At 39.6% G+C, this 71,491-nt stretch overlaps 2 protein-coding genes across 8 annotated transcripts; one reads left to right on the forward strand and one right to left on the reverse strand.

Annotated features, from left to right (window-relative positions):
- Positions 1-4,230: 4,230 nt before the first annotated feature.
- ube3d (ubiquitin protein ligase E3D) lies at positions 4,231-28,466 on the reverse strand. Of its 3 annotated transcripts, XM_014998004.2 has the most exons (11): positions 28,381-28,466; positions 28,157-28,241; positions 25,157-25,368; positions 24,762-24,852; positions 22,177-22,399; positions 21,796-21,868; positions 21,614-21,692; positions 20,710-20,818; positions 20,040-20,206; positions 13,254-13,392; positions 4,231-4,627 (listed from the first exon to the last, which is right to left on the reverse strand). In XM_014998004.2, the coding sequence occupies exons 2-11, from the start codon at positions 28,231-28,233 to the stop codon at positions 4,607-4,609; spliced, it is 1,191 nt and encodes a 396-aa protein (XP_014853490.2). In that variant the 5' UTR covers positions 28,234-28,241; positions 28,381-28,466; the 3' UTR covers positions 4,231-4,606. The 3 variants fall into 3 exon arrangements, with proteins under 3 accessions (XP_014853490.2, XP_014853489.2, XP_087870026.1); XM_014998003.2 differs by having other exon boundaries at positions 28,157-28,401; XM_088013900.1 differs by lacking the exons at positions 4,231-4,627; positions 13,254-13,392 and adding an exon at positions 18,570-18,625 and having other exon boundaries at positions 28,157-28,405.
- dop1a (DOP1 leucine zipper like protein A) lies at positions 27,816-60,121 on the forward strand. 5 transcript variants are annotated; one of them, XM_088013899.1, is made up of 38 exons: positions 29,791-30,143; positions 33,371-33,567; positions 33,642-33,823; positions 33,926-34,096; positions 36,237-36,426; positions 36,537-36,635; positions 38,092-38,191; positions 39,336-39,445; positions 40,856-40,970; positions 41,091-41,211; positions 41,291-41,410; positions 41,636-41,753; positions 44,798-45,037; positions 46,098-46,623; positions 46,719-47,002; positions 47,090-47,242; positions 47,349-47,449; positions 47,547-47,812; positions 47,917-48,002; positions 48,078-50,029; positions 50,197-50,308; positions 50,772-50,954; positions 51,211-51,336; positions 51,508-51,642; positions 52,051-52,106; positions 52,188-52,292; positions 52,440-52,506; positions 53,435-53,579; positions 53,796-53,875; positions 54,329-54,438; positions 55,399-55,548; positions 56,270-56,331; positions 56,541-56,693; positions 57,358-57,494; positions 57,569-57,624; positions 57,729-57,893; positions 59,269-59,398; positions 59,506-60,121. In XM_088013899.1, exons 2-38 carry the CDS (start codon positions 33,430-33,432, stop codon positions 59,812-59,814), a joined length of 7,353 nt encoding a protein of 2,450 aa, XP_087870025.1. In that variant the 5' UTR covers positions 29,791-30,143; positions 33,371-33,429; the 3' UTR covers positions 59,815-60,121. The 5 variants fall into 5 exon arrangements, with proteins under 5 accessions (XP_087870023.1, XP_087870022.1, XP_087870025.1 ...); XM_088013898.1 differs by having other exon boundaries at positions 46,098-46,416; positions 46,489-46,623; positions 47,917-50,029; XM_088013897.1 differs by lacking the exon at positions 29,791-30,143 and adding an exon at positions 27,816-27,893 and having other exon boundaries at positions 47,917-50,029.
- Positions 60,122-71,491: the final 11,370 nt, after the last annotated feature.

Consider the following 71,491-nt stretch of genomic DNA (forward strand, 5'->3'; position numbering starts at 1 on the left):
AGAAATGTTAGCAGCAGGTCCTTTAAGTCCTGTAGATTGAAGGTGTGGCCTCCATAGGCTGGGATTGCTGCAAGGCACCTCCCACAGATTGCCCCTTGATCCAGTTGCCAATTCACAATTCCTCCCTCCTTCGACCAATCTGAGAGATTCTAGCCACTGTAGACTTGGCACGCCTCCAATAGAGCTACAGTTCGACAGATGTAGCTTACTTGCTGCCTTCCACATCCCATCAACATAATGGTGCCTTGATGAAGAGATAATCAATAAAATTCACTTCACATATCACAGTGGCCATAACACTTGGTGTATTCATCTTTAATAATTCTGGTAGTGGGCTGTGAATTGATAGAATAGATTTACTTGGGATTAAAAAAAATTATAAAAGTCCATCCAAAACCATAGCTCCTGTACTGATATCTCATGACTATGTGTGAGAATAGAAATGTAGATTAATTAATAAGTTGAGGGCTTTGGTTTGTAGCTAAGGTCTTCCTTCACACCAACAAACCGGGGTGGCGTCCACAGTGGACAAGACCCTTGCGGCTACAATGTAGCAGCTAGTTACCATCAGCATGTGAATGTGTGAATGTATGAATGACTGAATGTAGTGTAAAGCCCTTCAGGTACTCTGGACTAGCTAAAGTGCTATTTACCATTTAACTTGATGGATGGAGTCCTTACCTTTTAACAGCTGTAAAATCATTCATGGCCGTAAACTCTGCGGAGTCTACTCTCATCCCAAGCACTTCCTGAATATGAGATTACTCAAAATCCTTTTAAGCATAATGGAGTTGATTGATTTCTAAACTTTAAAAGGCCGTTACACAAAAAAAAAAAAACTGACTATGAAAGGGCACAGTCAAAACAAGGCATTAACTCTAACATGATTATAACCCTTTGAACCCTTTTTAAAAGCCGGGGTGTGAAAACTCTCGACTCTTTCGGAAAGTCTTTTTCTTATTTGCCAGGAAAAGGCAAGAGCAAACATTTTGTCATCTGTCTTTCTCAAAATGACTCCAAGATCCTCAGGATAGATGACCCATTAGGATTGGGTGACTAAAACAGGAACTCAATCTAATGCCTCATTTCCTCCCTGAGATGAGACAAGCTTTATGGCTTGACCTCTCCCAACAGGATATCTTTCCTTCTACGCTGGCCACGTTGTAATCTCACACATCGCTGTCACGCTTAATCCAAAAATAATATCAAATACATTAGTAAAGGCAAAGGGCTGGAAAATCCAATTTGAAAATCATACTGTGTGCTCATAGACTTGATCATTTCACATTTGTGGTGTCAAGTGTGGTTTCCTTAAACATTTATCTCAGACGGAGGGACAGGGGGGAAACGTGACACGGGGAAACAGGTGAAAGCAAGAACTCAAGTCAAATATTGTGTTTCCAGTCTGAGCACTGGGAGTGGTAGAAAGTTTGCCTCTCGGAAGTAGATTAAGGAACAATGAAAATCTTTTCCAGTCGACCAACTGTATCACTTCCCGTAAAAAATAAAATCTCTTAGGAACCTGTGAAATATGTTTGCTGTTGACAGCTTATTTAATTTTCAGAGCAAAGTTATTAGCCCCTCCAGCAGCGGGGCTCCAAGAATCTCATTGCTGCTTTGGTGGTTGGTTCACTGATTGGGTTGGGACTGAGAGGATGGAGTGACTGGATGGCATGCAATGCATTTTGCACAGACATTGGCAGTTCCTCGGGGTATATAGCTTACTGACCTTGGTGGTTCTCTCACTTCTTGTCATGCAACATTCAAACACATAAATGTTCGGCTCATTTGGCAATTCGCTGCCGGCATTTATAGTTTTCAGAGGATGATGGTGTAAATTTCCTCAATGTTTCCTGCCTCAGTGTTTTAACAATGTTAGGCTTACATTGATGTTGACTATAAGATTTTATTTTTAAGTCCTTGGTTTATTTACTTTGCAAAGGAGAATACCATGAGATTGTGAGATTACAACAGACAAGAAATCTTTGAGATGGCTTGAAGGTTTTAACTAGTTAGCATCCTTTAGCGCTCTAAACTAACTGCTGAACGTTTGTAAAAAGTTGGTGAAGTTGAGTATTACAAGCACCTGATGCTTGAAGGTAGCTGGACGCATAAACAAAAGTACTTCACGCAATGACACGGCAAATTAACAGTCGGTCATTGAATTCAGATAAAAACATACAAAACTTCTGAAGCACAAATAGTTCACCTTTGGTTGGATTGGAGATTTATCGCAACCGAACTATTTGTACTGATTTTTACAACTGTTGTTTTTGGTCAAACAAACCCACAGCATTCCTAGTTTTCTGTTTGTGGTTCAGTTAGTTTGAGGATGTGTTAGCATTCACCATTAATAAGCTTAATAAGCTAGCAGCTAACTGCATGTACTGCTGTCTTTAAAACCGAATGGCTAAATTTGTGTCCATTCAAACGTAAGAGTCAAAGGAAAAAAAAAAACTGGAAAATTTATCCAAATGGTATTTTGCTCTTCTAACTTTTTTTGCAATACACTGCACAGCGGTTTATCACCACTCTGCTGCTTTTGCACATCCGCCAAATGTGTAAAAGAAGGGCAAGCAAAAAAAAAAAAAAAAAAGTCTTCCAAGCATGGAGGAGTAATTACTTAGGCAGGATGTGTAGTAGACCTTTACTCAGGCTGAAATTTTTCATTAGAGTACTGTATGAAAAGGCTAATGAGCCGCACGGTGTCGGCAGATGGCAGCGTGCTGGCCAAAAACTTTTAATTTGACGCTTCTGGTGTCTATCATGAAAGGGAAGCAGACAAAGAGAGCCTGCAACTGGAGAAGCCTTCAGGGTGACTTGTGTCTGCCAGTGTGTTCAACACACCAGCAGCCAGTAATGTGGCGCTGCTCCTCCTGCTCAGCCGACTTGAAACAAATGGGTTATTTAGAGCCTACTTCATTTGCACTTGTGGAGAAAGGGCCGAGAGGAAATGCGAAGCCCCTGACGCTTCGGCGTTAGATGTAGTTAATTAGCCAATTCACTCTGTGCTTTGCCGCCTCAGTGGTCGCTCCACCGCTTTGTATTTTTACACGTAATTGTCACTTGCTGCATCAGCATTCAGCAGATCCAGGCACGCCGTCAAGTAGTAGACATTTCCCCGCTTGCTCCTACCAGGACCTTGTAAAAATAGACGAGCAGGCAGATATTACGCGGCGCTGCTTTTCAGAGAACTGTTCGCACTGGATGCTGTGTTCATGGGGTGTTTTGGCAGGGGGAGATCCAGCCGTGTGTCTAACAGGCTTGTGAGCTTTTTCTCAGCTGGTGTGACTTTTTTGGAGCCAACGCAATGATAAACAAGTGGTCACGTTTTGGTTGACATCTAGAAAATCTAGTTAAAGGACTTTGAAGGTCCTTTTACTAGATTTGTTGATTTTAAGCTAGCAGTTAACTGCATGTAATAAGTTGATTTTATTACATAAAATCAACTTTTTTGAGCTTTACATCATGTTATGCCATTCCATCATCAAAAACATACCAGGAGTGTTGCCCTGACTCTGTTATAGATGTTTGAGAAATCCTTTAATCTCCTGTGGCAACCATTCAGCTCTGCAGAACGCTTGGGGGGGGGGGGGGGGACTTAGCTCCACCGTCGAGGACAAAACTCTTGCAGTTTCCAAGCTTCCGCCTCACAGAGCAGCCCTTCTCCACTCACCTCCTTCAGACTAGCCAGTAGCAATTAGCACATCATTCGTCTACTGAGCTCATTATACGAGCTGCTTCTTAGTGCAACGCTGGTAAAAACTTTAATAGAGCAGCAATGTTGTGACTCTTCCTGATGGTGGAGTTTTGTAAAGAAACAGAGACAGAGGCCCAAAACTCAGAGTTTCCTTAAATCAAAGGCTATAAAATCCACCTGGTTAAAGTTGCCTTTGATTAATAATAACTGCGGCATTGATCAATATATTTGATGTACATATCCTTGATTATTTCTTGATGATTTTGAGTTGACAAAATGTAATGGTCATTGTTTCACAATTGGTTAGTGTATTAAGTTTTTTATCATGTAAAGCACTTTGAACTGTCTTGTTTAAAGGTGCTATGCAATCAGATGTGACCTGACTTAATGTCTGAAGAGGTGTTCAGCATGAATCATATACTTCTACATGCATATTGAGGAAAACAATCCATCAACTCCCAGACTGATCTGCCAGTACAAGAAACTTTAACAGCCTAGTAAAAGAACAAAGTTCCACACAGACACAAACATTCCTTTCTAGCAAATCAAAAACTTTTTTTGTTAAAAAAAACAGACTATGTTTATTATAATGGTAAAAAAAGAACTTGTACATACACGTTAAAAAAATATTAACTACAGTGAAGTGATGAATTCTCAGAAAACTCAAGTCTTTCAAGTTTTACTACTGCCAGGATGTTAGTCTTGGAAGCATCATGTCTCAACATGAAAACCACACCATGCTCAGGATATCTCATACCTTCTGCATTCCACACTGAGCTGAATCCCTACAGAAAAAAAAGAAGACACACTGAAGCTCAGAAATTCCTTTGTCAGCTGCAGCAGGGCATCGTCTTCTCTTCAAAAACACTCAGTAGAGTTGCCAGTCTCTAGGTGTGCCCTCAGATCTCATAGTCTCAGGTACGCCACCTATGGAAGAAGTTCAAGTTCAGACAGGAAGAAGTTCACCAAATCTCAGAAAGCAGAATAAAAATAAAATGCTTCCTGAACACCTCCCTTAAAGCTCAGGAGTACTGCATCTCTCTCTCTCCTCTACTTATAGGACAGCAACAAAATATCTGAATTGACTCGTTTTCAGAAATAATAATAATAAAAAAAAACAGATGGTAGAGATCTAACCAACTTCAAAAAAACACATTCTCGTAAACAAAGGCGAGAAAAATAAACGGGCTCAGCGCCGTCCTCTCCCTCCATCTGCTCTTCCTGGGTGTTTGCCTGCTGCAGACAATGGCTGCGCTCCACTGAGGGCTCTATATTGGGATGATGGATGAGGGCATTTGCCACACTCAAGGCCCTGTCTTCTCCGTCCCTGTGCCAGTGTCTGCTCACCGCTCAGGCGCATCCACCGTAATTCATACAAATGATACAAAATGGCAACTTAGAGGTGAAGTGGACAGAGGGAGTCTACGAGAGGGGGTGAGTGGGAGACCAGAGGCCTGTGAGTCTGGGCAGCAGAGAGGTGGGAGGGACCAACAGGAGAGAGTTGATCTATTATTAGATGAAAAACTGGATTTAAAATGGGAAAGCTGTGAGAATAAATTTAAAAAATAATCCTTCAATGAGAAAACCTGCAACAAAAGACACTGTTTTATGAGGCGAGGCAGTGGCAAAGACCAATGTCATCCAGCTAAATGTCCATACATTTGCACCTAAACCATGATAGATGGGTGCAAAAAAAATGGCTAGCTAGTTAGCAAAGGTATAGTAGCAACTTGTAACCAGTAGCCTTAAGCTTCTCAAATCACAGAACGCAGTGAAGATGTCTGTGTGCGACTCAAACTTTTTCCTAGCAAAAAAGACCCACAAAAAATAAATAAAAACCACGACTAAGCTAGTCTAGCTAGGCTAACAACCCATTACTTGAGCAGATTGAAGGCTAGGTTATGCTAGGCTAACAGCATAGCTTAGCCTATGATGGAAGGCTAGGTTATGCTACTTGCTCCTTGCTAGAGGAGAGGGAAGGCTAGGCTAACAGGTTCTGTTCTGACTAGACCTTGAAATTGTGGGAAAGTTTTAGCCTCTCCAACTTTCCCCTTCTAAATACAAGGATTTAGAAGGGGATGCTGGTCGGTTCTCAAGAACCAACCAGCATCTCTGCTCTCTCCCACATCATGACAATGTCACAAGCATGTGTAATTAGGGGGGTGGTGTGTTCAGAGTCACAAGCACCTGATTATGTCAACTTTGCAAGACACCATGGCTGATTTCAAAACTGATCTCACTGATGAAACATCTCAAAACAATCTGGAGAAACAGTCAGACAATGCTTCTCATTCTGAGGTGGCAAATTTCCTACATTTCACATAGTCATGGGATTTTGAAATTAATTTGTGGAAAACGAGGTGGAGGGCCAGATTTGGACTGAAAGTTATTGTTGCCATAAACAAACTGAAAAGATCAGAAGCCGGGTGACTGGTTAAAGCATCGCAGACACAAAGCTAGTTCTCCTGCTTACAGTCCGTCTCTCCCGCCCCCTTCTTGTTAATCAATGACAGTCTTATGAGAAGATGCACAAAAAGTCTTCTCAGATGCATTTACAACTGTGAAATACAAACTTTGAGCTCTTTCAGGGTTTCTGACTGTAGGTCAGCCTATTAAACTGAACATTATATGCTTCAGGGCGCTCTGGATCTTTGATTTGATAAAATATGAAACACCAGTAAAATGTTGGGGGTAAGACATCTAGTTGTTAGTGCAGATTGTGTTTGCTACTTTAATTTTCCATCTGTACAAAACCCCCTCAGTTGATGCCTTCTTCCTCCAAACGGGAGGTGGTTATTTAATGTCCGAGGTATTAAAGGTGTTGAGACAGTGACAAAGGGCTGCTGGTAAAGGGAGGTGAGCGATCCCAGACTTTGATGCTTGGTGCTTATCAAACAAAACACTTCAACCTTGGCAGGCGGCATGGAGAATGTTTCCTTCCATGTGAGGAAACAGACCGAGACGGGCGAGGACAAGCAGAACTCGATTAAAGGAACAGGGGAAGAGGACATTGAAACAGATAATAAGGCTGCTGGCCTATATAATTACATGATGCTACGTTGTTGCATCGATGGGTGTGTCTGGATCAGCTAAACTCCCTTTAACCAGCTACTGACATTAGCTACAGAAATAAATATAGTGGCTTTTGTGCAAAAAATGTACCAAAAAGAAAATGAAAAAATAAAAAATTGAACAAATATTTTCTATGCATTAAAAAATATATACATATGACAACAGCAAAACAGAAAAATGGAAAGTAGTTGTGGGAGATGAATAAAAGGGACAGGAATTGGAACGTTATTGGGAGGAGAATAAATCTACAGCAATTTAAAACGGTAATACATTTTAAAGAATGTACAACGATGTGGAATAAAACAAAAATGAATATCGTCACCTTCCTAAAGTAACGGCCTAGGTCAATTTTTCCCCAAAAGTGATTCCCCCCCCCTCCACTTATATCATCTTTTTGCAAAAGAGTACTTAAGCCATTACTTTAGCAAGGTGACAATATATCAAAATTAAAAACAAGAAATTAAATACAAAAAAAGAAAGGATTAAATATAAAATTTAAATACTAATTTAATTTTATGCCATACAGTGTATGCCATTTTCCAACCTCTTTCTTTGAGCGTTCAGCTTCTAAGCACCACAAATCTGGAACAAACTTCCAGAAAACTGAAGAAACAGCTGAAACACTGAGTTCCTTTAAATCAAGGCTAAAAACCCAACTGCTTTGAACCATAAAAACCAGAAGACTGACCAACATATTTGACGTGGATTGATGATTCTGATGATGTCACTTGACAAAATGCAGTATTTGTTACTGGTTGGTCAATTGGTGACTGTAGCACGATTTTATGACTTTTTGTTTTTGTGATGTAAAGCACTCTGAGTTGCCCGTTTCCTGCCTTCATGCAAACAAACTTGACTGATTGATAGTATGGTAAGTAAGATGTATTTTTTTACATCTTACTTTGTTCGCCTCAGTCTTTAATTTATTTATATGTTTATTCCTAACTGGGGCCATAATTCTCAGGTTGGTCATCATTTCTTAATGATCAACAACCCTGAGTTTTATTTTTTGATGTTGAATGGATGGGGAAAATATATAATCGGTAAATATTGTTTATACCACTGGCCAAATTTTCATATCGGTGCATCACTAGTTTGAATACAACTGTATTGACTCTAGATAGACTTCGCTGTGCTTGGCTGAGGTAGCACGATGCCGGATTGTTTCCACGGAAACATGAAAGAACTGAGCCATCATTATTAACGTCTGTTTCACCACTCCATCTGCTGCTGCGACGAGGCCGTGTGCCAAGAAACCAACGTAAAGTAGGTGATAAACAGCTGTGATATCAGGTGACAGATTAACATCTTAAACAGCTTCTACTTTCCCATCAGGAATGCAAACGAAGTCATGCAAAGCGGCGAGGTGGCCGGTGCTTTAAATGTTTGATGGACGTTTCGGGTCCAAAAACTGATGTGAAACAGGACGGCGTCAAACACCCACGGCTCAGTTGATGAATTCCTGTTAGACGTTGCTGCGTGAACAATCGTTCTAGATGTCAGCAGGTTGGGGGAGGTCATTTATTTAAAAAAAAAAAAAAGAAGAAGAATCAAAGAATCTGTGGATGCACCTGCTCATCTCTTTAATGTAAATCACCCGGTTTCTAACATCTCCGTGGGAGTGATGAGGAGATTAATGGAGGAGTGAGTGTGGGTGGAGGAGGAAGACAGGCACCGTTCTTTATTCTCCCCTGACCAGAAGAGCGACGCTCTTGAACTGGATCTACTTTGCAGCCCATTACGCCGGCGGTGGCGAGAGGAGAGCAGCAACCCAGACGTTCTGCAGGCCCGGTCGTGACACCGACTGGGGCTGAAATTAAACTAAAAACTCACCAACTGGCACAGGTCAGCGTTTTTCTCCCTGCAGAAAGCGATTCGTCGCAGTGAGAGGACAGGCTGTGGTGGGTGGCTTCTGTAGCTTTTCATAGAGAAAATGGTGAGGAGATGCTGTGGATGTTCATCGAAGCATGTACAGTTTTTAATATTTACAACAAAAAAAGGATATTACAGTAACATTAGATTCATATATAAAAGGATTTATCTTTCTCAGGCTGCAGGACTCATTTGAGACATTCTGACCTACCAGAGGAATGATTATGAACATGTTCTTGATGGGAACAATGGCCACATTCTGTGAAATGAACACGCTCACGAGTTTTTGAGAGGCATAGTTCAAACAGCAGACACTTAGACTAGTCATGATGAAAGTGGTACCAACATCATTAGGTATGGCTCTGGTTTGATGTCATAGTGCCCCAGTGAGCACTAAATGGATGATGATACAGTTGTGGCTTCTAACTTTGCCCTTTCATTTTGGAGTGTAGAAATGCTCCTAAGTGGTTTTTTTGTAACACGTCATGCGACACACATAACATTTATGATTACGTGTAATTAAGAGTCGTTTTCATTCACCGTGTAACTGTGCAAATTGGAATTAGAAAAATAAAATTGCTTACTTCAAACAGTAATTTTGACATGTTTTTGCGCAAGGATGAGGTGTTTTTTCTTTTTGCTGCATCAAATTTAGTGTATTTTGTAAAGCTGAAATGGAAACACTTTCTCACATCACAAAAATAACATGATCAACAACTGTTATTACTAATGGAAGATGAAGAAAACGACATGGAAGTGGTAAGAGGATGAGGCATGTTTTTAATGACTTGTAGTGTGAATAAATTTATTCATGTGTGATTTTAATTGTCTCTTTCTTAATGGAAACAACACAATTGCAAAATTGTGATTTTTGGCATTATTAAAATTTTGCGCACATTTGTAATGGAAATGCAGCTGCTCATGTTATCTGGGTTAAAATTTACAGTGCTGCATTGAATACGGACAGCATTTTGAAAGTTGCCGTGGTGCTACCGCCGTGTTCGATGATGTAGTTTTTTTTTTTTTAACACCTGTGATGATGCTGCATCACATCTCAGAGGTAAATGTGAGGTCAGCAAAGTGATTGTCAAGAGTCATTCTAGACATCTTACCAAGCAATTCCTGTGTATGGCAACATGTCAACTAAAAAGAAAAACCAAAACAACATGATCCTTGGCCAACCTTCTCTAGTACAGTGTTTGCATAGGTTAGCATGAGACAGTACTGTTTTTACATAGATGCTTTTTAAAGTTCTTAAATTTAGGTGTGATGTATACCAGGGGTGCATGGTATTAGAAAATCTTGTGATGGCGATAATATCGGTAAATATTACAATGATATCAAGTGCGATATATTACAATTTTCTTTTTTATCCTCTTTCTAATCTGCTTCCTAGTCTATGTGACGTTTAAGTTTTTTGGCAATGTCATTTATGTCTCATGTGACTTTTACTCCTGTGGCTAAATGCTGAACAGAAGGAAAAATACAACTTCAGGATTTGTATAATATATTGGTCAATAATTATTGCTCTCCAAATAGTCCTGATCATGATATATTCACAATACATTGTGTAGAACTAATCAAGCAGTCGTATATTTTATAATTTCCAATAAAACTGCGGCAGTTTGATGTTGCTGGAGATCACTTATTTTTAGAGTATTGTTTAATATGAGGCGTGTAACTATACAACCGACTCAAAAGGCAACACAGCATACACAATTCATGAGCAGATTTTATCTGAAAAATTAAAACTTTTTAAATATCCCAGTTTTTTTGTTTTGTTTACAGAGTAAATGTTTGACAAATCACAATTTTTTTTACCTCGTTTTAGTCACTCTGGTTCCTGATCCCAAAACAGTACTTAAAAGGTTCCTGTTTTGATTTTTACACAAACGCAAGAGGTCATAAATCTTCATAAAGCTTTAAAAATATATATATTTATATCTGTTCAGTGTGGAGGAATCCAGTTCAAGCAGTACCAGTATTGACTAGGATCCCAAATGCTGCCAAGAAAACTATGTAAAAGTGGAAAGAACTTCTTAAATGCTTATGTAATAAAACAAACTGTCAGCAAGAATTCAGCAAGAGTTTTCTGTAAATGTTGACTCAATACAGCAGGGCAACTCTGAGAAACTTTGATTAACACTTCAACAAAAAAAGAAGAAAAAAAAGTCTCAGACGTACATATAGGCTTTTGAACCTAAAGCACTCTATTTAGACATATTCCACCATGCTGAAAAAACTTGATAGTGCTTTGTGAGCCAGCCTTTAGTTAAAAATGAATAAATGAAGCCTGTTGGTGTTTTAATCCGATATCTCGTTGCAGCTTCAGAAAAGAAATGATGCTATGCCATTTTTTTTACAACCATAACTCTTAATAAGTCAAACCTTTTCTATTTCAACTGCAATAAAACTATTTCATATTAATGATCCTTTCTTGGTATCCATGTTGATGATGTATAGAGAATAATAAGTTTCTAAAACGTTGGAAATACAAACGGAGCATATTTTAATTGGATTAAAAGCAGCTTTAAAATGCTTTTCGACTATTCAGCCTCTTTATATCCAGACACCAGCTACTGCATCTTCTCGTCAGCCTCGTCCTCCACCTTTGTCACCCAGGAGTTTGAAGCACTTTCTTAACAGCATCTCTCAAGACACTTCCAGTCCATCTCAGGCTACAATCTGGCTTCTAGATTACAGCATGCAGCTCCTATCAGGAAGTGCTGAACTGCATCAGTTCATCTCTCACTGTTTCTCAGTCAACACTGTCGTGCTCCATCTCTGCTTTTCTATCGTTTCAGGGAGGAGACCCCCTCCTCCCGTCATAAAAAAACACCAGAACAGCAGAAAATGACAATAATAAAACAAAAGTTCTTCTTTTCCAGACTAATTTAACAACATAGATCAGAAGTAGCAGATATGGCACCGGCAGGAACCTGGTCACCCCCAGAGACTACTTCAGTTCCCCTATTTGCTGATTTGTGTTGCTTTTGTAAAAATAACTTTTTCATTTATGTAATTTTGAAAAAAAAGACATTACTGAATCTAAAAATTGGAAAGTAGACATGTCAAAGTGTAAGATGAGAGCTAAAATTTGAGTGTAAGCCAGCCCTCACTAAATGCCGAGTTAGCTGATGAGGCAGCAATTTTTAGGAAGAACAGCTTGGTGCTTCCAAAGAAGTAACAAGCAAAATGTCAGAATAGTGAGAAGAGATTTATTTATTTATTTTACAAATCTTTGTCTTATTTGTGGAGTGACTGCAGCAATGATGTCTGAAAAGAAGATATGATGGAAACTGCAAAAGTTCATTCTCCGATGCTAAAGCAAAGAAGCTAGAAGAGTATTTTCTACGTCAGACAAACTGAACCAGGATCTGGGTAAGTTTAGCATCTGTGTCCAACTAGTTTGTTGACATCAGCAGTGCATCAGAGTTCATGATGTATCAGAATACTGTCCGACGATTTCTATGGGTGACGATCATTTCTTTTCAGGCTGAATCATTGATAGTTATTGTTAGGAAGCTTTAACATATAAGGAGACAGGTCAGTTCCTTTACAAATATAAGCAGAGCTCAAATTTTGGACTTTATGCACTTGACCTTTGTCAGATGATGCCCAAATGTAATTTCGTTGTTACCATAACAATGACAATAAATATTGATTATGTTTTGTGAATATGGAAATGGAAGGAAATGTGTTGCTTTTTATTGAAAAAAGGTATAAAATTCTGAATGTGAATGTTTTGAACACAGTGTAACGCTATGAAAAAACTAGGAAGTTTCAATAAGTTTTAATAATATGTCCTTAATTTCGAGTAATCAGTCGATACTCACATGTGAAACTGATCTTATCTTATGTAGATCAGCCTATCAGGTCACAACTGCACATGCGCCATTAACAATAGTCACCCCACTGTTACCAACTGGTCAAGCTTTTTAAAAATCAGCGATTGCTGAGGTAACTGCAATCTGTCCAGCCTTAGTTATAACTGCATTATGAAGCTAGTCATAAGTCTCCACTCCACCTTTTATACTCAGCAGAAAGGAAACTTTAAAGCGTAGGAGTTACTTTCCTCACATTGTGAGCAGGAAGTTGAGGATAATAGTGTTAATTACCCTCCCGTTACCAAGCTAAAAACAGCTTTGAGAGCAGAGATGTCAGCAAACTGAACTATTATCAAGTCAAAAGGGGTCTTCTTCGCAACTCGGATTAACTCAACATATTTAGCACAATTGCAAGCGTACAGAAAAAGAGATGAAATAAGTAAAAACTCACAGTTGTTCCACTTAATCCCCAAAGCAAAACTGCAAAGTGAAAGTTCTGAATCATGAAATTAATTAAGGCAGGACGAAAACATTGTCAGGCACCACTGAGTACAGAAAACAACAAGTTGCCGGAGGTTAAAACAGAGCGAGTAAGTGACTGCTGTCAGCTAAAAACAGATTTTCTTACAGAAGGATAAAGATCAATGAGACGACCCACAGCGTCTCTTTGGATTCAAAACATCAATTCGCTACAAAAGTTTTGGGAAGATTAAAAGAAATCCTTGATAATGCAAAGCCGCCGCATGCTGCAGTCATTATCGGAGGCTCTGTAGACGCCTCACCTCATAGGACCTCATGCAGCGCATGGAGGCAGGAAGCGTGGAGTTGCTTTCACCCATCACCTGCAGCAGCTCCTCACACACCTGCAGCGGCAGGACCATGGGGTGTCCGATGGAGTTGACCTCCCAACTAGTAACAATCCTGAAAATAACAAACATAGAGGATCTGGGGTTTACTGTGAGCGAATCAGCATTACACAACCAAGACGAAGCACAGAAGTCTCATTCAGTCTGCTAGTTCAACTTAGTTTACACAGAGAAAAATGAGGCATAATTAGAATTTGCACTATAGTGGATAGCAAGAGTAAAAACCTAAACCCTAACCCTAGAACAATGGGATTCAACCTTCACTAGTACAGACAGAGTGTTTGCATAGAGTAGCATGAGATAATGTACTGTTATTACTGGGTAGATGATTTGTACTTTTATAACAAATGAGTTTTCACGAGATACATTCATGTTATAGCTTTCAAGAAGTGGAATATTTTATAATTACAAATTAAACGGTGGCTGTTTGATGTTTTTGGAGATCACGTACAGTAGGTTATCAGTTAATTTTAGGTATGTAACTACTTCAAAGGACAACATAAGAAACATAGTTGTTGGGCAGACTTAAGCTTCATTTTTGGGAAAATTAAATATCCCAGTATATTGTATTGTTTATAAAGAGAGCAAATGTTTGACAAATCTCCAACTTTATATCAATCATTCGGGTTTATTTACACATTTCATCAACAAGGCAGTTCAAAGTGCTTTCAATCATAAAAACACAAAAATAAAAAGTCACATAAACATCCTAGAGCCAACAATTTGAGAACAAACATTGCATTTTATCGAGTGCCATTGTCAAAAACATCAATACAAATCATACATGTTACTCAGTGTTTCATTAATTATGGCTCAAAAGCGGCTCTAGACAGGTGGGATATTAGTCTTGATTTAAAGGAACTCAGTGTTTCGGCTGTTTTGCAGTTTTCTAGAAGTTTGTTCTAGATTTGTGGTGCATAGAAGCTGAATGTTGCTTCTCCATGTTTGCTTCTGGTTATATCTCGTTTTCATCCTCATTTTAGACACACTGACTGTTTCTATTAACCTTATAATTGTGCAAATTTGGAATTAGAAAAATACATTTGCATAACAGAAACATGCCAATTCAGAATAAAAAATAACATTTTTGTTCCATAAACGTAACTTCATCACAAAGCTGCCCATTTTCCTAGGTTGCCATGTTGCTGTTTATTCACTAATTTGATTTTTTGTATTTTAGGTTGTTTTTTTAATCACCATTACAAGCTAATTTGTGTAGGAACATAAACTTAAATGCACCCAAAATACAAGAGATTTGTGGTTGCAATTGTGGGAGAATGTGAAGAAGCTTATGAGGTATGAATACTTTTGCAAAGCGCTAAAAGACGACGACACGCACTTCACTCAGCCCTCCTCGAGCCTCTACCATAGGTGACAAGAGTAATCCACTTAGGCCCCGGCTCACTGATTCTCCAGCCAATTATTGGCAGTTTAAACAAGACATACTGTAACCCCCAGCTGCAGCCGACTGCATCCGACCATATCCCAAATAGGAAGGCCGTCATCACCGGGGGAATTCAGCTCCCCAGGCATAACATTTAATTTAAACTGTCAGAGGTGAGTGATGAAGGATGCTAGTAAATTATGTAGAGGGGAAATGGAAGAGTCAGTTATACCTGCAGGAAAGTGGGAGAAGGAGGTGACATTTAGGAAAAGTTTGGGGTGAAATGATGACGTCTTGAGTAATGTAAGGGTTGTTATAATCTGGAGATGTGGCCATCAATCAACTCCACATTCTCACGCTGGTTTTATATATCAAAACACTCCGAAGAAAAGCTTCTGCGCATGTCCGACACACAACAAAGTAAGAAAGTATTCACACTGCTTCACTTTTCCACACATTATATGTTACAGCCTTATTCCAAATTGCTTTAAATTAATACCTTATCAGAAAATTCTGCCCACAATTATGACAATGTGGAAATGTTTTTTGAGTGTTTTGGAAATGTATTAAAAAGAGAAAGCCAAGAAATCACATGAAATCCCCGTTGTATTTTTAGGGTGGAATTATTCCAAGCCAACTGCAGTAAACGTTAAAGCAGAACGTCGTGAACATGTTTGAATTTATTATAGATATCCTGTAATCAATAAAAGTCCCTTAGCAATTTGCAGCTTGGGCAATTTTTTAAATTTGTATACTCCAGTTAACAATTAATCAGTTACTAAATTTGTTGACGATTATCTCAATAAGGAATTCTTTCGATTAATCATTTCAACCCTAAATGTGGCTATAGTCTTTTTTTTTTAAATAAATAAATCAGACAGCAGCTTAAATGTGTCACTTACTGATTTTCTCTGAGTAAGAAAATATCGGTAAGCTTGGTAGATGAACAACTCAGTCAGGTGAAGGAGAGTAAACATATGTTATTGTTACCCTCTGCAAATCAAGACAGCCATGTTTCTTTTAAACACATCAACACACCGTCGCACTCGAGCGATCGGGAGCTGAACAGCTATTTACAAGACGCTGAGCTGCAAATATGAGCATTTCTTTCTCTGTGAGGAGCTGGAGCACGAAGGTGAAAAGTTAGAATGTCAAAGTTTGACTGCAACAGCCGTACGTCTCCCAGCATCCAGCGCGTTCACATTCCCATGCGTCACTCAACTCTTACAGTAAATCACATCACTCAACGTGAGGCGCGCCGCTTTGCCTGAGAAGACCGCTTTCTCTTATAGCGAAGTTTTGTCTCAAAGTAATTACCCGTTCTGTCAGTCAGCCGGTGGGCTTGTCAAAATGGAGGAAACAACAAAACCTCCGTGTTCTGTCTTCACGCCTGCTGGCTGCAGGGAAGATGAGGACGATGAGAGAGACGGAGGAGACGGGGGGAGGTGACGAGGGATGTTAAGTGCTGATTCAGTTGAAAATAATGAGGGTGGAAGCGTCTTCTAGTCGGGTAATTCTCAACTGATCTTGAGGAATTCATCTACACATCCGAGGAGGGCAAGCAAAACGCTGGAGCAGTGATGGTAATGTAATAGAGTTGTCACAAGACTTTGTTTTCCACCATAGTACTTTGAATACAGAGGGAAAGAATCCTAATTTAAGAGGCTTTTTTCAAATGACATTTTTAATTATTGCATTTCCAAACGTTACGTTCAATTAAAAGATGAAAAGGTTGAATAGTTCATGATAAAACATTGCTACATATTAGTTAATACAGATCTCCCAATATTCACCAAACTAAATAAATTAGCAGTCGGGCGTTTGTCTTTATTAAATGTTTCTCAGCGATGCAGTCAAGCCGAAAGGAAATATTAACAAGCTGAACTGAAGGGTGATTTTGTTAACAGACTGATTTATTAAGTCAGTTTTAATGGGACAGTGTTTTTCCTCATATGGTTCATTGTGCCTGCACACTCATCAATCTGAACCGACACGCACCACAACCAAACACCACCAGTTTGCACCAACAACACCCACTCCTCAGTGTGGAGACTGTTGCTGCCATGTTGGCCGTTTTCAGTATCAGTCAGGTGGTTATAAAAATGAAGTCAGAAGGAAGATAGCTGTTCATTCAGACTGCTAGAACAGAGAGAAGTTTGCAATTTTGCTTCTTTCGGTCATCTTAGTTTCAACCTTTTTAGGTGCATAAAGGACGCTTATGCAGACCTTATTAAAAATATTGGTCCAATGAGCAAAACTGGGCCACTATTATCAATTTTGCATCTTGTTGTCGTCTTGTGTTTCAGGAGGAAGAGTGGAACAAGCTGTTCATGAGGTATTTGTTTGGCCATGTGATGGGGATGCAGCACAGGATTATGGGAATGTAATACTGAAGCAGAAAAGCTATATAGGTGGTGTTGTAACTTTTACACAATGTCAAATGTGAAGGGAAATACATACAATATCGGTAAATATCGATTTTAGCAATATTGATATCGGAAATCGATATCGGCGATGGTCCGATTTTCAAATCGGTCCATCCTTAATTTACATCTCTGCTGGGCATGTAAATGTTAGCAACCTTTTTGAAAATCTCTTGAGTGAATGTAGCTGTCTGTATCTTCCAACACACACAGATTTATTTGTGATGCTAACTGGCAATATGGCGCTCTAAGGACTGCTTAAAATGTCCATTTTGCTTTTGTTTAAAATTAAAACCGTGTTTTTTCAGGGATTTCTCTCTTTCTCACACACAGAGGGATGTCATCTCTACTTCTAGCAGAAAAATTTACCTCTGACTTACAACAGAAAAGCTAACAAACATTTTGAATGTTATCAAAATGTAAGAAATGCATTTCTTAAAGAAAAATCCAAATTTTTAAACTCAATTTAGCTTTATAAAATCGGCCCCAAAATGTGCTGGGTTCGTCTTTATCATGAGGTGATTCTTGGCTTAAAAAAAACTGCTGTGAGAGCTGCAGCAACTGCTCAGGATTCTGTCTCAAGTGTCTGTGGTCGAGTCTGAAGAAATGTTTCGCCCAAAAATATCAGGCAAACTGAGCAGTGCTCATTTCTTTGCAACATCTTGCCTTTATAAATGGTCTAACTGTAAATTAGCAAAACCAGAATAGATTTGGAATGGATCCCATAACTATTAATTCTCACAAACGCACAACATTAGTCTCACAGAAAAATGAACTGACACAACAAAGGGCTGGACGAGAGTAGGCAGCAAACCCTGCAGTTTTAACTGCATTCAGTGTTGGGTAACAACAGTCTCAATTCTCAGAGTTTTACTTTTTCAAAGGTTCAGCACTATGGATTTTTCTCTGACCTTTTCCATATTCTATATTTATTTTATTTGGCTGACTATTTTTGTTTTTAATCATGTGTCATCTTTTTATACATAAGATCAAGATTTGGCTACCGTCCTTTGGCATCAAATTAGTAAGCTGAAACAATGCCGGGAGATATGGCAACATCTTTCTTTTGCTTTCCTATAGATATCTGGCGGTAAAGACAATCCAGGTGTTCCCCAAGTTCACAGTGCTTACAGATCTGCTCTGCCGGACACAGACTGTGAAAGGAAGAGATTCCCAGAACATATGGGGAAAATATTTAATCTAATCAGTTGATGGACAATGTTTAAAAAATAAACAAACAAAAAAAAGGAACATTACTAAGGCTTCTGTAGCTGTCAACTCATTACAACACTAATTTTCTGACCATCGTGGTGGATGTAAAGTTATCAGGCAGAAAGTGCAACCAGAAAGTAATTAATGTCATTATGCACACATTGAACACTAAGAATTGCTGTGTTCCCTCTTCACTGACCTTTTGAAGGCCTCTGATACGGTTAATCTAGGTCCGACACACCGTACTCTCCAACTCGTTCATTTTTTATCTGTATCATCAAAAGCAGAGTGTTAAAGTTATTGAATCCCTTTCTGGCATTGTGGATGTGGTTGGCACCTCAAGGCTCAGTTTCAGAACACACACTATTCACTAAATTTATAAATAACAGTACCAGACACAAACGCATCTGTCCATTTTTACGCCGATGATACTGTCAACAGCTGCACAGGCTTTTGAGCATTTGAACTCTGCTTTTGACCACATAAAGTTATAATTGCAACAACTCTGTAACAAAAATTAAAGTGTTCTGCCACAGAAAGAAAGTGTCTGCTGTTCTACTCCGTAGTTTATCCTCAAAATGTTCTTCTATTGTGATTGTGTCTTCCTACAAATATTGATACAGCTGATAAACGTATCACAATATAAGTGTTCATATCAGTCCATATTAATAGTTATTAGTCTTTTGTTTTAAATATGTGAAATAATGTCAAACTGGTTTCGTTATTTTCCTTGTTTATCCACAGCTTTCACCCCATAGTGTTGTTTTTTTATTTTTAAGCAGCTATGACGGAAGATGGCAAAACTTGAAACTGCTGCTGTGCAGCTTACTTGAGTTGTTGCTAGGTAACAGAAGAGAGAGTGAGTTAGTTGATGCCACCCATATAGCTAAGTTCACTGTGAGAGGTTGAGTATGAATTTTTTCCTCTGCCTACATTACCCAGAATGCTGTGCAGAATTTTGATCAGAATTTTGTGAAATTACAGAAAATTGATATAGATCACATGTGTCTATCACAACATATGTATTGTTGCTGATGTATTGCCCAGGTCTACTTGTAATTGATGAAAACATACCTTTTAACGTTGATGTCAAGAAAACTGATAATTTTCTAAAAGTTGAGAGATTCACAAGCACTAAAACTATATTAAGAAGGATATTGTAGCTATAATTTCAATATGTTTTAATTAGTTTTATAAAGGTATGATATAGTTTCAGATGGTTATATTTTTCCCCATTAACTGCCGCTTTTATTCATGTCAGGTAATGACAATGTTTTCTTAATTTCACTTTTTGTTATTTCGTTAGTTTTAGTTAACTATGATAACCTTGCTCCTTGTGTAAATCTCCCATCTAAGGTTGTTGGAATTGGTTTTGTGTCTTTTTGTTATAAACGGGGAATAAAAAGACCTTTTAATGATACTATTTCGAGCCAAATAATAATAAAAAAAGAGAATAGGAGGTTTTGATGGCAAGTGCTTCTGCAAAAAGTAATAGATGCTATAATGAACAGGGAACAACAGCGCAGTGTGTTCCATTAGGAAATAAAATCTGTCCACCTGCGATCTTTCATCTGGTGACGGGTAAAGACGGAGCGGGTGATCCAGGAGGCGAAGAGCCGTGATTAAGAAGAGGAAAACAAAGATTCAATGAGGCCTGAGGACGTGTTAAGCATCCTCACTTACTCTCTCTGCTGGGTGCTGGCGCTGGAACAGCTGATGTAGAGGAGCTTCAGGGCTCTGGCAGCTCTGAGTGATGGACTGAGGGAAGCGGGGGGGCCGCTGGAGCCCCCCTCCCTGATGCATGTCTCTGGGACTGAGGCGATGATGGAGTCTGCGTTCAGCAGCCAGAGCTGAAGGAAGGAGCACAGCATTTGACTCACAAAAGCAGACTAAATTAAAGAAAATGTATAGCAGTATAACTTGGCTGTTTGTTATAGTGTGTTGTAGCAACTCTCTCATAGTCTCATGAGTCTCAAACTTTTTCTGGGACTCAGAGAAACCCATAAAGCTAGAACATATACCTTTTATTGTAAAAAGATCTGCCCCGATCTGATCCAATTTCACACCAGATTGATTATAGTGCTGTTGGTCGCCTGAGTCTCAGAGCGCTTTTATGACTCGCTGTCAGCCAGCAACACATTTGTAAAGCAGGTCAGACTGAATGAACAGACATTACAGTCTGGCAACGCTCCGGCAGTGGCGGCTCCCTTTCTAATTTTATTCCCTGATAAAGTCTGCTTGCTCAGCACACTGAGCCCCGTTATGTGGTCAGAGCTGAGTGGCTTGATGGTGTACTGGAACTGACCAATTCTACTGCCACTGACATTATACCTCATTCTGTCCACCGTCTTACCAGTAAGACGACTTTCCCATCAGGCGTCTGAAGAGAAAAGTGGAAGGAGCTGAGTGAGCTGGACAGATCCAGCAGCCGGGCAGCAACCGTCTTCTCTAGGAAGGAAGATCTAAATAAGAAAAAACACAAGTTCATTCATTTCCATCAGTCCTGATATTTTATATCTGTCAGTCATGTGAGCACATGGAAGAAAGAGGGGAAGGAAAGGAGGGATGAAGGAGGGAAAGAAGGAATGCTGGTGAACAACAGAAAGGAAGGAAGTGAATGAAGAAAGGGTTAATGGAAGAAATGGAGGAGGGAAGGACTGAACGAAGGAAGAAAGGATGAAAGAATGAAAGGGTTAATGGAAGAAAAGATGGAAGGAAGGAAGAAATGAAAGACAGAAGGAAGGAAAGAGAATAAAGGAAGAAAAGGAGAAAGGATAGGGGTGGAAGGGAGGAAGGAGGGAGGGAAGGAAAGAAGGGTTAATGAAAGGAATAAAGGAGGGAAGGATAGAAGGAAGAAAGAAAAGGAATGAAAGGGAGGAAGGAAGGTAGAAAAGGGAGGAAAGGAAGGGAGGAAACGAAGGAAGGAGAAAAGAAGAAAGGAAAGAAGGAAGACTTGAAAAAAGAAAGAAAGAGAAAGAAAAAAGAAGGAAAGAAACAAAAACAAAGAAAGAAGAGTAAAAGAATGGAAGGAAAGAAAGGAATAAATAGTGAATGAATATATCTCAGTAATATTTTCTGTTTTCATTTCCATCCAGACCCTCAAAGTGCTTCAATAAAACTCCATCATTTCCAGACTGTAGGAAGTCTGTTCGTCTTCCTAAGATAACAGACCTTTTGTTTCCTTGTATTTTCCTAACCAGAGTTTCTAAAGTGTCACCATGAAGAAGGGAGATAAAAAACAAAAAGCAGCAGCGTGCCTGTTCAGTGAAGCGTCAGGCCTTCCATCTCCCACAGCGGGCTGCACCACCACCTGGGTGATGTACAGCTTCAGCGTCCCTAGAAGATACAGCGTCGTAAACAAAAAAGTCTCTGACGCACCGCCGATAGGCCTTTTTATTTAACAGAAAATAAAAATAAAACCAGCAGGAGTGGTGCAGACCTGGTGCGACAGCCTCTCCCAGCACCGACGAACAGCTCACGCAGGAGACAAGGGCCAAACGGTGACAGGGTTTCTGCGCACACAAACAAAATCACAAGTGAGCTGCTGCTTTCCGAACGAGAGAAAGGACGATACGCAGCAGACACTGAAACTACTTTCCAGCTCCTTTCAGCTGCAGTCACGCAGCACGCGAGTCGTGCGGGGAATGACTAATGGAAGAAAGAGGAGATCAATCTTCATCTGGAGCTGGAGTTGGACTAAACTGGCAGAGCAGTCTGAGGACAGCGTGCCTGTGAAGACGACAGGCACGCACTGCTCCAACTTTTCCATTTTGTTGCCCTCAAAAACAAAGAAGTTCAATGTCACCTGGAGCTGTCTCACCTTTGGATCTTGACCGTCGGTAGCGCCGGCAGAGCTCACTTCCTGTGTCAGAGTGTGGTCGCAGCCGGCGTCACGGGCCACCAGGACGAAGGTGTCCCCCAGCAGACAGTCCTCGGCTCGGGGCAGCAGCTTCTTGTTGGCGAACGGATCCGGGTGGCAACACCAGTCGTCCACAATGGCGTTCCAGTTGCCGTTGGGGAGAGGGAGAACTCGTGAGAATACTCTGGACGAAAGAAAACAAGAAAAACACAACCGAGAGAGACGTTCAGTGGACTGATTCTGGTTTTATCGTAGTTAAAAAGGAAATCACGACTCCTTCAGAAGGCGTGAAACTTAATACTAAGAATGAATGTTTGCAGTTTACAACAAAGTGTAAAGAAAAAACACATGACCTGCTCAGATGAGGCTAAATTTGAATTATGTTTGAACACACCGTCCACACAGTGAAACAGAGCAGAGGCAACATCATGCTGTGGCGATCGTTTTCTTTAATTACAAGAGAAAGGGGAAGATGGGGCACCAACTGTCGTTTTCTGGCCGATCACTGACCTTTATAAAGCCTGAGCCTCCAATTCCGATTTTGGCTAATGATTTTTTTTTGTCTGTAAGGTTGGGAATTTGCAAAGTTAGTAATAGTGGGTGACTATCGGTACATGAGGTGTGCCTAATCCTCTCATGACTGTGGTTGATTTTCAGACCTTTGAGGATCAGTTTCACATCCAAGAATCGGCCAATCGCCAACCTCCCAAAATTGATAAAAATAGGGGCTGATTTATTGGTGCACAGCTTATCCTGATACATGGCAATACTGGAAGATCTTGCAAGATGTGGCATAAAACTTGAGTTTGGGGAGAAGGTTAACCTTCCAGCAGGACAACCACCATAAATGAACGACTGCCCAGTTCATCCCATCTGGACTTTTTCTTTTTCAAACATGACTGGACAAAAATGTTGGTTTCAAAATTTGAAAACTGGTAGAGATAATCCCAAAAAGGTTTGCAGCTGTAATTATATAGTTGGGCAGTTGCAAAAGCCATTTCTAAAAGAATAAACCGATTAAGTTTTTATGGTTAGTTAGATATAAATCCATTAACATTTGTGGTGGTACAGAGACTAAATGTGAAAATGTTTGTGAATACTTTTGCAAGGCCTCATAATCAGTAAATTAAGTTAGCTAAACATCTGACTGCATCGTGTCTTCTATTAAAATTCTTTGGAGGGCAGAATATTAGTGAATTAGCTCTGAGCCAGTGCACACAGCACACCGAATATGATAGTTGACCCGTTTGTGAGCACATGATTTTTAACTGATATATTTCCCACTCTCCATCGGAAGCACCACTGTCTCAAAATGTATATTTTTCAATTATTTTTAGTATTCAGCAGCTGAGAAACATAGACAGAAGGCAGACATTTTCATCTCAGGGTGCAGTAACACCAGAGTCCATGTAAACTCCCAAAAGATAAAAATAAACAGAGGTGCACCGATTGCAGTTTTCTGGCCACTCATAACCAATTTTTACAAAGCCTGATTTGCCAATTCTGATTTTGATGGATAACTATTTTTTTGCCAGACGAGTTGCTAAATAACATTGGTTTCACATTTAAATATCTCAAAATTAAGAGAATTAGGCCGATTTATCAGTGGCCCTCTAATCCAAAAACATTTCAATACTGGAAGATTTTGCAAGATGTTGCAAATGACTTGAGACTAGGGTGAAAGTTCACCATCCAGCAGAAAAACCACTGTAGATAGGCTGCTGTTCATTCACTTTTCATGGACTGTTTTTCAAACATGACTGGGCAAATATTTTGGTTTCAAGATTTGAAAGAGAAAACCGGCTAGTGGGAAGATGGATGGATGGATCCTAGTTAGGATTGTTGATTTCTGGCCGATCACTGATCTTTAAAAAGCCTGAGCCGCTGATTTTGAGTCGCTAAAATGGCCACAGAGGGGTGACTGTTGTTAGCAGCACACATGTAAACTTGTCAGAATAAGCAATTAACTACATGATAAATTAACATAAACTCAATTTTCATTCTGATGATACACATTTTTTAAGGTCAATTTTGCTTACAGAGACATCATAATCCATTGTATTGATAGTTTTGGGTGTAAGTGGTTCTTCTTCCTGTTTCATTTACCATTTTATTTGCTGTTGTGTTTAATTTGGATATTTGAAACATTTTCCATTTCCAGTTACAAAATTGAAGTTTCTTGGTTTTTGAGGTCGATATTGCATTATGATGCCATTATCAATATATCACTTAAAAATGGTCTCAAAATAACATTGTAATTAATCATGATCATCATCGGGGACAATATATCGATGCACCCCTACAAAAAAACTGTTTGTTTTTAGCTGGTGGTGCGGCCGTCTACGTCACACACACTGCATGACTCCATCTCAGCCAGGCTGACAACACCCCACAGGAGCCATCTATCAATTTTGCTCTCCCAGACTATCGCTTTTGAGGGCGGGCCGCATCATCCATAAAGAACCGGTCCTCTTCCTGCTGAGGAGGCTGTAAATGAAATGAAAATAAAATAAATAAAAAATACGCCGTCCCGTCTTCTCCCTCACCTGTCCTCCAGCAGCCGGGTGGTGCAGCCCTGGCAGTGGAAGCTGTACGTCTCTTTCGCTTTGAGAGTCTCCATCATGCTGGCAGGTCCCTCTGCGGAGGCGGCAAGCAAACAAATAGGGCAGATTGGTTGGAACGGTGCTAACATTCTGCTACCGAGTACAAAATCAATGAGATGGCAGGTAGTTGGAGGAGGGGGAATCAATCCGATGGTCTGTTGCTGTAACTTTCTCCTGCCTTGTTAGGGCAACAAAAAACTGGAGTTTAAGAACTTCAGATAATGTTACTTAGTAGGAAATTTGCCCAAGATTTGTATTTTAATTGCTACAGGTTCATCAGCGATCTGCTCCACTGGTTCAGGAAGCCGTGCTGATGCCGGAGCCGCCCTGAACTGCACCTTGCTTGCTCCGCTCTGTCGTGATTCGCAGCCTGAAGTGCAGCTCCTCTCCGCTGGGTTCACCCACAGGTGTGTGAATGCAGGACCCTGTCTCGAAGGCGACCCCTGCTGGGAGAGCGAGGCTCAGCTCTCCTCTGGGAGTCCGGACGAGCAGAGAGGAATCTCCTCCGACGGAAACGGCCACGTCTGCAGGACCTCCGGCCACATTTGTCCTGGAGTGGGGGAAGAGGGATGTTTGGATCACCATTAGTGGACCCGTTTTGACTGTTCATTTCTCACTATTCTCAACATTTTATAATCGAAAGAAGACAAATAAAATGTCACCGGATGGATCAGAGTGAAATTATCTTTGAAATCGTTCTGTGACTGATCTTTCTTTGGGGGAATTATTATAAATGAAGATAATTTATTACTACTTTAACATATATCAGACTTTGACTATGTAGTCTTAGTCTAATTATATTGTTTGTGAAATTTTGTTTTATGACTTGAGCGATTAATTAAATTAAGATTTTCATCAATCAGCTCAGTATTAATACTTATAATCTTCACTCTGTGCTTCTTATATTTTCTATATTTCTCCCTAGTGTCTCCTTCTCTTCTTCCTCATAAACATAATTATTTTTTAATTCCTTCAATCCAACCTGACCTTTATTAGCTACACTTTTTTGTACAGTAACATTGTTTTTTCCTTTTTGCTGTTTGGTTTCCAGTTAGGTGTCCTCGTGTCTGAAAAGTACTCCATAAATGAAGGCCGATTTATAACCACATCACTGAATATTGCTTCTGAGCTTCAACAACTTATAATCACGTTGAATGACACTTTCTATAAATATCTGACCTTGGACTTAACAAATCAGGCATCCTCCCAACAAGACTGTCAGGAGCTGTGTGCTTTCTTACTCCAAGGAATGTTTGTGATGGTAAATAAAAGCAGTGTACACACATTACAAGCACATGAAAAACCTAAACTGTACAAAATTTTAATAAGTAGCATTAGCTCAAAGAGGGCAGGGGGAGAAAAAGAATGCAACACTTGTTCAAAACATCTGTGCTTCGTTTTTGACACAGAGATTTCTGCAAATAAGATCAAGTGGAAATCTTGTCCAGATCAATTACATTCCAGATTGTTTACCCTCTGCTGATGACCTTTCCAGTAGAGAGGACATGCCTTCATCTCTCAATACTAATAAACACTGCACCCTTGTTATTTAAATATAAATGATAAATTCATAGTTATTTTTAATGCTGTAGCTATTCCTTATATTCTTCCGTACACTGTACAACTACAACAAATATCACTACTGAGCACTTAACTGTAGCTACACATTCATAGAAAGAGGCAAAACCAAGCGGTTCAATTTGTTCCTCTTTAAATCCCAACGGCACCATCTAGTGGTGTTTTTGCGCATTACAAGCACAATTTCTCAGCGCTCAACTACGTTCGAAAAAAAAAAAACTAGCTAGTTGAGAACTGGAGCGTTCTCAACAAGTATTATTAGAGAAAGAAAGTAACATTAAGTCGAATATGGTTTCTGTATGCATCTTCAAACAGTCATTTTATTTCTAATAGAGTGAGATTACAATGACGTGGTAAAGTACCTTGAAAAGTATCTATGCACTTTTTACTTTTCTATATTTTGTCTCAAACACAAACTTCAGTGTATTTAAAAAGCAGTAAGTGACACACTAAAGATACATTTTAACGACAGTGAAACGTGGTGGTGGCAGCAAAATGCTCTGGGAGGTGTTTCCTTCAAAATGGGGCAGAGGTTCACCTTCCAACAGGATGATGACTGGAAGCATGGAGCAAAAGCTTCAATATTTATGGTTAGAATGGCCTAGTCAAAGTCGATGCTGAAATCCAACTGAATCTATGGTATCACACCCAAACAAAAAGCATAAACACATCTGGATATTGTCAAAGTAGATAAAACTTTACAAGATAAGTTAGTTGGTTGATTAATGTGAGGCACAAATTATATTAAAGCAAATATATATAAAGCAATCAATTGAGATCTCAATTCGGCCCAAGTGACGCATATTTTCACAGAATATAGTGTGATTATATTTTCTAACAGGTGAAAGCAGATTACACTTCTAGTATAATTGCAAATCAAGTTAATACAATATGTCCAGAAGGTGTCTTCATAAAAGTTTTTAAAATTTAATTGAATAGCTTTTGTTGAACATGAATCCAAGACAGACTTCAAGATGAAATTATTCATACATTTGGTGTTAAGTCACATATTGTTCATATGTAAAACCTTTATTATTAGAGGTTTGCACGTATTAAAAACATGGAAGGAGCTGGACTTGAACTGTGAAATTCTGGATTAATGGCAGCCTGTCTACAGCAGCCACACACTTCTATAGGTGATGTATGACGGGGGTCGGATTTCTGTTTGGGATATTATGAATGATGCTTAGCAATTCACGTTTTAGCTTGATGAAAACTACCACAATATTTTCCTGCACATTTATGTCTTAATAAACTTTTAAAAACAACATAATTCATCCCCGAAATAAATAATATTGTAATTTCCTTGTAAAACCTTTCAAATGTTTAACTTTAAGTCAAAGATTAGACCACCTGTCAAGTTTGCTGCCCTGTTCCAACACACCTGACTCAAATGAAGGGCTAATTAGCAAGCCGCTACGGAACCTGATGAGGAGATAATGCAGTCATTTAATTCAGGTGTGCTGCAGCACGTTTCCGTCTGAAAACTGCAGGACAGTAAGTCTAAAACACTGAAGTAAAGTTAGACCGAGGTTTAAATAAGAATTATGTATTGACTTAATATTTATTACGTCCAAATAAGGTCTTCATGTAGTCTTAATGTTGAAATAATCTGCAATATCGCTCAGTGAATCCTTTCTGGTCTGTTTCTTTGTCATGCTAAGTTAGCTAACGCCAGCTAGCCTAGCTGCAGAGAACATGGCAACTTAATAAAACCAAACACTTCCTGATAATGTTTTAAAAAATTAATATTCCTTTACCCAACAACGAGCAGTCCACTTTGAAGCCTTTTTCTCAGCTCTAAGAAGACTCCGAGTCCATGTGTTTTCACCGACATGTCTTCAGCTATTCAGAAGGTTTGCGCCCAGGAAGAAATTGATAATAGTAATAAATACATAGATTCAGTGTCTAATTAAAGCGGCTTTGATTCAGAAAATTCTAAGAAAAATAGATAAACACGTAATAACAGCTTGGAAATCCGTACTTTCTATCCTCTTGGTCAAAGCGTGACAACAGTGGACTGTTCGTTGGTAGTCCGCCGGCGGGCGATCCGGATAGAATTGGTGAGGAGGCTGAGTGGGTGGAGTTTTCCTCTAATGGAAGGAGCTGACAGAGCGATGACATTTTACTATGTCACCAACTACTGAAAAGGTAAATGAACAGTAATGATCAGCTGGAAATCACAATATTTCATAGGTACACTGATACATTACAGTCATGCATTGTTACCAGTTATATCGTCAAATTGGACACTAACCCTTGCAAATGGAACTGCTGGTTATTTGAAGTAAGTACAAGTTTACTTATAAATTTTACTACGTCATAGGTGAAGCGCCTCATAAATGTAGCAAGCAAAATCCAATATGAAAAACATCAAAACGTAATAAAACAGACAAAATTAGTCAAACTGGGGAGACTATTAAGAATAAATCACATTGAAATTCATTAAAGATGTTAACCTAAAATTTCCAGACTTGAAACCTCATGTCAACTTGCCTTTATCCAGTTTAAAGAACTGGACAGACTTTGTCCCCCTTTTTGTATAAATTGTCATGATTTTTTTTTTTTTTTTTTTTTGCATCGGAACTCCAGTTGTGATTGTCTTTGAAATACAACCACGCCTATCCGACGTATCATCTCGCAGGCTGACAAATAGTGCAGACCCATAGTGCCGAAAAAAAAGAGAAAACAGAAGCGCAACATCCGCTTAGAAACATCAAAACAGACGTCATAATATGATCTAACTCTGAAAATAATTATAAACTGCTATCAAGCCTACATGTCACTAGCCAAAAATTAATTACGGTAATTGTGTCATATTTTTGTAAACATTAGGGAACGTTTGTTTTAAACTTAAGTTTCAAAAAGAAGAAAACAAACAATAATTTCCCCCAGATTTGTAAGAAAATTCAATTTGCTAAGAAATGAAAATAAATAAATAAATAAAAAGGTTTTTGCAGCAAAAATAACTATTATCATTATTATTATTATTATTATTATTATTATTATATTTGGCATAATTTAATGCACATAATTTAGTTTTATCTATCATTCTAAAAGCTTTACTTTGAATATCTCTACAAAATGAAATAAATTATATCGAACGGAATAAATGAAAATTGGCATATAAATAGAAATAACTAAAGAAATAAATATGATACGATGTACACCAGCTTAAAATCCTATTTTAAGTTTTTGTGATGTATTTGTTTATTAATCCCTTTATGTGACTGTTTATTTCTCTATTGGCTGATAGATATGATCCCTTATGGTTTTGTGGTATTTAGCATAACAAATTATGCACGGAACTCACTCTACAAACGAGTCAACCCGTCGAGCTTTCATTTTGAAGGTACCGGATGTAGTTTATGAATGTGTGGTGACTTTACAGCAGGAGCGGATAGGTGGAAGAGCAGGCGGACGTATCTGCAGTGCAGTCTGGGAGCTGTCAATCGTTTAGCTTTGTGCCTGTAGCGATGGCAGGTCTACGTTCGCCTCAGTTTATTTACAAACAGCGGGATTGTATGAAGCCGGGCAGGAATATGTAGGATAGAGTCATTCATTTCCTGTTGACAGAATATTTCCTTCAAAGGACCTGGACTGGATGAACGGGTGTCATCGGAACGGGCCCAGCTTTTAAACAATCTGTAGCTAAACAGCTAGCTATGACACATTTCTGATGTTGTCAGCCGTTTTCATTTATCGTTTCGGATACGTAGTTGAATGACAGTCCTTCGTCTGGAAACGGTAAGGCTTTCTATAAGACTATTTTTATCACATTAACCTGCGCACGGTGAAATTAGCTCATCTAGCTCGTGACAGTTAGAGAGCTGTTAGCCAGGGTGTTACAGTACTCCTTCTCTAATATAGCATTCTTAATAAAAACCCATAGAGACAGGTCAATGATATTCATGAAATATGTTTTTTTATTTATCGTGTTCTCCATGTTAAAACACTGCTCCACCTAAGTTATTGTTGATAGTCCTCATATTTTCGTCACACACAAACTGAAAGTTTCCACCTGTTACAAACTAATATTTGACAAGGTTTTATATTATTAAATGGTTTTTTTTTTAAGTCTCCATTCTCGTGACTGTTATTTGTTCTCGCGCTTCAGCCACTTCATCACATAAACCTGTTAAGCCACGAAGCAGCCAATCACGAGGCAGACTTTCAGGTGAATGAATCGTGTCCAGGAAACGGTGAAACTTGAACCAGCCATTAAACCTGACTGGAGGACATGATCTGATAGAAGCCTCTCAGGAACCTTACAGCAAGGCACGAAGGTTTAAAGCAGGGCACCATGGGCAGCTTATCAGTTTGCTGTGATATGTTGTAAATTGTTATTTAGTCAGGATAAAAATCTACCCTCCAAAAAAACAAGTACAAGTGCTATAAGCACGTTCTGTAGATTTATTATTAATAAGTTTCTTTAGTGATCATTACAAGATGGTCTCCTGCATTATTGCCACACATCACCTGCTACCGTTACAGTGTGTTGCTTCATCACAAAATGTATGTGATGAAGCAACACAGAATCAGCAAGTTTCCTTTTCTTTGTTTTCCTTTGGTGTGCTTTTTAAAAACATTGAATTTTGGAACATCCAGCTGTGGGAAGCCATACTTTATATCCAAGCTGTGTTTTTAATATGGCCAAGCATTTGATTTTGATCATGACTGGACTGTAATGGAAAGGTGGCAACAATGAAACTGAACCAGCTGATGAACTCGCATCATAAATTGTTAAACCTTGACGCATTGGGCCACTCTGTCATCCACTTTGAACCTCTAAGAGCAGGAGTCTGAGGATAAATTTGGCACCGTATAAAGTGAATCAGGCAAGCGCTGATCTGATGAGTCAAAGCTACTTCAATGACCTGATGATGGAGTCAGTGTCTGGGGTAACCGACTTGATGCTGGGGTCAGTCTGCTTCGTTCAAGCGTTCAGTCTCGATGTGCTGTAAGGTTTATCAGCCGTTAAAGCTGCATTTTATTCAAAACCTTTCTATAATAACATGAACAACTTTCAACACCATAGTAAACGTCATGTCATGAACTGAAGTTAATAATAATGTAGTGTTACTGCAATGTCTACAAGTAATTCATAAGATGAATTATTGTGAGATTTTCTACAATGTGAAAATATGCGGTCCTTAAAATATATTAACAATATATATATTATTTTTTCAATGTTTAGATCTTTTTTTTATCTTTTAATTTTATTTTTTGAAATGGGTGGAAAAAAACAGATTTTTATAGCTCTGGCCTGACCTGAGTCAGGCTTTTTCCCGTAAACTGAAGTTCGAACGTTTTTAAATGAAGGTGGTCTGACATTCACTCAGAATTATTGCAGAAGCTGCAAACTATGGAGAATGGCAGTGGGTCCAAGCTCTATGTTGTATGGGACATTTCTTCAAATATTAAGGCTGGCTTGTATAAAATCTTGACTCCAGGTGGCTTAAAGAAAATCCAATAGAAAATCAAACTTGCTTACCCAATACTTTTTGCTCTGATGAGCAATAATTGATGATTATCAATTACTGAAAAAATCAAAGAAAATCAGAAATCGGTATTGGTAAACCCTGAAGCCCACTCAGTGTATCTTTTGTTTTTGTTATTAAAAATGAGTGGTATTCAGTTTTAAATCTAGAAAAAGGAGGTTTCACCTTACGAAAAAATAAAGTAATTTGAGAATTGTCATCGGTGAACCACACATTTTAATTGATATGACATGAATAGTATGAAAAATTATAATAAACTAAAACCAACAAAATGAAAACTGAAATTGTCAGAACATTTTTAACTGAAATAAATAAAATTGATTAAAAAAACTATAGCTAACTGGAACCATATTGTGTGTTTATAAAACTAACAAAAATGTTTTTAAATTATTCTTCATTTTTGTGTTTTGGAATCTATTTATTAGCCTTTAAAACTGATGTGAAATTGTTTGTTGTTCCCGTCCCCACACACACACACACACACACACACCTTCATACAAACAATTTACATCAGTTGTCGGCAAATTACAGCGCTCCATTCTCCTCCTGGCGGCTATGCTACGCTAGTCCACAACATGGCAGCAGTAAAAGCTGGGAGAAAACTCCAGAGTCAGTTGCTTGTTCAGCAATAATTGAATATATATTTTTTGAAAACTATATCTTCTGCTGAGTATCCATTACCCAGTGGATGTATAATCTTAATAATCACAATATGATACTTTGACATTTTTGAATTCTGCACTTTAAAATTAACCAAAGTCTGAAAAAACTAAAAACTAAAGTAAAACTAAACAATATTTAACTACTAGCAAATAAAAACCAATTAGTTTTTAGAGTGCGTTTGAAAACTAACAAACACACTCTAAAAACTAATTGGAACTAACTGAATTAGACAAACAAAAAGTCACACAAAAAAACTATAATGAAAAACCCAAAACTACTGTAACTCCATGGTAAACTAAAAGTTGGATTTATTAAAAAAAAAAAAAAAACATAGGCCAGGCATATTTAACAGCATTTAATGTCTTCAGTGTAGCTCCATGGTCTAGAGATGGGGTTAGTTTTATTCAGCCATGTTAACCCAAAACTCCACAGCATCGCAGCTCATTTGATGTTGAAGCTCTTAGTTTCTAAACCCGTTGAACAGAGGAAAACGAGTCTGAATCAGAGGAGCCAAATCCTTTTATAGTTGTTCTCCAGAGATGTCAGGTTGTAGGAGGAATAGAAGCAACGTTCTGACCAAATAAATGTTTCATTTCCAGACTTTAAAAACTGACTAAAGGAAATAAGGAAATGAGATAAGGGTTGCTTGCATCAAACGTCGGTTAAAATATTTATTACCCCATCCTGTTCTGATAAGTATCTGGGGGTTTTTTTTTTGGGGGGGGGAGGGTTTGCACCAGCCTCAAAGAATTGGGCAAGCAGTGTTTCCTAATCGTTTTGATTTGTTTCAAAAATATCCTGCCGTTGCAGGGTTGATGTTTCTATGAATGGCTTGAGTTGTTGCGTGAGCGTAAAAACCAGCCGGGAGAATGAATGCAGAGGAAGTGGAGCTGCTCAGCGACTCAAAGTACAGGAACTATGTGGCAGCAGTGGACAAAGCCCTCAAGAACTTTGAGTACTCCAGCGAGTGGGCCGACCTCATCTCCGCACTGGGCAAGCTCAACAAGGTCAGAGTGAAGCAGGACCTCAGCAAGCGATTTCTCTAAACTTCACAGACCAACATAGTTTTGTCTCTTTCCAGGTTTTGCAGAACAATGCAAAATATCAGGTTGTCCCCAAAAAGCTGACAATAGGCAAACGGCTGGCCCAGTGCCTCCACCCAGCCCTGCCGAGCGGCGTCCACCGGAAGGCCTTGGAGACCTACGAGATCATTTTCAAGATCATTGGGCCCAAGAGGCTGGCCAAAGACCTCTTTCTGTACAGGTAAACCTGACCCCAGCCAGAACTAACTCTAACTTTTTTTTTGTCAAAATATTTCAGAAGTTAATGTCAGTTCTGTTCTGGTTCTGGTTGTTGTCGCTGCAGCTCGGGACTCTTCCCACTACTCTCCAACGCTGCTATGTCTGTGAAGCCTGTGTTGCTGGGGCTCTATGAAACCTACTACTTGCCCCTGGGGAAGACTCTCAAACCAGGCCTGCAGGGCTTACTGACCGGCGTCCTGCCTGGTCTGGAGGAAGGTTCAGAGTATTACGACAGGTAGGAAAAGAGAAGTGCTGCTGCAACAACAGTAAGAATGAGCGCACACCAAGGATAAAACTATTTGGAGGGGATCTCTTGGCGCACTGGGTGGAAATAAAAGAATGTGAAATATTGTGAAAATTGACTTTTTTGAGGTGTACATCATCTCATAATTTTATTCCCTCTTCAAAGCATATCAGGAGTGTTAATTTGACTCTTTTGATGCATATTTGAGAAATCATTTAATTTAGCATGGCAACCATTCAGCTGTGCAAAACGTCTGAGCGGACCTGGCGCCGTAACATACTTATTTGATTGTGCTATGAAATGACACTATGTGCTTTGAAAATGCACACAAGTCGGTCACTTTAAGTCTTGACGTAAGACTTTTTTTTCTGTTATTTTAAAGTGAAATCTGGCTAGACACTAGAGGGCGCTCCAGTACCAGGAATGTCATTGTGGACCAAGCAGCTCTGCATTTCTGGCAACAGCATATGTCTTTTTTCCAAAACATTATTTATATATTATTATTCCTTAAGTAATAATCTGATGATTTAAAACTGAGGTCAAATCATACAGACAGAAATGTTACACCTCTGGCAATATGTGACTGAAAAAAGATTGCCTAAATTCTGGCCTTGTAATAGAAGATTGTGAGCATTTTACTTTCCACACAGAGGAGGCATTTAAATTTTTTTCATAATATTTTTTAAAATGTGCTTTGAAATGAATTTCCAGACTATTGAGCACACCTGAATAGAAGCCGGTTCCACTAAAATTGTACAGAATTAAAAAATTGTACATGAATGGCCTTCACTTGTCTATAAGGTGGTAAAATGAGATATTTACACAGAGAGATTTTATTTATTTATTTGTTTTACTTTTTCCAAACAACGCCTGTAGCACAGCAGCTTCAAAAATACAATACAGTGGCCTACCAGGTGAAGTCATTGATCTCCATCTTCATCTTCCTCCTGTGCACTACATCCACTAGGCTCATCTTCCTCTTCTTCAGTATTGGAATTGAGCAACCTCACTGAGCTTCCTCAGTCACTCACTTTCGTCTCGAGGCAAATTCGATCTTGAGTTTGTTCCGTCCTCTTAGTCACGCAGCACTCCAGCCTTTTGAAACCTGTTGGTAACAGGCTGCATATTGGCCACACTGCGGTGTTCAAAGTCTAAGAGGTAGTGACTTACAAGTTAAGGAATATATTAGAATTATTTGCTTCCAAATTAATTTATTTCGAATCCCATTTTACTCTAGCTTGTGCAGAAATATTGTTTTAAACCTGGTGAGTGGAACAACAATTTCACTGCCAAGTCTCCCTCCGTGGATCGTTTCCCGTTTAGAGCTGGTGTCATCGTCTCTGTGTGTGTGTACACGTTTGTTTGTAATACCTTGTGGGGACTATTTTGCTGACACATACTATGTTGTGGGGACCAATTGCTCCTTGTGGGGACCGAAGCCTGGTCAGGGGTTAGATTTAGGACTAAGGTGTGAATTGAGTTTTGGTTAGGGTTAGGCATGTAATGGTTAGGGATAGGGTTAGGATAAGGTTGAGGCCAGTGGCGCCGTATAGGGGAGAAAAGTTAGGACAATTGTTTTCAAACTGATTTTGAAAACTGATTGTTTTTCATTGATTATCTGTCTCATAGCAAACTGTCACAACATGGTGACAGCTTTAACAAATATGGAGAAAACATATTTTTTATTAAAGTTATGTACTGCAGCTTGAATAAAATGCAACTTCATAGCATTTTTTGAGAAGTCTGGATTGCTTTATGTGTATTTTGCATGTTGCCTATGACTTGTTGGTGGGGAGAGACATTTCAGTAACAGAAAAAATTAAGCAACCTACTCCCATACTGTATGTGGACTGTTGTATGTAAAATTCATGAGCAGCAAATATTATCCTAGTATCAGTATTGGACCAAAGAAAGAAAGTTGCAAGCTTTTGAAATTGTGACACTTTTTGTGGGTCAAATAGACTCAAAAAATTGTAACAGCTGTTGCGCGGGGGGGCCCAATCTAATTTTTTGTCATGGGGCCCAAGATTCCTGGTGGCGCCCCTGGTTTAGGCTGTAGAAATGAATGGAAGTCAGTGGAAAGTCCCCACAAAGATGGCAACACAAACATGGGTGTGTGTGTTTTTGACAGGACCAACACACTGTTGGAGAAAGTGGCTGCAGCCGTGGAGCAGTCGGCCTTCTACAGTGCCTTGTGGGGCAGCATCCTGACCAGCCCCTCTGTACGTCTCCCCGGGGTCTCCTTCGTTCTGCTGCACCTCAACCGGAAGCTTTCCATGGAGGACCAGCTCTATGTCATGGGCAGCGACATTGAGCTTATGGTACGTGCTAAATGATCCAGCTCGATGAAATCATTTCATGATCTTCAGCTAACAACAGATAAGTCATACTTTCTACATACGAAGTAAAAGTGAGTTCTTGCTCTCACCAGGTGGAGGCTGTTAGTACCTCGGTGCAGGACTCAAGCGTTTTGGTCCAGAGAAGCACTCTGGACCTCATCCTCTTCTGCTTCCCCTTCCATATGAGCCAGGTAAATGTAAAGTCTGCGAAACATTTTTAGTCTAGTTCAGGACGATTCAGGAGTTGCTGAAGTTTGAACGATCTCAGATTTTCTGCCGGAGAAACTGTCAAATGAGAAAAGAGTTTTTGGTATTCCTGTGACACCAACAATGTTTGTATTTGAAACGATGCACAAGACGGACGAACGAGAGGAGAGCATCATGCAGGTCAGCAGATAATCAAACCCATCTATGCCCACTTCCAGTTAAATCCTCTGTCCACCCTAATTTCTCTGGCTTTACTGTAAACTTTGATGTTGGTGTTGACCTATTGTTTTTCTGATATTCTGAACTTCGTTTGAAGAGGTTTTTATTTTAGGACTTTAGCTGCTTTTCACTCATTTTCTGTCCAGACCTGAGCATGAAAACATGTTGTTCAATGTGGGGCTAAAAGGAAAAATGGACAAGTTGGCAAATTATGCCCAGAAACCATCTTTGAAAATGAAGATCTGTCTAAGATCCACCACACAGTGATAACACCTGTGTATCCTTTTGGTTATGTACCGTCTCTATGCCAAGTTTTCAGCTAACAGTGCTTTGGGACTTGCCTTGTTGGGGTTAAAATGCAGGGGTTTTGTTGTTCCACAGATTCAATAAAATACATCTGAACAACTTCTCTGTGAAAGGCTGCAGTTATCAAAATGTTTGAAGAACCAAGTTTACTGGGCTGTTTACTAAGTTGTCTCTTCAACAGTAGCTTCCCATTTTAGTTTAATATCCTTTTTATACCTAAATGAGTTGACCTGCTTAACAAACAAAGAACATCTCTTTGAAAACTGCAGGGAACTGGACAGAAAAACCTCCTGGACCTCCTGTCTGAATCAGTCAATCCTTGTGAAGTGTGTTGCTGTGATTTGTTTTTTGCGTGCTTTCTTCTCTATATTTTATTTTTCCGCTTTTTAACATTTAACATTACAACTTCTTAGCAAAAATTACAGTTTTAAAATTTAAGGTATTGTAATCGATGTTTTCAAAAGCACATTATCCTCATTGTTTTTTCTAAATGTTTTGGAGAAGATGGTGTGATACTACATTCTGTTCATAAGAGTAAAAATATTTACATTGTATTTTATCATCGCACAGTTTACACCAATGTTTTTGTTTTCTACTTGACTTGTTCATTATTAATGTTCAGGACGCTGCATCAGTCAGAGACGTCCTGTGGTTAAATAAGATGAAAAATGTGTCCTCTTTTAAAATTTTAATTAAATATTGTTTAATGTTTTACCACAATGAAGCTCAGATTTTAACAGTAACTCCATGTACTGTAAAAATCAAAAAGTTGAAATTAAACCACCATAAAAATGGAGGACGGAGCGAACTTATAAAATCAACCATAGAGAATAAAACACTTATTTCTTCCGTCTGAACAGATGTACATGAACTCAGAGACACTGTCCCACATGTTTGTTTGGGGGTTTTTTTCAGGCTACCCGCCCTGACATGATCCGGATCCTTTCAGCAGCTTTGCATGTTGTTCTGAGAAGAGACATGTCTCTGAACCGCAGACTCTACGCCTGGCTTCTGGGTGAGAAACACACAAAGACATAAGATACACACTCTTATCCATGCCTTTCTGTGTGACAAATTGGTTAATAAAAACAGTATAATACTCTTTTGCATGTTACCAGTCATTACTGTAGCATTCATACTGTTTTCCTATACAATTTTTATAGAAATGCTTTCTAAGCATTTTTGTGCCAAGAAACCTTTTCTATATTTATTCTAAGACTTTCATCCTTTCTTTCTAAGGAGTGCACAATATTCGAAAGTCACGGTAAAAACGGCAATGACTGTTATCAGTTTTAATTGGTAAAATATTATGCAAAGTGATATTTAGATGACGATATTTGCAACAGTTTGTGCAGCCCTACTTCTGAACAACAAGGAGTATAATGCATAACTGGTCTGTTCACTGTTTTAATTCACTTTCTCTCATTTTTTGCTCCCTGTGGGCAACGCAATGGTGAGTATGAATAAAAGTTAATCCCAATCTTTAGGGAATGTATCATCATAACATCGTTTAGAACAAATCTATTCAAAGTTGTTGGTACTGATGATTAAAAATGTCATCATTTTTACAATGATGACATTTTATTGACTATCAAACAACAACGCCCAGTCTCACAATTAGCTTTAAAGATTAAACTACTTGACAAACAGTGGCTCTATAACGTAGTTGAATAATGAGACAAATGTTCCAAAATGTGATACATATTTCACATTAAATAGAAGATTTAAATAAATTTATTCTTGGGGACAAAAATGTAGAAGATGCAATAACTTTGTTGCAAAAATATATGCACCCTTAAAAAAAAGAGGTTGATGAAGCATCTTGACTTTGCAATTTATTCCAGTGTTTCAGTTTATATTCTAATATTTATGTTATTTTCAGTTCTATTGATTGCAGGTGTAAAGTCAAGAAGACAGAATACTGAAAGTGAATCAAGTAACATTTTCACAGTATATTAGCATAAAGGACCATCCATGTTATTGTAGTTATTTCATTTTATTTTTCCTGTGGTAAAAACACCACAGGAAATGTCACAGTATATCTGAAAAAAAAAAAGTTATTTGTCAAATTCCCATAATTTTACATCACAAAAATCTTGAATTTGTACAATTTTGATATTCCTTTCAGTTCTGAATGTTTGTCTTTGTCACTTTTAAAGGCTTTGACAACAATGGCGGGATGTCAGGCCCCCGCAGCACTCGGCAGAGCAACCCGGAGGAACACGCTTCCCACTACTTCAACAGCTTCTCCAAGGACATGCTCATCCAGGTGAGGTTTAAAGCTGAACGCACAATCATGTCAACCAAGGTGTCCCGCGTAACCCCCAAAGGACGCCGCTTAAAAAAGTACACACGTCTATTAAGGGTGGCCAAGTGCCTGCCTGTCTGGAATGTTCCAAACCTTTCGCTGCTTTTGGACGCCAGACGTTTTGTAGTTTATCTTTTTTGCTTCTCTTCCAGTCAGACGTCTGCTCTTAGATGCGGATGGGTTTGCTGCTTGTATTCCCAGCAGCCTGAGCTTTAAGCGCGTCTCTCTGTTCTAGTGTAAGACATCACGCTGCGCTTCAAATCACGGCATCTTTCCTGCTGTTTGATACGCTTAAGTTCTCAAGGGACTGAAACGGGGTGCGAAAAAACTGAACAGGAGCTTTTTTTCTTCTTTTTTTTTTAAGTGTTATGTAGGGTTTTTTTAATTTCATGTGCGCTTGTATTTTTTTCCCCTCCCACCTCTGCCATCTGCTCAGAAATGGTCATTGAAGCTCTCTTAACAGGGAGAGTGATGGCAGCTCAGGGACTCAGAAGACAGATGAAGCGTAAAACATGCAGGGGGAAAAAATATAAATCAAAACGCATAAGGGAGAAATCATGAAGTTGGTTCTGCTAAGTGTTTTCAAAATAAAAAAAGGTCAAACAAACAGATCTGCTCCTCAGTGCCTCAGATATGGTTTGTGTCAATATACAGTTGAAATCAAATGTTTACATACGCTGCATAATAAGAGGCTTGAGCTCTGTTTTTTCCCCTGTCTTTCTTTTCTCAAAAAAAGAAATTACAGAGAATATTTTCAAAAAGTGGCCTTCATTTCAGTCATCTCTTTTCTGAGTTGTACGATGAAAAATTAGGGCCAGGCTACGAGAATGTTTAATTACAAGGATGTAGTCATTGTATCGGTACAAAAAAGACACAGTTTTACCAGAAAAAATTCTGAGAAAAAAAGGTTTATCAGGATCTGATGTGACCAGCTCAATTTGTGTAGTTCTTCTTGCTGCTGTTAATAATTTGATGCTGATGTGTCGAAAGATAAAAATGTTATCTTCACCATATGCTCAACATTTCTCATTTAAATTTTTTACTTTATTTGGTTTGAGTTCTCATTGTGGTAATGTTTTGACTCTTGTCATACGACCGTATCGTTGTAATATTCTGATTCTATTCTCATAATAAAAATAAATAAATCTTAGCTTGGCCTTTATGTCCAGTCATAGAGTTGATCTGAATTCAAAGTTCAAATACAAAGAAGCTGTAAACAAGATGGCTGCCATGGGTGTGCTCATATCACTCTGAACTATTGGTGGGGAAAAAAACTCCAGGTTTTCCAAAAATTAAATCTTCAAAAATGTAAAATTCCCTAATTTGAACAAATTTTGTTTCAATATGTGTTTTTTTTTTTTTTTCTCTTAGGCAATGGTTGGGATTCTGCAGGGCAAGGCTCGAGGTGGGGAGGAGGAAAGCATCCTGATGCACGACCTCAAGCCGTTTCGCATCCTGATCAGTCTGCTGGACAAACCAGAACTAGGTAACCCATCGGTCAACATCTCGATTGCATCAGGCTTTTATTTGTGGTTAAAAATGACTTTTATCGTATATTTAAAGGTTTTACTTTTATCGGCTGCTTATTTTTGATCTGTCGCTCCAGGGCCGGCCATTCTAGAGGACGTCCTGATCGAAGTGTTTCGGACTCTATACACGCAGTGCCGGACGGAGTTGGACCTTCAAAACCAGAGTCCATTCAGCAAAGATCACACACACCTCAGCAGGTGAGTTTAAACCAGGCTTTGGTATTTTATTTTGACTCAGAAGTGTAAATAAGAGAATTTATTCTTTTCTCTCTTCTAGTAAACTGCGAGAAAACAAGAAAACGGCAGAGCTCATCAAAACAGCCAATCTCCTGTTCAACTCATTTGAGCCGTACTACATGTGGGACTACATCGCTCGCTGGTTTGAAGAGTGCTGCAGGTTGGCGTCGACATGCTTTGTAGACTGAAATACTTAAATGATAAAGCCTTTTACAGCAGATTAGCAAAATCTAACCTCCTGTCATCGCTTTTTAAGCAGTTTGTAATCCTGTTTCATTAGAGGTCTAATGAGGACAGAATGGATTCTGTCCTCGTTTTTCACATTATTTTATGTTAAAATTACCTCTGATCTGTTAGCATTGAACTGTATATATTTGTGTTTCAGGAGAACATTGAACCGCAGCACACGTGTTGCCCGATACGGTTGGAGTCTGGAGTCTCCTGATCTCTCTCTGGTGGAGTTCTGTCAGCTGGTAGATTTTCTACTAGACATTGTTTCATTGGTGAGATTTCTCTCTTTTTTTCTCTCTCTCTCTCTCTTTCTCTGTTCTGCCATATTCCTTTCTTTCATTCTGTCTTTCCATCTCACTTTTGATCTTGTATTTTTTATTTTTTCTCTTTTGAAGATTTATCTGTTTCAGATGGTTTTTACTGTTATTCTCCTGCTACTTTATTATTTTATTTTGTTAGGATTTTTTTAAATATGTGAGTTCTGGAGATTTGCCAAATTTTAAGATTTAACTAATATGCAGCAAAACCATCACAATTTTAATTTTAAGAGACGTTGTAAGTAAATGGGAAAATGTTTTTTAAAAAAGTAGTCTTTAGGGTTTGCCTCTTGTATGGGGATAACTACGTTTAATGCACCTAAAACAACCTTAGCTGCTGATTCTTTTTTGTTTGTTTTTTGTTAACGTTTTAATTTTCCTACTTGTATTTCAGCTGTTTTTTTTTTTTTTCTAGTGTACTGGAGGAAATCTGAGCACAGAGCAGCAGCAGTCAGTAGAGTCAAAAACTAAGATATGGTTGATCGCCAAAGTGCCCAGGTTTTATAATACAATTTTGCAAACACATGACCAGAAAGTAGATCCTGCATTTTAAAAACTTATCTGCCATTCTGCAGGTTTTTCAGCACAATTTATTCTGTTTTTAGAATATTGGCATCAACGTGGTACAAAAGTGTTTTTTTTTTTTATTTATTTCTTTCTGTGACATACTATGTGCTATTCTTCCTTTCTCTTCGTTCCTTCATGTTTTATTTTATCTCCTTTACATTTTCCCCCCCTCTTTTCTATTCTATAATCTTTGTAATTATAGACTCCTGCTTGAGCTGCCCGTCTCACGCATGCTTGGTACACACCTCCTCTATATATCCAGTATATTTGCTGTTTTAGTATGTTCCACAAACATTTACAGTGTGGCATCCATGTTGTCAGAATTTGGGATTCAGTTTCCTGCCCAAGTTTTTGGATGCAACACATATCAGAGTTTGTGTGTTCTGCTTACAGGTCTGGCCAGAAGTTTTCAATACACTCAACATGGGCTTGAATGTCATATTAAAATTTACTTTTGGGCTTTTAATAGTTTATTTGAACAAGCTTAAAGAAGTCGTAGCCAGTTTCAGAGAAGCCACTCACTTTGGCGGTACATTCAAACTCTCTTCTTCTGTTTAACTTGTGCAGTGCATCAGCATGATGCTGCCATTAGGCCTTTCACCATAACAAATTCTTCTTTACGATAATTTGTCCCAGTAATTATTATTGAATTTGAGTCAATATTCCATTGCAGGAAAATTAAAAAGTCTCGTTCAAATAAATGATTAAAGACCCAAAATGACAATGTTATTGACAACGAGTGAAAGTAAACTTATGACCATAGCTGTATGTGCTTTATGTATGCAGCCTCCACACAGTCTGAAAAAGCCTGTGTGTGGGGTGGGGGGGTTTAAAGTCTCCTTATCGGATTATTATTTGCATCTTATTAGTAAGACTTTTCGCTTTTATTCTGCTGTTTCCAAATTGAATAGTTTGGAAATCCTACACTAGTGTTACCCTGTTGAAATGCTCTGTGTGCGTGCGTGCGTGCGTGCGTGAATTGTAAGGTTGTGTGGTAATCGGTTTGAAAGGATGAGTGTGTGCGTCTCTGCCAAAATGACGTGTGGCCGATGCTCTGCTTGCTCCTGTCTGTTCAAACTCTCTGCTCTTTCTCCTTGAAGCCTACTAGAAGCATGAGGGTAATCTGCCAGGTAAAGTACAGCTCTTTCCTGCTTTTTCACCTCACCTTGCTTCACTGAGGCTACAGTAACATTTCAGCAATGTCCTGCCAACATCCCTCAGGCTACCTTTGTTCCTTTTTTTTCTTTCTTTCTGCTTTAAGTGTTCATGACTGACTTTGCTTTCATCTTTGTAATGCCAAAAGGAGATCATGATCTTTAGGGATTATGATCATCACATGAGACAAAAACTTCCCTTGGCTTTTTTTTCCTCTCTCTCTCTCTCTCTCTCTCTCTCTCTCTCTCTCTCTCTCTCTCTCTCTCTCTCTCTCTCTCTCTCTCTCTCTCTCTGTGCTTCGTGTTAAGCATGCATGAAGTTTACGCTACTGCACATATCATGTTGTCGTTTTTTTTTTTTAAATCCACATGTTTTAAGAATTATGATATTTTAATTTCATAACATGAATCCATGCTTATTTTCTAATTTGGAGTTTATTCAATTTTTTTTGGTTTTATGTTTTGCTTGTTTAATAAAATAACTTGAATTGATTCATATGAAATTGGTAGGTGTCCATTCATTTTTATTCATGGTTTTTATTAAAATTATATTTTTATCTATTTTGCCTTGCAAAGTTGTTACGGCCTGTTGAATAGTTTCACATTTTCCACATTATAACCGACTTTATTGTATTTTATTGCAATTCTTATCTGCTAGACCAACACAAAATAACCCATAATTGTAAGGTGAAAGGAAATGAATACAAGGTTTGATTGTTATAATGTACTTTTTTTTCCTATTGATTCTTATGAGTGACTCCTTTATACAATCACGTTTCTATCAAAGCTTTACAAAGTGGCTTGACTATTTCTTTGTTACATAGTCAGATGAATGGAGGAAACTGGGAAACATACATTTTCAAGTCTTGCTACAGATTCTTAAATGGATTTAGGTCTGAATGTTGGCAAGGCCATTGTAATACATGAATATGACTAGTTTTTTTGTAATTGGTATTTTATTTTGACTCAAAAGTGTAAATAAGAGAATTTTTACTTAGTGCTGCTCACACAAAGTTCCAATGATACATTGATGTTTGTGACAGTAACATTGGAAAATGTGAAAAGGTTCAACTGGCTTGAATATTTTTGCAAGGCAGTGTCAGTTAAAACATAAACAAGCAAAAAAGAAAAAAAAAAGATACTTTAAAGTTATTCTTGAATTCAAATTATTTATATACGTTTGAATATATTTTTTATCTTTGTAGAAACGGTTGGTAACCGATGCACTCCACCTAGTCGAACAAACGACTTGGTCTAATTATTTGTCCATATTTCCAGGAGACGTACATAGAAATCCAGACGGAGCATCTCCCTCAGCTGCTGTTGCGGATGGTGGCAGCTCTGACCTGTCACCTCCAGGCGTTGGACCTCGGGGAGCTCACCCACTGCCTTCGCCTCTGCTCCAAGATCCTGAGCAAGGTGCAGCCTCCGTTGGTGTCCCCGCTCGCCCTGCCTGCGAGTCCGCAGCTGCCGGGCCTGGTGGCGCAGAACAAAAGCAGAGAGATGGATGTCAAACAGGTAGACTTTTTAAATTAAAATCCAATCAGTTCTCTCTTTCTGATAGTCTTTTAAAAAAGGGAAGAAGAACCTAGGTCTTACCGTTGGCATCGCATTCGGTCTCCCTTGGCCTAGTTGTGATACAAGTTATAGTCCAAAGCCCCATTAGTTTAGTCTCTGATGGTGTGTCCTGGTCCCTGATCAGGGCCTCTCGCTGCATGTTGCACACTTGGTTGGGTGGCCATTAAACTCTCCCTTGACGCAAAGCATTTGAAGCTCAAAAAAGAAACTCTGCTTAGGTTAATCATTGACCTTCTGGTTCCTTGGTTGCTGTAAGTGTTTTGCGATTCACTGAGCCGTGGCTGACGGTTCAAAGTTCCCTTCCCAGAGAAACATGGATGAGTTGAGGTACGTCCCTAAGGACTTGGAGCAGAAAGATGGAAGAGGTATACCCAGCAGCTGAGCCCTTTCATTTCCTCCCAGAGGAGTTGGACGGCTAAACTAGCTTTAGACACCTTTACCTTGTTCTGTGTTCTTTAGAGTGGAAACATCCAGTCAAAACTATGACGACCTGATCCCACCCATAACGGACTGTGGAGATAGTTTGGTTCATCTGAGTCCAAGCTGTATGCACTGCCCATTTTTGTTATGGAGCCCCAAGATAGCAGTGGCCAAAAAAGTGGAAGTTATTGTTCAAAGTAGTAAATTTTATCATTATATATTGTGATACTATTGTAACAATGATAAAAGTGATGAGAACTAATTAAACTGACTTTGTTCTGTGATATGAACAGAAGCAAGCCTTTTACATCATTAATTCAAGAATGTGAAGCTTTAGAAAAGCATGTATTGGTAAGGTAACAATGCAAACTTTACAAGGCAAAACTGCTGTATTTCATAATATAATGTCAGCAAAAGCCTATATTTGTCAAAAAATGTATTCAAATTGCATTCAAATTGAAACATGCTTTTAAAAAAGAAAGCATGGTCATTTTCTTGTCTTATAATTCTAATTTTGATTATTAGTTCAAACGTTTTGACTCTACTCCTGAGATCACACTTCCTTCTTTTTTGTCGATAGACTCCTCCCTCTGTCCCAGAGATGACCGACAGTGGGGACGTGTTCGACGATGGGGAAATCCCTACTGGCTGTCGCTCTGCAGAAAGTGGCTTCACAGACTTCATCCAATACCAAGAAGATGGTTCCGAGGACCCAGAGCGAGCTTCTCATCCCGACCCACCTCTTAGAGCAGGCAGCCGTCCCTCAGGCTCATGCCAGTCCAAGCCTTTGGACAAACCAGTCATGCAGTGTTGCCTGGAGCACTTCCAGCAGTTTCTCTCCTGTCTGATCACTTTTTATATTATTCCTGAGCACCTGGATAAAGCTGAGGGTCAGAGAGGTGAGCTCTTGCATTCGGGGCCCTTGGTTTCTGCAAATTCTCAGTCCAGTAATTATACGGAGCTGTGCTCAGGAGCTGGAGTGGGCCAGAAAGATGGTGTGGCTGCATTCACTGCTGCCTGTCAGCTCTTCTTAGAATGCTCCAGTTTCCCAGTCTACATTGCAGAGGGCAACCTCAAGTCCTCGCCTGCACAGGAAGAGCAATGTGGTACGTCTTTTTTCCAAAAAAAGATGAAACTGTTTTTATCTTCTCTACTAAACTATCCGAGATAAATAAATGCCTTGCTTCATTTATCTGTACAGACAGCGAGCAGGTTCGACTGCCAGTGTGGCTGCAGACCCTGATGGATGCCTGCTGCCTGGCTGGTGACTTCAGCCTACAGGGTGTTGCCATCTCCCTGCTTATGGACCTAATAGGCCTGACTCAGTCAGTTGCTATGGTGACAGCAGAGAGTCTGGCTTCCAGTAGCAGTATGGAGCCCGCTCAGCCAATGAGTCCCAGCCAGGGTCGAGTGGCTGTGGTCATTAGGCCTCCACTCACTCAGGGAATCCTGAAGCATATTGCGGACAAAACAAACTTCTTCAAGGTAGAGAGTGAAGAAGTTGATTTGCAGTTGGTGGGATTCTTATCAATCCTTCAGGGTTCTGATGTCTGTGTCTTGTCTTTGGCTCAGAGCGTTGCAGTGATCTTGTGGGATCAGCTGGGTGAAGGAACTCCTCAGCATCACCAGCGCAGCGTTGAGCTCTTCTATCAGCTACACAACCTGGTTCCTTCGTCCAGCACCTGTGAGGACGTCATAAGTCAGCAACTCATGCACAGAGACAAGGTCAGCAAAATGAACATGTCTGACGTCAAAAAGGGGCAAATGTATGTAGCTTTATATTTTATTAAATTAGTGGAAATAATTTCATTATCCCTGTTTTGTTTTTCAGAGAATTCGTTTGGCGGCCCATGTGAAATTCTCCGTTCTGTGGCATTTAACGCGAGACTTGAACATCACCAAGTCTTCTCCGTTCAGTCGCACATTTGACAGGTTAGTTCAATCAGTTATTTATTAAGAGTTACCAATCGTTCTTTGATTAAACTTTCTCCAAATCATCCCTCTGATTCTGACTTCTTTCCACCCTCAGGTCTCTCTTCATAATGCTCGACAGCTTAAGTTATTGGGATCCGTGTACCAGTGCGGTCGGTCGAGCTTGGTTAAATCAAGTCCTTCAGAGACATGACATTGCACGGGTTCTTGAGCCACTCCTACTTCTTCTGCTCCATCCTAAAACTCACAGGGTTTCTATTCAGAAGGTGCAAGCCCAGCGCCACTGGGCCCAGATGTTTCCTGAACCACCTGAGCAGGAACCAACAGAACCAATCTACACTAGAGACTCCGGCTTCTCAGACAGTGAGCTGTGGATGTTAACCTTTGTCAGCTATATTGAAGACTCTAACCTCTCTGGTTGGTTTCAAGCCTTTTCTGAAACATCTGTTTTCCTTTCCTGTCTTTAGACTTTCTTCAGATTCAAAGTGAAGGGGTTGGGCATGAGGACTTCAGAGGTCTGACAATAGGTGACATGGAGCCCTTTTGCCTGACGGTAAACCCCCTAAGCGACAGCTTGTCCATTCTTAGCCTGAGCAGTGAAAACTTGCATTTATCTGGTGAATATCAGACCAGGGACCAGCAGGAGGAGCAACAGAGTTCAGAATCAAGTGGTTCTCGTTCATCTACTCTGGAAAATGGTAGCTTTGAAGACCAAGAGGGGGTCAGCTGCATCGGAAATGGCTCAGATCGACCGCTTGGTTCATCGGATGAAACGTCTGACGACTCCATAGAGGAAGCCGTGTCTTGTGTCGTGAAGGACTTGATTGATAGGGTTCTGAATTTAGTCGACGAGGAATCAAATGAAACCTCATCTCCGCCTGAAAATTGGCCTCAAACTGATACCGAAAGCACTTCTTCAGATACCTCCACCGGGATCCGCCTGGACTCCTGCCCTCCTCATTGCTCCAACCACCAGAATCTGCCAGAGTTGTTGGCTGAAGGCACACTAGAGTTCCTCTCTGTTACTCCAGTGGAGGGGCTACACAAAGAGGGCATTGCCCGCCACAGTTCATCACCCTCCATCGTCACGTTGCCAGACAGCACTGATGCAGCCACTCCAGACCGCAGCCTGCAGGTGGAGGACCCTCAGGCCCGCAAACGTAGCCACAGCAGCACTCAGCTTAGCCTTAAAGGGAAGATCATGGAGAAGCTGGTGGACAAGTCTCCAGGGGCAAAGCCCAAGATCAAGAAGACTAAGAGGAAAGAGGAAGAGAAGCAGAAAAAAACTAACCAAGCTGAGAAACTGCATCCACCCAGTATTTTCTTTGGAGACAGTCTAGACCTCGAGAACTGGTACAGCTGTGGTGAAGGGGAGGTGTCGGAGATCGAGAGTGACATGGGCTCACCGAGCGGGGGCTCTTGCGGTACCGGCGCCGGGGCGAACGTCACAGGGCGCAGATCGTCCTCCGCTCTGCCTCGATTTAACATCCATCCCCTCTACCAGCACGTCCTGCTCTACCTACAGCTCTACGACTCCTCCAGGACCCTGCACGCCCTGTCGGCGATCGCAGCCATGGTGAGAGCCGCTCCGTCAGGCTTTGTAAGCGCCATCTCCACCACCAGCATCAACAACACCTACACTCCACAGCTCTCCTTGCTGCAAAACCTACTTGCTCGCCACAGAGTCTCTGTTATGGGCAAAGACTTCTATTGCCCCATCCCCCAGGACTCTCACTCCCATTCTTTCCGCAGCGCCATGTACCTGGAGATCATCATCTCCCTCTGTCTCTACTTCCTGAGAAGCTATTACTCTGCCCATGTGACATTGGGTCCTCAGGACTTGGCAGGAAACCGGGCCATGCAGCTGACCAGCGTGGAGGTCTTGACGCTGCTATTCAGCGAGCTAGCCAAAGTCACAGCTGGCTCTGCAAAGGGCTTTGCTAGCTTCATCAGTGATGTCCTCTCCAAGTGCAAAGTTCAGAAAGTCATTCTCCATTGCCTGCTTTCCTCCATATTCAGCGCCCAGAAATGGCACGACCAACGGACGGCAGGGGTCAACGTGGCCACGGTGGAGGAAGGTCTCTCGGAGGACAGCGTCATCAACATGTCGGAGGACCAGATAGACAGCTGCAGTGCCGTTCAATCCCAGCTGCTCCGGCTGCTGCAGAGTCTAGTTGTACTTGAGCACAGGGTCTTAATGCCAGCAGACGAAGGTGGAGAAGGAGGACCTGCTGCAGGAGGAGCAGGTGGAGGGCCAGGAAGTGGTGGAGTGGCAGGATTTGAGATCTTAGGCGGGGAAGTGGAGCATGTGAACCCTCAGCAGCCTATGACGTCACTGCAGTACCTCCATGGTCAGCCTATTACAGCGCAGGGCATGTTCCTGTGTGCAGTCATCAGGGCCCTGCACCAGCACCATGCCTGTAAGATGCACCCCCAGTGGATAGGGCTGATCACAGCCACCCTGCCTTACATGGGGAGGGTCCTGAGGAGGGTGGTGGCCTCAGTGACTCTGCAGCTATGCAGAAACCTGGATAACCTCCTCCAGCAGTACCGCTATGAAACCAGCATTACTGACACCAGGTAAGAACATGCAGGAAACATATTGAAATAAAATGACATAGCATGACTTGGCCAGCAGATGGCAGTCTTTACTACAGAATGAACATCATTCTGCCTTATGTTACACATTACACCTGCAGGTCAGATTGGGTTCAATTCAAACTGTGTATTATCTGACTATCCTGTAGACCCCAGTGGATGGCGCTCTGCATCCCGCCTGACCTGATTCTGACTGTGCTGGAGGGAGTCACTTCCATTATCCATTACTGTCTACTGGACCCTACTTCACAGTACCACCAGGTGAGGGCGCTGCACATCAAGCCCTGAGCATTCTGCTGCAGAAAATGAATGACATTCTTGTTTTTTATGATTTTGCTGGCACTAAGATTTGTCAGGACATATTACAAGGCCTTGAAAAAGTATTTACACCCTTTCAACTTTTCCACATTGTAGCTATATAAAAAAAATATTTGTTTATTTTGCGGGATTAATTAAGACGAAGCCGAAATAGTCGACAATTTTGAAGTGGAACAGCAAAAAACGCTTGGTTTTCAAAATGTTTTTTATATTCAGTTTTAAGTGTGGCATTCATTTGTGTTGGTAGATCACATCAAGTCTCAATAAGGAATATTGCAATTTGAGGTTCTAACCTGAAAAATGTGGCAAAGTTAAGAGTATAAAAACTTTTACAGGTAATATTTTTAGTTTTCTTTTACAAAATTTGCTACCGACCCCATAACAAGGACCTGGTTGTGATCTCCAGTTACAAGTGAGTGTTGACCAGAAGCACCTGGCCGAGGCGCGTTCAGGCATCCTGTCCATCCTCCACACCATCATGTCTTCTGTCACGTTGCTGTGGAGCGTGCTCCACCAAGCCGACAGCTCCGACAAGCCAGCTGCCGCTTCAGCCGCCGCCACCTCAAACATCAACCTGGGCTCCACCAAGGTCTGTCAGCAAATGTAGATCCATGAATTTCTGCCTGATTAAATAAACGATTTTGCAGCTGAATAAGAAAAACATTAACATTGCATTAATGTTTCCAATGAGATTTTGGAAAATTAAACTTTTCCAAGTTTATTTCTTTAATTGCTGTTTTTGCTTTTTCTAAAGAAACACAATTTGGAAAAATAAACTGAAATAATTCTATCTGTGGCATATTTAATCATGGATCTCATGTAGATTCCTTGCATCTCATTCACAGAACCTCCGTCAGCAGATCTTGGAGCTGCTGGGTCCGATCTCTATGAACCACGGCGCTCATTTCATGGCTGCAATTGCTTATGTTTGGAACGAGAGAAAACAAGTCAAGACACCAATCAGAAATAAGGTAAACGGGGAGAAAGACGGTCGAACAACGTAGAGCAGATTGAGGAAACATTTATATGAAGTAACATATAAAACACTCTAGAAAGCCAAGTTCTCCAGTAGGTTTTATTTTGAGGGAGCTCTTTAAATCTTTTTAAGGTGTTATTGTGTATTCATAATGTTCATCTTTCAGGTGATCCCCGTAGCGAGTGAGGAGCAGCTGCTGCTGGTTGAGCTCGTTCGATCGGTCAGCGCCATGCGCACCGAGACCGTTATGCAGACAGTGAAGGAGGTCCTGAAGCAGCCACCTGCCATCGCAAAAGACAAGGTTGGTTTACAACACTTGATGTTGAAGCTGACTAATAATTTTATCTGCTTTTATATAAAAATCTCACAAATTTAAATGATGATCAAATTAATTGTCATTGAAAAGTTGATGTATGATGTATGAAAATATGAAACTCTGACTCATTCATTCTTTTTGTTGTTGTTGCTGTTAATTTTGAGGATTGCAGTTTATGGATTACACCAATGAATGCCTTAGATTTCAAAAGATTTACAAGAAAAGTCTTTTTAACCAGTTAAGGCCCATAGTACTTAGTGATAATTGGGAGGCTTATAAATAATAAAAACAATTTAGAAGATGAACAGCTAACTGTTGTTCATTTTCTGTTTAAATGTACTAATAACTTGTCTGTTTTTTACTGATCTAATGTAATTTTTCACTCATCTTTAGAAGCACATCTCTTTGGAAGTCTGCATGCTGCAGTTCTTCTATTCCTATGTGCAGAGGTTAGTACATCACTTCAGAGCTGTTGGTATTGAACGATATCTGGTTAATGATTTCTATTTGTTGTCCTCCTTGTGTTCCAGGATTCCTGTTTCCAGTTTGGTTGATAGCTGGCCGTGTCTGCTGGCGCTGCTGAAGGACTCGGTCCAGTTGGGTCTGCCTGCTCCTGGGCAGTTTCTCATACTGGGGTTGGTTTCTCTACCTGATCTCTTTCTTTATGCTGTCAGAATATCCTGTCAGGTCTACGATTTTAAGAAAAAAATAATAATTTGACTGCAGGAATCCAGAGATTGTTCAGCCATCTGTTTTTTTTTATTTGTTTTTCTTTTCACCAGAGTTCTGAATGAGTTTATCTTGAAGAATCCCAACCTGGAGAGTAAGAAAGACCAGCGAGAGCTGCAGGTAATTGTAGTTTTCTTCTACTTTCACTGTTATGAGTGAAAGTAGAAGCAGAAGTTGTGGTAAATTGTTGTAAACTAGGGGCTTTAAATGTTGGGTTGCTACAAATTTACTTTAACTGTCCTAAAGAAGAGAGGTTATTTTTACTAATAAACATCTGAAAAGTGTGGCAAGCATTCACCCCTATACGACCCAATTAATGAACTAGAATATTATTGAAAAGTTCATTTATTTCAGGAACTTTTTCACAAAGTGAAACACATTATGTACATTAATTATATACAGAAGGGTGTTTGAAAGCCTTTATTTCTGTTAATTATGATTATTTTCCACTTATAACTAATTAAATCATATTTGAAATTGGAAACCAATAAGAAAACAGACACTCATCTGGACATTTATTCTAATTTATTGAATCTGGCTGTAAGTATTTTGTTGAACCGCCTTTCATTACAAATACAAATGAATACCATAATAGCTAACGGGTACAGAGCAACTATGAATATAATTTTTCAAATCTTGCCACAGACTATCTGATAGTTTGGACTTCTGGACTTTGATAAAATCCCAGTTTAATATATTGAAGTCTATGTTTTCATGGTGTGGAAAAAGTTGACCAGTTAATAATTTCACAATGCTCTCTAAGATAAATGGTGCAGGAGGAGTTCTGGTTCTCTGTGTTTATCCTAGTTTGGAGATTTTTTCTTGTTGAAATATTCACTTTTAGAACATTGATCATAAAAAGTAAAGAAACAAGCACATTGCAGTCTTATGAACTACTGAACAGATTCATCTGAAAAAAAAACAACTTTAATCCTGTATCGCCCACTCCAAGTTCTAACGCAAAGTACAGCAATGAACAAGTCGTTGTGATGATCAGACCAGGATGGTGGTGAGAATGTTTTCTTAAGAAAATCTGTTGTGTGTTCAGGACGTGACTCACAAGGTGGTGGAGGCCATCGGCACCATCGCCGGCTCCTCTTTGGAACAAACCACGTGGCTCAGGAGGAACCTGGAGGTGAAGGCCTCTCCTCAGATCGTTGTGGACGGAACCAACCTGGAGGCAGACGTAGAAGGTGCTCCGTTACCAAGTCTCGTATCTCCATTGAACTAAACCGTCGCTGCATTACTTTTTAGTATTTGCTACGACACGTAATTCAATTGAATCTGAAAACTGGACGACGAATGTAGCCGCAGCTAAACTTTCAGAGTGCTTTGGATTGCTTTAGCACGGCTGTTAGTGTCATCAGCTTTGTTAGCCGCTGCTAACGTTTGCTGTATGTGTTTTGTAGACTTAATGCTCACAGTGATGGAGGCCTCCAGCTTCACTCCATCTGTGTACAGTGTTCACGCCCTCACGCTGCTGGCCGAGGTAAACACAAGCGTCCGTGACCCGACTGCTCCCCCCGGCAAGTCGGTGGTTTTCGGACCCTGTTATTATCCACACTAGCAGTACGCTAACAAACAACATATGAGGGCCTTGAACTAGATTTTCACTCCGCTCCTCCAGACGTCAGCAGTGAACCAATAAATCGATGCTTCGGGTCGGTTCTGGCTCTGGAGGATGTGGATAGTTTGATTCATTGACAACCTTTCTTTTGCATCCTGGCTGTTTTTAGCTCAGTGTGGGTTTAATTATGAACATGTTGCCTGTGCTTCACTGATATAAAAGCTGTACATTTATGAGTTTAAGCAAGGCTCTACATCAAAAACACGCTGCTCTGCCAGATGAGATTCTTGCTCTGTGCCTCATACATCACTTCTCAGCCGCTTCGGCTCTGTAACATTATTCACTTCTGGTTTGATGTATTGACCTCTCTGTTAGGTGCTGGCTCATCTGTTGGACATGGTGTTCTACAGTGACGAGAAGGAGAAAGTCATCCCGCTGCTGGTTAACATCATGCACTACGTAGTTCCCTACCTCCGCAACCACAGGTGTGGATCAGGTTTCCTGGCTTTATTTCTTTCAGTTTTACACCTGTAAAGTGGTTTTCCCCTTGAATTAAAGCTATACATAAAACTACAAACTGGACATAAATTATGTCAAAATACAAGATTAGTAAGGGCGTTAATTTAAAGATAATATATTGCAAGAAAGTGCCAAATGGGAAAATTCTAATGGATCAATATAAAAAGAAAGTGGTTAATTTCTGTTTTTGTAAAACTTAAACTCCTAATATCAATTATTAGTTGACTTTAATATCTGCAGTGTTTTCAATGCTTGTAGCGCTGCTGCAATGTGAACGTAACTGAGAAAGATTTTACTCATTTAAAGCAGATAAAAGGAGTATAGAGTTGACATTCGTAATATATAACTGTAATATATAGCGTTATATTACAGTTTAGCATGATTAGTTCAGTTTGCATTGGTGACCGTTTACAGCTGGTTTTCCTCCATAATGTAGCTCCTTTACCTGGCCTGAGATTTCCCTTAATGACCTTAATGTCTGTCCATAGCAGACAGGCTGATGTTACTCCAAGTCAGTTTGTTCCCCAGTTAAATGAAGTTAAGATGATATGAAAATTGTATCCTGTGGCAGACAGATAAAGTAACCAAAATTGGAAATTTGCAAAATAGAGAGAGCAAAATGACCTGCAACTGTAAAAATGTACCTTAGTGTCATTTCACCCTCTGCAGAAAATAATTTTCCTTTTTATGTAAAGCTTCTTACAGATTCTGTTCTTTCTCCGACATCATTTTAAACTGAACTGATTGGAAAAAATATCACTTTTTTTGTGAACATCTCCCTTTTAACTCTTGTTCCTTCTGTAACAACTTCCACACTGAAGATTATTTTTGTACATGCAACCTGTTAGCACTTCTCTGTCTTGAGAGGAAATGCCTGTGTCAACCTACCTGAAAAGCTGTGTTTTTTTTTTTTTTATTATGTTTAGTGCTCACAACGCCCCCAGCTACCGAGCCTGCATCCAGCTGCTGAGCAGCCTGAGCGGCTACCAGTACACCCGCCGTGCCTGGAAAAAAGAAGCCTTCGACCTCTTCATGGACCACACCTTCTTCCAGATGGATGCTTCGTGTGTCAGCCAGTGAGCACAGAACCCATTTATATATGAACTAACACTCAATGAAAACACATTCCTAAAATGCAATTTTAATTAGGAGGAAGAAGATGTTAACGTAGAGTAAAAGCTTTGCATATATTCACAGCACACCTTGCTATAAGTTTAATACTTTTTCTAAAATTACAGCCTTAAATTGTCTTAAATTTTAGTGTAACTTTTAGTGTGTTTTCATTTTTGTAAAGCACTTTGTGACTTTTCATGTCTGTGAAAGGTGCTATATAAATAAAGTTTACTTACTTAAATTCATATAAAAAATGCAAGCTGGCCTTAAATACATGAAATTGTGTGGTGGTAGGAATACTTCATGTTGTATATTTTAATAGATGTAGTTTATTTTTCTTTTCTTTGTTAGACTTTCCTCTCAGGCAGAAGTCTGACTGGTGCGCAGACATCTTCATTGTGTGCATGAATTGTCCTTTAGGTCTTCAAACGTTACACAGAACCACTGAACAACTCTACCATCAAACTTAACACTTGATGTTAAGTCATTGCATTGCTGTTCTTTTGCACAGTTTTATCTGAATATGTTTTTTTTTTTCAGCAGAATTAGTTGACCTTTATTTCAGTAATCACTTATTGTTTCATTCCTAATTTCAGTGAAGATTATTCAATAACCTCTGTTTGTGAATGCATCTGAATGTTGTTCACAGGGTTTTACTTTAACATAATTTCCCTGATTTTCTAGCTGGAGAGCCATCATTGACCACCTGATGACTCATGACAAGACCACATTTAGAGACCTGATGAGTAAGTGTTACATTTACTATTTATAAATCTGTTTCTGCCATATCTGGTCACAGAAAGTTGGCTGTGAATCAAGTCGAATAATTGAACATGCAAGAAAGAAAACCCTTTATAGATTTTTCAGTTTTATTCACATTAAGTCCGAGATCCTCTGAAATACTGTTGATCTAGAAGTTGGAAATTGTAGTAAAACTGTTTGCCTGTGCTTTCAGCCCGGGTGGCAGTGGCTCAGAGCAGCTCCCTGAGTTTGTTCACCAACAGAGATGCTGAGCTGGAGCAGAGGGCCATGCTGCTCAAACGCCTGGCCTTCACCATCTACAGCAGTGAGGTGGACCAGTACCAGAAGTACCTGCCGGACATCCAAGGTGAACATAAGCAAACCTCTTACTAGAACAGAGTGTAAGGCTGTGCTTCTATTGACCATATTATTGTGCAAAATGGAATTACGGAAATAAATTTGCTTAAAGGCAATTTTGAAAAAGCTCACGTTCTTTTGATGAAAGGATATTAAACTAAGATCAGGCTTCAGCCAAATTGGTTTGATTCGTAAAACTGCAATGAAAATACTTCTTTCATATCAGCCACATGATCAACAGTCAGATGTTACTACTGGTGAAAACAAAGACAACAACAGGAAGTAGTAGGAGGAACAGGGTTTGTTTTTGGGGTATTTTTCAGACAGTGTGGCTCTCACAGCATCACAAAGTTCAGCAAAAGTTTTGATTTTGTAAAATCAGTGACCACAATTTCCCAAAAACGCTGCTTATATATGTAGCTGATCCCTAGTATAAGGGGCTTGGAAGGGTTTAAATTTGTCAAATGTGTTGATTTTTATTGACTTATCACATGAACAAGCTTATTCATGTGTGATTTTAATTGCATTTCTTATTTAATGGGAACCCAGAAATTGTCTTTTTGACATTTACATTATTGTACAGCACTACTGATGAGTCAAATTTTCCTCTGGGATTAGATTCTGTCTCATACCAAGCTGATCAAGCAGACACATGTTGTCTGTGTGCGTTTCAGAGCGTCTGGTGGAGAGCCTGCGTCTGCCTCAGGTACCCATCCTCCACGCTCAGGTGTTCCTGTTCTTCAGAGTGCTGCTGCTACGCATGTCACCTCAACACCTCACGTCACTCTGGCCCACCATGATCACTGAGCTGGTGAGCTCACAAACCGTTCTCTCCCTTTCCTTCTGTTACACAAATCAAACTTTGGCATGCGTGTGTCTTTACAGGTCCAGGTGTTTCTGCTGATGGAGCAGGAGCTAACCGCTGATGAGGACATATCAAGGTATACTTGCTCAATGGCGAGCAGAACTTTTTAAACAATGAAATGTAAAGAATTAGCGCTTAGCAGTGGTTTAGTAGCTACAAACCAACTTGCTTTGTTCCTAGGACGTCAGGACCGTCGGTTGCCGGGTTGGAGACCACCTATTCTGGAGGGAACGGCTTCTCCACGTCCTACAACAGCCAGCGCTGGCTCAACCTCTACCTCTCTGCTTGCAAGTTCCTGGATCTTGCCTTGGCGTTGCCTCCGGAGAGTCTCCCTCAGTTCCAGATGTCAGTGCAGATAAAACCTGTTGTGCTGTAGACTTCACATGTGATAAGAATGTGCCAAGGAATTGAGATAATACACCTTAATCAACTAGAGTATCAATTAAATGTTATGATCAATTCAAAAATGAGATGAAATTCAAGTATTTGTTTTATAGTTTTAATGATTGTGAATTTTCAGGGTGTTTTCACGCCTGGCAGTCTGGTAGATTCGGTTGGACTGGGGACCAAAGTTGCAACATTTTTTAAATTTTCAGCTGCTGCGGTTCGCCTTCACACTGCTCTGTGTAAAAAGAACCCTTTGAACAACCTGTTCTCCGTATCGCCTGTGGTGGTGCTGCACCAAGAACGACCTCTGAAGAAAGGTTTTGTTTACAAACTGTTACCAAAAATGTAGTGTTGTTGGATTTTAGTGATTAAATGTGATGCCACTGCATTTTTGTTTACATTTCTTAAAAAAGCAAGTTGCGCTCAGTGTCTTCTTCAGATCTTTTCGTATTGTTGTCATGGTACAGCGCCACCACAGGCGAAGGGGTGAACAGGTTTCTCAAAGGGTTAGGTTGGTTTGACACACTGCGGTGTGAAAGTGAACCACACCGGCTAAAAATGCAAGAATTGTTGCATTTTTGGTCTACTGGACTATAAAGGTGAAAACACCCTGAGGTTTGGTCATCAAATGTTACCAAAAAAAGAAACATTTGAAGTAGATTTTCATCTAAATATATTTGAATTAAAATTACTGAAATAAATTAAGATTTTGATGATATTCGTATCTATTGAGTTCCACCTGTATATGTTAAACAGTGTGTCCATGCATCATTGAATTCATGCATCTAAATTGAAGACCTTAAATTAATTTAAAACAAGGAGGTTGGCCTTTAAATACCTTAGTCACAAGTCTTGGCAAGACTATATACATTCTATATGTATTTTCTCACAGCTTAAATGGTAAATGGACTGAACTTGTATAGCGCTTTTCCAATCATTTCGACCACTCAAAGCACTTTACACTAGAGTCACATTCACCCATTCACACTCAAACTGATACACAGTTAGGGTTAAGTGCCTTGCCCAAAGGCACATCGACATGGGGCAGGAGGAAGTTGGAATTGAACCTACAACCTTCCTATAACAAGACAACTACTCTTCCCACAGAGCCACGGTCGCCTTACCCTTGCTAACTAGCTAGGTAGCTTTTTTTATGTCTATGAGGGAGAAATACAAGTTGGATGGACAAAGTTTATATATTTTTGTGTTGTTACGGGTCCGAAATTTCATTTAAATGGTCTTTAAGTCTGTAAAACCTGCAGAAACTGTGGTTAAAGTTAGAACTGTGGTCCTGTTGAAACCTCCTCTGAAGCTGTGCACCACTTCATTGCAGGTACCGCTGGGCCTTCATCCCAGAGGCTTCAGACGATTCAGGGTTGGAGGTGAGACGCCAGGGGACCCATCAGAGGGAGTTCAAGCCCTACGTGGTCCGTCTGGTGAAGCTGCTGAGAAAACGAGCCAAGGTGTCTCCTCCTCCTTGATTTAAAAAAACAAAACCTTAAAAAAAACTAGGGTTGTGTGGCAGGAGGAATGCAGTTATAAATGTAAATTGTTTTTCTGCGTACCATAGAAAAACCCAGAGGAGGACTGTTCCACTAAAACCCTGCTGTGGGAGCCGGGCCACCTGATGCTGACCCTCTACGTCATCCGCAGCATGGAGCAGCTGCTGCCCTTCTTCAACCTGCTCAGCCAGGTCTTCAACAGCAAGGCGAGCTGCCGATCGGGGCCCGTCTACACCCACAATCCCGCGGATTCCTCCTTCCCCGGCAGCAAGGAGGGCCACAAGCTGGAGAGCCAGAAGGTGTTCTGGAGCCGAGCCCGACAGAACATCGAGGAGATGGTGGAGAAGGACTTTCTAGAGGGTCTTATCAAGACATGAGAGACCCTCCCAGCGAGGGAGGAACTGGGCATTAACATATTACTGAACACTAGTGAACAAACTTTAACTTGTACATTCATGAATGATAACAATATGGGGATATGAGCTGGGGAGGGCGGGGGGAAGACTGTACAGTTTTTCTATTTATGATTCTTGAGCTACTGTATTTAATTTTAATTGTGTATATAAGGAGCAACTTTTGACGAGTTTTAACATTTCATGAGTCGTTTAGAAGACACTCAAAATGCTCTGTCATTCCATCTAAGGTGACTTAATAAAAAAAGGTTTCTAATGACAGCCAGATAAACGACTCGCTCTCTTCAAAACCTTTTTAAAGCTCGTCTAGAAAAAAGTTTTGAAGGAATTCATGCCAATAATGAATCTATATTGATTTTCTAATGTAGGATTTTAAGAAACAATAGAAGTGTGATGTTTGGGGTACAGCTGATCTTTTAGTATGTGAATTTAAACTCAATATCTGAACCGTCTACATTTAATATTTTCTCAATCAAGTTAATTTGTATAGAACAAGGCAGTACAAAGTGCTTTACATCACAAAAATACAAAGTCAAAACACAGTCAACAATCGAAACATTACATTTTGTCAAGTGTCGCCATTACACACTTTAAAACTTCAAACTTGAATTAAAAATGAAAAAGGAGTTTTCTTGTTCTGAGAGACAATCGTGCTCATATTTTGCGAGTCTGAGATGGTGCTTTGACATTAGAAAAGTGGATTCATTACTTGTTTTTTCATTCGATGTTTATTCTGCAGCTGCTGTCTAGTTTACCCTTAATGAGTATGTTGGTCATTAAGGGTGTGTTACTCTTTCCCCTTAAACTTTTCCACATTTTTTCAAATTACAACCACATAATATCAAGAGTTTATAAACTTCCATATGACAGGCCCAACATAGTAATGTGTCTAAAAAAATTTGATATATTTCATGAAAGTGCAAAATTTCTTCCCAGTCATTTCAGTCATTTTATCAACCTTCAGTAAAACACTTTGAGCTTTTATCTTGTTGCAGTTTTAATGATTATAGACCAATGAAAAATTAGTGTTTTGAGTAAAACTTTGAGGCTACTGAAAAGTATTTACATTTCTGTGCACTCGATACAAGGTTGGGCCTCCTCTTGAGTGAGTTACGGCATTAATGCACCGTGGCATAAGAGGAGATCAGCCTGTGGATCGCTTTGCCGGCTGCCTTCTGGTCATCTGCCTTGTTGGATCAGTGGTCTCATCTTCCTCTTGACAACAGCCCATAGACTTCTATGGGGCTAAAGGTCAGGGGAGTCTGCTGGCCAGTAAGGAACAGTCACACCAGGGTCATTTAACCAGCTTTTGGTAGGTCTAGATTCTATTTCTTTGCATGTATAGGAAAACTGAGCTGAATACAATTGTACACACATTACCATTTTTAAAAATAACTTTTTCCTTCCACAACACAAGGTGTTTGTCTTTTTTTAATTTTTTTATCCAATATTCCCTGAAGTTTGTGATTATAACATGATAAAACATGTAGAAATCAGATCTGCGGGTGTACTCGCTATCTAACAGGAGAAATCAGCACCATGGACAGAGACTAAACCCGCCTTTCTTCTTCACCTCCTGCTCTGCTCATCATTCATCTATTTGTTTTACACAAATGGAGAACCGACAGGACCAGAGAACATGGTGAAGTCTTGCTGCATGCAGCTTCGAGCTCCATATGACCTTCACAGAAAGCATCACGCTCGGCCGTTTAGACAACCCTCCCCCTCCTCCCATCTGCCCCCTTCTCGTGTCTTTACGCCTTCTCCGGGTCTCGCGATAACAGAGGAAGCAGCGCGGCTGGCAACGCAGCGTCACTCGTCTCGAAGTAAGGTGGGGGAGCGGATGAGTTATTAAATAAATAAATTAAAAGGGAAAAAAAATAAGAGCATGTGAATTCACAGAAAAAAATCGCGATCCGAACCTGCCGGGCTCTGGCGCTTAACTTCTGTATCACAGGCCGCAACGGAGTTGCGTTGGATGGTAGAGGGGAATGATGATGGTGATGATGCTTCCCTGTATGCCCCGCTGATACACAGGGACGGTAGGACCGCGGCGGCTGCTGCTGCTGCTGGTGAGGATTATCCAGGAGGAGGAAGGAAGACAGGGAGGAGGGGGAGGCAGCGACCAGCATCATCCGGTAGGCTGCATTCAGATCACCGATCTGAAATAAAATTATAATAACAACAAACCAACCCCCTCGTGGGTTTGGATTGGATTTTCCCCTTCCCCCCCCCCCCCCCTTTTTTTTTTTTTTTTTTTTTTGTTTTGCTGCCGAATGTTGGATACCGGCCTTCGGGGAAGGAAACGCGTGAATACCCAACAGGACGGACTTCCAGTTGTTATGCAATCAGAAAGTGTCCCAGCGGCTCCTCTCTAGCGCCGGATCTGTGCGGCCGTTTTCGAGGGCAGCTAAGATTTTTGGGGCTGCCCTCTCTTTTTGGTGCGTGTGTGAGAGCGTAGGTGTGAGTGTGTGAGTGAGTGCGTGAGCGAGTGTGTGTGCGTGTGTGTGTGTGAGGGGGTAGGACCATATTGGACTCTGATCGTGGAGATTGGACTCAGCGGATATTTAGAAGATGTCGGGGCAGACGCTGACAGACCGCATCGCCGCGGCTCAGTACACCCTGACGGGCTCCGAGGTCTCCAGGGCCGTGTGTAAGGCCACTACACATGAGCAGACAGCCCCAAAGAAAAAACACCTGGAATGTAAGTATCTATCTATCTATCTATCTATCTATCTATCTATCTATCTATCTATCTATCTATCTATCTATCTATCTATCTATCTATCTATCTATCTATCTATCTATCTATCTATCTATCTATCTATCTATCTATCCCTCATTCCACCTACATCTTTTCCATAGTATAGGGAATATGTCATTCAAAAGTACAGTGTCACTAATTCACACTAGCTTGTTCTGCTACCCTTGCATTGCACTGACGTCCATTCATTCAATGTAGCCTAGCCCCCAAGTTTCACTGTGTTTACTCAATTTCTAGTGCTAATCACCAACCAGTAATACAATAATAAATTAGTCTGGGATTTGGTCCCCATACCATCTATGGGCCTTAGATGGGACTGTGTCAAGTGAGGTTCTAATGAGACTACAAAAACCAGAAACACTTACACACACACATGCTACACACAAGTGCAGACAAATTGGCTATTTGCAGTGACATTATTTGTCACTTTAGTGTAACACAGAGAACACATAAAAGTTAGCATTTGATTTGTGAACTGCATAACACTGACATATTAATATATGTTAACTTTTTTATATATATGCATATAACATCATGAAGTGCCTTGCAAAACTGGTGGTACATCTTTATCTTTTTGAAATTTTTATCTCATTGGAATTTTATGCAGCAGATCAATACAAAATAGTGTATAGCTGTGGAAGAAAAATTAAAATGGAAGTTGAAGGAAAATGACTCATGGATTTCAGATGTTTTGCATATATAAACTTTGAAATGTATCACCCAATGCAGACGTCTTTAAAGTTGGTCCTTAAGAGCCGCCATCCTGCATCTTTTAGGTGCTTCAACTCAGCTGAATCAAATGAAGGGTCATTAGAAGGCCTCCGCAGAACATTGGCATGCTGAGTAGGTAGCTGCTACCAGGGTGTTGAACTAAAACAAGCAGGACTGGCTTGAGGACTGGCTTTGGACACCCCAGACTTTAGAAGAGTTCATTCATGTGAAATTTACTCAGTGCAAATCCAGCTGTCAGATAAGGCTCTCAAATGGTTGTTAGGGAACATTACACACAGCAGTCAAGTCAGGCATAAAGCTGAAAAGCATGGATCAACACTAAACTTACCCAGACATGCCCAGATAAAGAAAATAGTTAATCAAAGAAAGAGCAATCATGCCATTGGTAAACATGGAGGGAAGAATCTGGCATTTGTGGATTAATAATGGGAAGAAACACTTTTTTGAAAGAAAGAATGAAGTCCTGTTTAAAGCAGACCACAAATCATGTAGGGACTTTAGAAACAAAAGATCAAAAAGATCAAATTGAACCTATTGATCCACCTGAAAAACACGTTAGCAGATAAGTAACACTGCACATCACCATCTTCATCATAAAACACGGTGCTGTCTGCAACATGTCATGGGACATGCTTCTCCAGTAGTGACAGAGAAGCTGAAACTGAGGGAAGTAAATAGAGGACACTGCTGGAAGAACGACTGTTAGAAGGTTTGAGAAAAGGGTGGAGGTTCTTGTTTCAGCAGGATAATTACCCAAACATACAGTTAAAACTGCAAATTGAGGGATTTAATGAACGCAGAGCTGATATTCTCAGATGTGCAAAGTAACATAAAACACTTGCATCTGTAATTGATTGTTCTACAAAGCAGACTTTTCTGATGTTGTGAAAACCAAGTATTATTTTCCTTCCACTTCACACTTATTCACTACTTTATGTTCATCACATAAAATCACATACGATCACAATATAAGACATTAATGTTTGTTGTTGTAATGTGACAACAAAAAGACTATGGGGTGTCATACTTTGGCATGACACTGTAAATATACAACCTAATATTTAAAACAAAAATGAAACAGAAAGGTTTAATGGAGCTTTCAAAGTTCAGATGACTCAATATTAAAACAATGAGCATAAATGCACAAAAACACTTCATATATTAGTACATAACAGCCAAGGAGTATAGATACCACAATGTTTGGAGCAAGAAAAAAAAAGAAGTTCGAGGAAATGTCTCTAAGTTGGAATTGGAAAACTCAAACTGAGTTTGTGTTAGCACAGGGAACCAGTCCATGCAGAATATAAATATGAACAATGAAACCTGGTGATTTAGCTAATAGTTAAGTGCAAACTGGTCAATTTGCAGAAGTTTGTTTCAGCATTTGTGACAGGTGAAGAAACATGGTCACGCCCTCATGGAGGCTAGTACTAGTTTTTCTTTAATTTTGCTACTGACACTGAGGTTTTTCACACTATTGTTGGACAAAATTTATGTTAAGAGGACAGAAATAAGTATGCTCACCTTTTTAAAAAAAAGAAAATTACATAAAAAATCCTTGTGAAGCTGCAACTAATTTGTTATCTTAAGACCACTTACGTTCAATATTTCCTCGACAAAATTATCTGCAACAGTCTTTTTATTTGTATCATTAGCTCATCTCTACATCATAAGAAAAAACTCCAGTATATTGACATACCTTGCTTTATTTGTTTACTGTAAGTGCTGCACAAAGAGACATTAAAATGCATACATAACCAAAATTTGGTGTGTGTGTTCTCTTGCAGAAATATAGTCATCTGCAAAATTGATCCAATTGATCCAACAATGCTAGATTGAAATCAACTGGCAACATGAACTTTTATCTACTTTTTTCCCCCTTTTTTTTTAAAACAATGTTTGTCTTTGTTTGGGCAGATTTTATGGCCTGATTAGTTGTTATTTACAGGGTTTAGATGGGAAGTGACCTGGCAGATGGACAAATAATCAGAGGTATGATGAATGTTGGGCACCTCCACTACCAGATACACTCACTGAGAAAAGTGACAGACATCGCACTGCAGTGAGTTTGGAGTAAAGTCAAAAAATCCTCAGAGTAATGGAAGACTCTGAGGATATATATAATATATATATCCTCAGACGTATTTAGTCTTTTAAATACGTCAGCTAAAAGCATGGCCACCCTCTGGCTAGCTCTTAGCCTTCCACAATTTATTTACTTTTCTTCAGATTCACTCTAATAAAATCTTTTTACTACTACAGCTGATGACAGTGGAATTATCTTTTTTTAAAGCTTGCCCTAAAATGCCACAGACCAACTAAAGACATAGTTAAACTCGTTAGAAGTGTTGCTCCGCAAAGAGCTTCTAGAGTCAATATTTAATCTGCAGTAAATTATACTGCTGGCATCTTTACTTTGATGAAATGGAGATTGCTTTTTCAGCCAACAACAAAAGACAAGATATTGACCAATCATAACTTCACAATAGAACCCACTTTCAAATAAATCTCATTTGTCCTTTAATAATGAGTTATAGACATTGGTATCTTTTCCCACTACTTATTTGGAACAAACCTTAGGTGGTCGATTAATGTTACATAAACACAGAAGACAAATAGTGTATGTCTGACCTCACTCTCATCTCTCAACAAGTTGTTAAAAATATTAAACAGTAAGAACTTGAAAAGATTGGTTCTTCTGGATTAAAGACTACACAGCCTACGGCCACATATGTGCCTCTCTGGCATAAGCAACTTTCAGGACATGCTTCTATTTTAAAACTTTAAATAGATCAAACTTAGGTAATTCAATCAAAAGTCTTCAGAAAGTTAGACGTAATAAGGTACAATTACATTTCTCATTGTAAAAAGCATAATGCACTGATCTTATTAGTTAATTTTACCAAAATATAAGCTATCATGTCTCTCTGACATCTTATAAGGTCTGTACAATCTTGCTGCAGGCCTTATTAACCTTTTTGTTTTTACACTATGACCAAAGTCCTTGAATGCTTTTGTTTTTTTACCTATACTTGAAATATTTCTACAATTCTATAATTTAATAGTAAACAGTCTCTTCCTGTAGGTTTATGAAGACTTTAAAGACACATTTTGATCTTTTAAGAAGCTGAGAGACAACCGTGGTTAAAAACCAGATGCGTTTCGTAAACTGGGAAAAGATTGGCTTGTGGGACGGATTGTTCAGCATAATGGGATGTACATTCGCAACTTCACTTAGCTTGCATCCTGAGACCCTGGCTGGAAGCACTGAGTGCGCTATTTGAGGAAGGGGCCTGAATTGGCTGTTGCCAAGAAGAAGATACAGCTGTGAGTCAAGGGTCTGAATTAGTGAATGATCTTCAAGCCATTCAGATCAAAGCCTGCAATCTAGCTGCATCCAGATTTTGCTTAATATCCAGTAGTATTAGCTCACCTTTGCAAGTAGCTTGTCTTGTTTAGGAAGCATATTTTTCTCCAAATGGGTTTTGTGCTGGTATATAATTATCTGAACTGCTGGATGGGATACAAATCAGCGAATGAGGACTGTCGCACCAACCACATTCAGTGTTAATTCTATGACACAGTGCCGTGTGAGATGCGAGTCAGACGGTACTGTCAGACATTTTGGAAGGATTGCATAATATCTGTACAGAGAAATATGAGTTTAAGGTGCTTTTCTTGTATTGGTTATCTGTTTTTGCACAACATTTGCCCTGACTCCTCACAAAACATCTGTTTATGTAAGTCTCGCTCATGACGGACAGAAGTGTCTGTGCGACTTCATTTTTTAAATTTCTTTTTTTTTTAAACAGCAGCTGCTAAATGAATGCTGTGATAAGCAGAACATGTGATAAACACTATTTGTTTCTCTTGTGAGGAATACTGGAAGCATAGGTGAGAACCAAGCCTGCTGGGGCAGTTTTATCTGCAGACCAGAAGGAATCAGCGAAAAGAGACTTGAATGGCAGCCAAATGAAAATGGCTCTGTTTCTAAAGACAAGCCCTACCACTCGTGCTGCTCCTAATGGCCTCCATCATTTTATCTGCCCATTGCGTTCCCAAACCTCTAAATCTTAATGCTGTTCCAACAGTCACGACTTCTTGGTAAGTGTGAAGGTCACATTTTAGAAAATCTGTTTAAGAAAAAAAGTCTCTTTTTCGTATCCACATCGTGCAAAGATCACGACGTAGATGAAGGGTCCGGATCCTTTGGTAATTATCACCTTATCTGCTGCTGCTCTGAATAGTGTAACTCCAATTAACGGTTTTATTTCAGAGAAATAACTGAGCGGGCTCAGTTATTTCACACTGAGCGGGCTGGAATGCCCGCTCAGTGTGAAAGCAGCGCGTGTTACCTGCTGGGTGTGTGTTGGTGAGTGGCGGGGTGGGGGAAGCAGGACGGCAAGCGATTAGGAACATAAACAGCATGCTGAGCCCCCTCTGGCAGTCAGGGTGCTGTTACTGCTGCATGTGTCACAATCAATGTGTTACCAGATTTCAGAGCCAGAAGGCCTCATGGATAATGATGAGGCTGGGAAGCTCTTAGGATGGTCTTTTGGACTCATCTGGTTTGCTGATTTTTTTTCCTAAAGATTCAAGTTTGTTGATCTATGGTTTCTTAGTTGTTTTTTTGTTGTTGTTTTTTTTTTTTTTTTGCTGAAGGAATTCACTGTTTGGAAATGTTCATTGGCAAACGCTCAATCATATAACTGGGAAGAATGTGTTTCATCTTTTCTTATAATGACGGCCTTTGAGAAGGGAGACTTATATATTTTTTCTTCTATTTTATATTACATGTTTTTCTCCTATAGAGCAGATGTTCCAAAATAAATCTGATAACAAAGATCTTTTCAGTGCTAAGGTTTCGAGCACCACCACTCTTAATATTTTCAAATGTTAATACAATACACTGATTTTTGTATGTTGTTCTTTATAAAAAAAAAAGTAAAATCTGAACTGCAGTTTGAAGGATGCAGTTTGATTAGGTGTTTATGTTTAATTTGAGTTTTTAAAAGTTTTCAACCCTCATGAAGTCAAAATTCAAGTAAGAGATTTGGAGGTCTCTTTCCAATCCCGACTTTAACATTTTATATGAGGGCTGTTTAGGTGTGTGTAGTAGACACACAAATCTAGAAGTCCAACTTCTAGATGGTTCGCATCTCATAAATTCTTTCATATCTGCAACTGACAATGTTCTTTCATTGGCTGCATACATAAAATGGGATTAAAATACAATAGTATAGTAAAGTATTGTGTAGTATAATAAAACATAGGATAGCATGCCTTAGTATAGTATAATACAGTATAACATAGCATTATAAAACTGTGGTGGCACAGGGGTTAAGCACAACCCACATATGGAGGCCTTAATCCTCTACATGGCTGAAGCAAGTTCGATTTCCGGCCTGGTGACCTTTGCTGCATGTCTTCCCCCTTCTCTCATTACTCACTTTCATGTCAAGTAAAGGCCACTAGAGCGAATAAAACCTTAAAAAAAACATAGTATAGCCTAGCACCCAACTTGATTGACAAATATCACATTGGGGTTTGTCAATGTGGTATTTGGAACCTGGTTAACATACAGAAAATTGTAAATAACTGACAGATATTAAAAGTTCCAATTATTTAAAAAAAATAAACAGGGGCATAATCTTTAAATAACATTTTATGGCTATTTATAGTAAGAAGAACCAAAAATTCACCTGGAAAAAAGTGACTTGAGCATTTTTTTTCACATTTTCTTTTCCAATTGATGAAACCTAGGAACGTCTATTCCATAACTAATACATTTCTGTTTTCCTTTTAGCATGAATGATACCTGACAGTAAGATCCATTTCTTTTATCCTTTGGGCAGAAGAGGATGTTGTTCCAGTTGAGTTTTTGAGTTTGCATCTCTAGATGCCACTCCGACCCAGAAAGTTAACATCGACACTACATAATGACTCTGTTTGGGAAAACTTTACCTTTGAAAGGATAGCATGCCAAACTTATCTAAACACAACTGCTCGGTCTGCAAACTGTTTAACTTTTCATTGTGGTTTGTTCAATATCCCTGTCCTGTTGAATTGTGGATTGCCATCCAATTAGTGCCGGTACTATATAAGCCCAGACTGCTTCGATGTACCTCCAAATTAATTTCTTTCTAAAATGTCTGGAGTGAAATCATCAATAAAGTCCAGTATAAGGGTTCTGTTGGCAGGCGCACAGGACCGATCCTTGAGCCAAGGATGCTGTAGATCATCAGTTCTTGTTTGTTGCCTCGACACTTCTCATCATTCATTGGTCTGCAGAGCATAACTCATTAAGCCAAACATATTCTAGTCAAATGCTTCATTTTGCACCAATATGGGACACACACAGAAGCAACTTAGAGCATGTATTGAACCTTCCATTGCTTAAAGTAGCTCTAACTTCTATTTTAAATTCATAAAATACACAAAAACACTCGTGTTCACAGTATGTGGTTGCCCCCTTCTTCATCCAGACCCTCTTTACGTCGTCTTTGGTCCTCGGTTCTTGTTTCTTCTTGTTTTCCCAGTGAGGAGTGATTTTTGCCAAGAGTTGCACTGGAAAGCAGAACTTTGAAGTTTGCTGTTGATAAAGCTTAGCATGTACTGCAGACTCGATCGCTCAGCGGGTATCTGTGTAATGTCAAACACAGTGTGGGAGGTGGAGTGCCCTGCCATCAGTGTGGGTCCAGATTAACGAGCCGAGTCAAAGATCTTTCTCGCTACCACACTATTATCGCTGCTACTCTAAATCTTAGCAGCAAATAGATGTGCTCTGCTCTCTCAAGTTGCCCCTCAGTTTCTATTTCTGATCTTTACATGTGATGTTCTGGGGTCCAAAGAGGAAAAACTGTAACGTAAGGGTTGCTGAATATTTAATGCCCATTTAGTAAGAGGAAAAAAAGCAGAAACGACTGCCATCAAGCATTTTCAAATGGCCATGGAACAGAATCTCCACTGGATACAGACTTTGACTATGCCAATCCAAAACCTTATTCTTTTAAACCATTCAGATTTGGACTTGCTGGCTTACTTTGGATCACTGTCCTGCTTTAGCTTAAAGTGTAACTAAGCCCCATGTGGAAGCATAACATCAACCCTAAACAATTTCTGAAAAATTCCACCAAAGTGGGCGGAGCCAACAGACTAAGGGGCATATCGATGTGTAGATACTGTGGTCTGGATGAGGGAAAGCGTTGTTGCCAACTTAGCGACTTTGTTGTTATATTTAGTGACTTTTTAGACCCCTTTGATGACTTATTTTCAAAAAAGTGACAATCGACTTTTTCCTGTTATTGGAGACTTTAATGGTGACATGTCAAGCACCCGGCCACTTTCAGCAGCTACTGTTCAACCCAACATCATCACATGATCTTCCTGATGTGACGTCATGTTTCTGAAATGTGGGGTTTGTTTTCCACCAGAACAACATACAAACAGTTTCGTCTAGTCAGTCCAAGAAATGTTTTCCTGAAAGTCTTAATTAGGTGGGATAAATTAGTTAGATTCCTTCACTTCACTCATCAAATGAAAACTTTATTTTGTATTTACTCAGACTACTTTTGTCTGATATGCAAAATTGTGTGATTATCTAAAAGATTTCAGTGACAAAAAAGTAAAAACAGAAATCTGAAAGGAGACAAATGCCGTTCCCCAGGACTATAAATGGTTGTGTGATGCTGTTTGCTAACAATATATCAGCCATCCGCATATCAATAATAGAGTGAAGCTATAGTGTTTCCTGCTGTATTATTACTCAACTCCAATGAGTTGTGCAGGAGGAACAGAAACATGTTACAGAAATTGTTGCATGGGATCTTGTGTAGACACTGTTATCAATGTAGAATATTCCAGTTCAGGGTTGACAAGTTCATACAATGTAACTTTCATCTTTGTCTCATTCCAAGTGGCTCCCATTGCCAAAAAAGGGTTAAAAATGCTTCTTTTTAAAATTTCGTGAACAAAACAAAGGCTTCATTACTAATTTCCTTTTTCTACAAAGGATCTAATGCTTCCACAAATAATTTAAAGATGGTGAAGGACCCTGTAGTGCGTTTTAAAATTAGTGTTCCTGGTCAACCTTTGAAACATTGTTATGTTTTAATATCAAAACCATTAAATCTTGTTGCCCCCTAT

Source organism: Poecilia mexicana, unplaced genomic scaffold, assembly GCF_051168715.1.
Source record: "Poecilia mexicana isolate PSO_F unplaced genomic scaffold, ASM5116871v1 scaffold_16, whole genome shotgun sequence".
NCBI classification, from domain to species: Eukaryota; Metazoa; Chordata; class Actinopteri; order Cyprinodontiformes; family Poeciliidae; genus Poecilia; species Poecilia mexicana.

Excerpts from the sequence above, each read along its gene's own strand:
- dop1a (XM_088013897.1), top strand. The coding sequence starts at position 33,430 with ATGAATGCAGAGGAAGTGGAGCTGCTCAGCGACTCAAAGTACAGGAAC. Across the intron at positions 33,824-33,925 it reads AAAGACCTCTTTCTGTACAG|CTCGGGACTCTTCCCACTAC; the intron begins GTAAACCTGACC and ends TTGTCGCTGCAG. Across the intron at positions 36,427-36,536 it reads GCAGCGACATTGAGCTTATG|GTGGAGGCTGTTAGTACCTC; the intron begins GTACGTGCTAAA and ends TGCTCTCACCAG.
- ube3d (XM_014998004.2), bottom strand. The coding sequence starts at position 28,233 with ATGTCGGTGAAAACACATGGACTCGGAGTCTTCTTAGAGCTGAGAAAA. Across the intron at positions 20,207-20,709 it reads ATGGGAAAGTCGTCTTACTG|CTCTGGCTGCTGAACGCAGA; the intron begins GTAAGACGGTGG and ends TCCTTCCTTCAG. Across the intron at positions 4,628-13,253 it reads GCTGCATGAGGTCCTATGAG|GTGGCGTACCTGAGACTATG; the intron begins GTGAGGCGTCTA and ends CTTCTTCCATAG.